The following is a 52,428-nucleotide window of genomic DNA, read 5'->3' as shown; positions in this document are numbered from 1 at the left end:
TATGTGAGTCTTCCCAACCCTTTAAAAAGTAGACTACCGTGACGAAATCAACAACTGGTCCCTATTTAAAAAAAAGAGAAAAAAAAAAGAGAATATCATAGATTTAATTACAAAGAGCCTAACAAAAATGTATGAAAATATTTCATCTTAAGTACGTGTATTAGTAACATGGCGTGGCGATTGTATAATGGTCACGAATCAAATCCAAGCTTTACATAGTTAGCCATTTTTATTTTTGGAATGGAATAAATATTAGTGACTATTTTGAATACATGTGATATTATCTGCATTAAGGGCGGGAGAGTAGAGTGGGCCTTACAATGGGTTAGCCAACAATAATTTGGTTTGAATTTGTTGATGCACAAAATCCGGAGGATCTTGGACCAACGTAAATCCGGCCGTGAATCACACAAACGCTCAAGAGCACAAAGATGTATCATGGTTCATCTCAATGTTTGGGCTACGTCCACACTGATGCTAATTATGTATGTATGTATGGATTACAATAGATCGGCAAGGGAGCTCTCTGTGGATGCAGCCCTTGCCATTTTGCTCTCTGTTTGGCTGAGAGGGTACTACCCTCCATTTGTTGTGAGGGTTGGATCTAAGACCCTTTGTTTCTCTCTGGATGTGAGATCCTTTTCATGAAGGCGAAGGAGTCCCTTTTATAGATAAGGGCTCCCTCCCCTTTTACATTTGTCATGGGCTTAGGAATGAGGCCCAAAGACGAGGCCCAATATATGGTACCAACAGGAGTCCTTCAAGTCTTCAGTCAAGAGAGTCTTTTGGCTGGAGACTTCAAATCCAATCCATGTACAGGCCGAAGTGGCTAGATGTCTTAAACCAGTGCTTAACGCAAGGCAATGCTCAACATAAAGCAATACTCGGCTAGAGGTATCACACATTACGAGACTGCTCGGTTTGAGGCAATACTCGTTGTGAGGCTGCTCGGCTAGAGGCCATGCTCGCGGCGAGGCGGCTGCTTGGTTGGAGGCGATGTTCGTTGCGAGGCTGCTCGACTAGAGGCTATGCTCGCTACGAGGCGGCTCGGCTCGTGGTATTCCTCATTGGAAGTATCTACTTTATGTTGACATGCACTCAGTATGAGTTGATTCTCGACATGATTCGGGTCCGCTTGTTGGGTTTGCATATTGGGTTCTTTTAATCAGCAACAATGTTGATCAGTGGATCTAGTTGCTCAATAATTCCTGACAATAAATGACAGTATAAGTATGACCGTATAATGAATAAATCAAATTGACAAAGTTTGTCAAGGCAAAATATTGTTCTATATGCCTTCTATAAATAAATAATTTACTCAGTTGTGTGGTAAATGATTTGTATCATATATAACACTGTTAAGGGCAATCACATGACACTAGGCAGCATGTTAACAAATATCATAAAATAATAATAATAAAATATTAGATAGGTAATGGTATTGAGAAAACGTAATGATGTGAAAAATAAAGCTCTTTTCTTTTTTTTTTCTTTTGACAGATGGCAGACAATACCAAAGATAATAATAGAATTATTATAAGGAAAGAATCTTATCTTCGCTTTTCCCCTGGCTTTTTCAGACAATGGGCATGGTGGGAACATGCGCTCCCCTTCATGATGAAAGTTTCATCATTTTTTCAGAAGTTGGTGAAGGTCTGTGGTGTCAATCTGAGCCTACTGAATGGTCTTCTTGAGATCCATCTCGTCGACCAAAATGGCTCCACCAATACCCTTCGATCAGAAACCATCGGAGCCAAACTTCCATGGAGCTCTTTTCTCAAATTTGCCAATATTTTGGCACATTTTGATCCATCTGATTAAGGAGCTCCATAAGGATTCGCTGAACTTCTCTGTCAGCTCCAGTTTGAGCATCAAACCTTGCAGTGGCAATAACATCCACCTCATCAATAAAGATGATGGCAGGAGCATTCTCCTTGGCAAGACGGAAAACATCACGAACCAGGTGTTAGACAGAGAGGAGGAAGACGACGACGAACTCAAACTCGAGGACTATGTGAGTGACGGCGAGCCAAGTGACCAGAAAGTAGGACTTCATGATTTTGTAAGGAATCTAGGTTGTTTGGCACAGAAGTCTGATCCACAAGTGAAAATAGTTTATGCACCATAAATCTTGCTGAGAGTGTGAATGAGAGCGGCGTCGGCGACGCCCGCACCAACGATTACAGGTCTTGCTTCTTCGTCTGTGAATCAAGATTTATATGATCTTTCATGGGCTTCAAGCCCTCTTCTTCGAATTGTTCTGGGACGCAGTAGGGCTCATAAACAAGCTGGGGAGCTGGGATCGGTGGTGGGGATTGTTCTGAGACGGGTTGTGGCCGTTCATAGTAGAAAGGGCGGTGACGACTTGGATGGAAGTCTCGACGCATCGCACGATAGCGAGATGAAGACACGGTGTATTGGAAACTTGAGATCTGATCGGAGCTTGGTACCCGTGCAGAAGGCTCGGAGCTTACCCTTTTCGATCAGAGGTGGGTCCCATGGCCTGAGTGATTGCGATGTCCAGAGGGGTTCGAAGTTGTCGATGGGGCTCTGAGACAGATGATGGGCCTTGGATTGCGCTGGCCATCAACGGAGGTCGTGAGAATAATTAGAAGGATAGCGCTGAAGAACGTGAGAGTGAGACCCAGTGACTGAATGCAAGACATACCTTCCTCATGTACAAAATGCACAAAGCTAAAATTTTTACTCACTTCACGCTTCACTACTGAAGAGTCTGCCTCTTTCTTTCTCTATCTATGTTTCCATTGATGCCGTCGTGATCGGAAGTTGAAACGGAAGACATGGGTTTTGCAGTGACTATGCAGATGTTTGGTTCTTGGGTTTCTGCAGATTCACAGTGGATAATGTGGTGAGGTTTCACGGTGGTGAGATGAAAAAATGAAAGAGAATTGACATAACTTTTCGTGTCGTTTCCCACAGACGGCGCCAAATGTTGATGCACAAAATCCGGAGGATCTTGGACCAACGTAAATCCGGCCTGAATCACACAAACGCTAAAGAACACAAAGATGTATCGTGGTTCACCCTAATGTTTGGGCTACGTCCACACTGATGCTGATTATGTATGTATGTATGGATTACAATAAATCGACAAGGGAGCTCTCTGTGGATGCAGCCTTTGCCATTTTGCTCTCTGTTTGGCTGAGAGGGGTACTGCCCTCCATTTGTTGTAAGGGTTGGATCTGAGACCCTTTGTTTCTCTCTGGATGTGAGATCTTTTTCATGAGGGTGAGGGAGTCCCTTTTATAGAATAAGGGCTCCCTCCCCTTTTACATTTGTCATGGGCTTAAGGATGAGGCCCAAAGTCGAGGCCCAATATATGGTACCAACAGAATTCACCTTTAATGAGAATCGAACTTATCTCTAACTTACAAATGAAGTAGATTACTAATCATAGGAAACTATCCAAACTACGAGTGTCATGTCAATTGACACGCCCCGACCCTGATATTCCTCGAATACCAGGATAGACACGTGCTGGCCGACACCCAAGGGTGACGAAAGCCATTAATTGATTACAAGAGTAATGATTAGGAGAAAATATTCATGAATAAACATTAGAATTTAAAAGTAATGAACAAAGTTTAAGGAAGTGTCTAGAGTGTACAAAACACAATCTAAATCAAGATTCACAAGAAGGAAAGATCATTTCAAGATATCACACAAGTGGGTGATAGATTGCTACTGGTAGGGGAATGCCTCGTATGTCGTGTCGTAGTTCTTGTTTCTAAGTCCTGAATGGGGGCGCAAAACAAAGGTAAGTGGACCAAATTCATAAATACAATAATAATAAAACAGTTATCAATGTACTAACCCCCACAGTTTATATATAATGAAAACTACTAGCATAATAAGTGATGGATTTAATCAAAATCTTAGCATGCCAAAAAATATCTCAAAAGTCATATCGCGGAACAACATCGCGGAAATCAAAACAGTAAACATATAAAAGATCGTCTCGTAAGCGTGATGTGCTGCTAGAAAGATCACTGAATAAATATAACTCCCGGCCCAATGCCTGCTCCGTGGTCTTTGCGCCCGTAGCCAGAGATTACCAACTCCCGGCCTAATGCATGCTCCATGTCCCTCAGCTCGTAGTTAGAGATTATTTCTCCCGACCTAAATGCCAACACCAGATCCTCGCCCCAGGCGGCATAGTGTCCTCTAGGTACGCACAAATAGTTACGCCTCTCATAAATAACCACTTCATAGTATAAAGTCATCTATCGTCTATACTATACAGAGGGGTTTCTAAAACATGTTCTAGCATCCTATCTTCATCCATCAAATAGTCTACCAGTTCATGGTTTTTATAGAAAATACGATATATATTAAAATATAGCTCAATATAGGCTAACAAATAATTCCTCACCAAAAACACGAGACGAAAATCAATATATTCAGTAAACAGGCTTAACATAAATCAAATCATAAACTCGTAGGCATGCTAATCATTTGTGCAATTAAATTATAAAATCATGTAATTTTAGAAGGGGTCCACTCACAAATATTCTTTAGCAGAAGAGTTATGCGGATCAGGATTTAGAATTTCTTCACTAGCAACTTCACCTAAGCACAAAAATGTAATAAATAAATAAAAGGATTTTCTAAAAGATTTGGGTTTGTACTAATTAAAAATAAAGGATTTGGGTTGGATGGGTTAGGGTCTAATGCGTTTTAGAATTCTTAGGTTTTTGGGGTTAAAAAGGGTTTTAGGGTGAATGAATGTGGTTTGGGTTTAAGCCCAAACACATACACACACCACCAGCACACACACATGCACGGCATGCATATACACACACGCACACACACACACACACACATACACACACACGAGCTGCACACACATCACAACCCACACACACCAAGGCCGGCCCTAAAGCCTTACAAAAGGGTTGGGCTTTAAGCCCTTTAATAGAAACCGGCCCAAGGCCCTTCGGTATAAGGCCCGTGGCCTTTTGGGTTTTAAAAACCTAAAACTAAAAATAAAAACTATGTGGGCTAGGGTATTAGGCTGGCCCAAAACGGCTAAGGCCCGTGGGGTTTCTAAATGGCCTGAGAGGCCTGGTTTTGCCGAAGAAGAAGGCCGGAGCTGCTACAGCTCCGATCACCTGAAAACGGAGGTTCTAGACCCCGATCTAAGTACGAAAATGAACAGCAAGATGAGGGGAAGAGATTGCTACCCTCAAATAACCGTGACACGGTCGGAGGTGACTGGAAATTCCCTCGAAGCTCACGGGTTCGCCGGAAAAATGGGTGTGCTTCCCCCGCGCCGTTCCCGTCTTCAAAACCTTGGAAAACACTATAAATCTCATCACACAACATCCAACAACATCAATGGCGGATTAAAAAGGAATCCAACCTTACCTAACCGGAGGAAAAGGAAAAATCCCGCCAGAGAGCTTCTCTGGGTTCCTCTGTGTCCCGCAGAGACGAAAGAGAGGGAAAGATGATGGGGTAATGATGGTGAAGGCGGTGCAGGCACGGGGTTGATAATGGGTGAGGCTCGCAGGAGGATGAGAGGGATAGACATGAGAGTGAGTACAGAGAGAGATGAAGAAGAGAGAGGTCTCGGGGTTGGGGGGGGGGGACAGAAAGAGAAAAGAGAGGTGAGTTTGATTACTGCCACGTGGCAGTTTGGGGTAAAAATAATATATAACACATATAATTGGGGGTGGTTGTAACATCAATAAATTAGGATGTAGGATGATTATGAGAATAGAGACTATCTCATGTATGAACCATGGTTTAGTGCCCTTATCCCTCGAGTTATGTTTTGAATTGAAGGTTTATAAGTAGTTCATATTGTATATATTTTTTTGCAATAAACAAGAAATACCATAAGTGATAGGTTGAAAATGTAGATAGTTTTTTAGAGTGCTTAGAAATATGATATCTCCATGACTCGGAGAGTGGCGTGGCTAATGAGTCAGCAAACTGATTCTTTGACGTGAAAATACATTTTTAGGGATGCGTAACGTTCGTAATTTAGAAAATACCTCTTGCATACGTGAAAGCGCGTGTAGAGAGACAGTAATAAGAAATAAACTTGCATTTAGGTTTTCAGACCAAGATTATTAGGTTCATGGGCTATCTTTCATCTCACACTTGACAATATTTGGGCCGGAACTAGTGTCTAAAATTCAAATGATGAGAAAAATCCCTCAAAGATTAAAAAAAAGGAGCTCTAAAATTTACAATCCATTTGGGGGCAAAACTGAGGCGTTTAGGGCTTATTTGGTTTTTTCCCTTGTCATTTTGTGCTGTGTCAGTTGTGAGCTTGAACCTCAAACTCTCTTTCCATGGAGCATTGACCATTTTTATCTTCCAAGCTCTGCTGCCCCCTCTTCAGATACCAGCCTCAATTCTTAAAGGGGGTCCCGGAACAAAAACAAGGTAACAATTTCGATTTTTTTAAAATCAAATTTTGCTGAGATCTGTGCTAGTTTAAAAATTATTTGACAGATTTTATTTTTCATCCGTAATTTTAGATTATTGGTATATAAATTTTTTAAGTTGCAAAGTTGAGGCTGTAGAAAGGGTAATGTTCATCTTAAGTTTATAATTTTAAATTTTAAATTTTTATAATTTTGGATAGAGCTATATGACAATGTTCATCTTAGTTAAATTTTGTTGTTTATTTAATTTTTTAATTGGAAGGGTAATGTAAATTACAGTGGAAAATCTTAGTTGATTAATTGTTTGGTTTGAATGGTTTGTGTGGGAAAATTGAAGAGAAATTGATGTGGTTTTTTGGAAATTTGGAATCGTATTGCTGAAAAAGTCAAGCTTTTGATCGACTGTTTGTACGTTTGTGTCGTGCATTTCGTGCATTCGAAAATTAAGAAGTTGGAGGTAATATTCGTCATCAAGAATCTATTGTTTTGAGGGTGAGCCTTGGTGCAACGGAAAGGTTGTTCCTTTGTGATTAAAAGGTTACGGGTTCGAATCGTGGAAACAGCCTCTTTGCAATTTGCAAAGCAAGGGTAAAGCTGCGCACGATAGGCATTCCTCCCCCGACCGTCGCAAAGCGAGAAGCCTTGTTGGCTTAAGGTCGCCTTTTTAAGAATCTATTGTTTTGTCCAATGATAAAGTTGTTGGGGGTGTGTATTCTAGTGTCTAGCTTGAAGAGTGCATTTTCTCGATAAGTTGATGGCTGCTGCTAATTTGAAAAATGTGTTAGGTTAGTACCGTATCCAATTTCCCCATGCTTAATCATGCTTTTTAGAGGTTAAAAATCTTAATCTTTCGAAGGTAGCGAAATCATCTGCGTTTTCTACCTTAGAAAGACAACTCCTTTTGTGATAGCCCTTCACTCCAGAGGGAGCTTCAAGATGTCGCAGTCTAGGAGCTGCATTTCTGTTAGTTTCAGTGTATACTGAATCAGTACTAGAAGGAATTGTAGTTGCATTGCGCCCGTATATTGGTTTGATCGGTTGTTGCGTTTGTGGTGCATGGAGTTGATGTAAGCAGTTTACCAGTGATTAAGTATTGCTCTGGTAATAAAGATCATTTCTAAAGACAAAGTCTTATTTGTATTGGCAGGTCACTCATCATTATTTTTCCTGTTCAATACAATTTGAACTGCATGCCCAAGTTGGTCAAGACCGATTCGAGACGGGATGGACCCAATCCTGTGGCCGAGACTCTTGCGAAGTGGAAAGAGTACAACGACCATTTGGATTCATGCAATGATGAGGGTGGACCGTTCCGTAGAGTACCAGCCAAGGGATCAAAGAAGGGATGTATGAAGGGTAAGGGAGGACCTGAGAACTCTCGCTGTAACTACAGAGGTGTTAGACAGAGGACATGGGGCAAGTGGGTTGCAGAGATCCGGACACCCAACAGGGGAAGTAGGCTCTGGCTAGGCACTTTTCCAACTGCCATTGAAGCTGCCCTTGCTTATGATGAAGCGGCAAGGGCCATGTATTGTTCTGCTGCCCGACTTAACTTCCCTAATATCTCAATTTCCACTTTATCAAAGGATTCTTCATCGACAAAAACTCTGTCCTGCCTTCCCTTGTTAGCATCATCTGCAGGTTCAGAATCTTCAGCGAGATCAGACCACTCGGGGGATTGTGCCGCTCAGGATGAGGATCAGGTGAATGGTCTTTCATCTAATGTAGAGAATGATGATACGACGAATGTAGATCAAACAAATGAGGATCGAGATGATGAATGAAGAGTCGGTCTTTGATCTTCTTGGCCATAATGTACATGTTCAGCATACATACACGGTGATTGTGGGAGATGAGCAATTTTTTATTTTATCTGTCAAATTACACTTGGGTTGGATGAAGTTTTCATTCGTTCTAATCTGTTGTCTTTTGATTTTATAAAGCGATTTAAGATCTTCGTCCTTCATGTTTTGACACATTCGTATAAGCATGGGGCATGCCATGGGCATTGGTGGTTTCCGACCGTTAATGAGTTTATTGTAGACTCTACATCCATCAATTAGGGTATGGGGTCTAGAATTGTAAAAATCCTCGAAAAAATTATCACTAAGCGCTCGTTTGAAAATACCGCTTTAAAAATTATCACTAGCACTGCCAAATCAAGTGCTTTTGGTAGAAGCAATTTTGAGTGCTTTTACAAGTCTGGAACCTTTTCAACTTTTTTTTTTTTTTTTTTTTTCATGTGATTGACATAAAACGTTTTTGGTTTTCTGAAAGAGCTTTTGGTTATCTAACACGGTTCTGAACAAACGTGTAGTCCAAGACTCATCCTATCAGGCTCTACTCCCGGGACATGGACTGTTGTTCCGCTTCACTTGCGAGGAGGCTCGAGAACTTATCCAGCGATTTCTGACGGCATCTGAATCCCAATAGCGAAAATATGGTCGGATATTATAAGAAGTGCTGGCCAAGAGAAGGACGGTATCCAAACTCTTGGAGGTGTTGAGGCAATACACTGCACTCTGCCGACTCATTCTGATCTTTCGTGCACTGCATGTGAAACATACAACAAGCATGAAGCACGACATCGAGCTTGGAATGCCGATGGAGCACTATCTCCGATTCACCAGGACCACCGCTCGATCCATTTCCTGGAGTTCTGCAACATGAAGCATGAAGTATCTTAAGCCGTCAGCATTTGGATAAGGTAGTCGTTGCCAATGCTATTAGGCCAAAGACATGGTTTGCTATTGACATTGTGGACACAAACATGCCGACAAATGTGTTGCATCTATCAAGCCAGGCAAACATGGGATTCGAATTTAAGGGCAGGATTAGCATACCTCAACTGAAAAACCAAGGCCACAGGTATCCCAACTAACCTAATTATGCACTCAAGTCTTGACCTTAGGAAGAACCTATGTGATAGTTGCAACTTACCAGTCCCACACATGGCCACTATAGGACCACAAAGCTCCCTTAAACATTACAATCAAATAATACATGTCACTATTATCATATCTTATGTATCGTTGTAGTTCAAGATGACAAATTCCCATAAATAATCCTTCTTAAGTTCTCATAAAGTTACGAGTGAATGTGATAATAGATCGATATACCTGAACTCGATATATCTTGATCACATATTAGAATTTTTTGTGGGTATACATGGAAGAAGTTATTTTGTGCAACAATTCATTCGTATGGGACATCACACTCAAACTTGTAAAACTAACGTGGAGCTGGATGAATCCAAATACAATTGCTCGTGCTTTTTAGAAAGTGTGCTTTATGGAGCAAAATGACGACTTTTGAGTTTTAAGGGGCAAAGTGAAATCAAAATTGAGTTTCGAGAGACAAAGTGAGATCAAAATGGAGCGAACTTGACAGAAAAAACATAAACATGGTAAAGTGGAGCAAATATTGAGTTTCAGGAAGTAAAGTGATGACTTTTAAGTTACAGAAAACAAAATAAGACCAAGGTCGAGTTCCAACAGCGTAACTAAAAATAAACCTAACAATAACTATGGTGGTTCCAAGTGGAAACCATGTCCACTCAATCCGGCTAAATTGTCATTGGGATGGGATGACGCCATCCTGGTTAATTTGTCCTTGTTCTGGTTGATCATAGGGAGCATTGACCAGTGAGTTTACCTAAACCCAAGTCACATAAATGTTGAGTAAAAGGAAGCATGCGCATGAAAATGTGAAAAAGTAGCGATGCGTTCATAACTTCATATAGTGTTTTCCAGAATTCCACTGTATTTTAGTAGAGAACATATACTGCGGCAAAAAATGTGTGCGTTTATAACTTCTTGTAGCATTTTTGAGAATTTATAATAGGACGATGGCATGCATCGAATGAATAGAGAGCTAGATGATGGTTCCGACACCCAAAAATAGTTTTAACTCTCTTTCTCTCACACACATCGCACATGGGACCCACTCTCCCCCAACAGCACCATACTCCCTTGAGCACCAAGCAACCGAGAGGAGAAACCCCAAACACCACACATTCATTCTATAAAACCACCTGCTCATCCCAAATCATTCCCAACCCTATTCAGCATCTAAAAGCGTCAAATTCCAAACCAAATAATACCAAGATTCTTAAATTCTCAAACTTTCAACCCAATGGCAAGACTTGGTCTGATTTCCGTCCTCCTTGCTGGGTTCCTTCTGGTTTCTGCAATGGCTGCCAAGAAATCTGATGATTTGGGCAGGGATACAGAACACTTTGCTTCCACTGCGGAAGCTCCATCTTTCCGGCGTTTGGGACCTGTTGGAAAGGGTGGAAAGACTGGCGAAGGTGAAAAGAAAGCTAATAATTCGGTGGCTGGTGGTGGTATTATTATTGCCGGGCTTGTCACTACCATTTCTGCAGCTGTCTTCCTCTACATCAGGGTCACCAGAAGAAGGGGTGGAGTTCAGTGATTATCTATCAGGACTATATCATTTGCAAAAATTATACATCAAGGGATATCATCTTGAATATGGACTAGGATTCTTTTCCCTACTAATCTCCTCCCCTTCCTTCCCCTTCTTTCACACTTTTCTCTTTGTCTTTCTCTCTCTATAAAGAAGTCAACACAAGATGTTAACGTAGCTTAATCGTAACCGTTCAAATAGGAGGAGAGATTTGGTGAGGAGAGAATTCATAGATGTTGCCTTCATGGATCTTCTCTGGTGGCACTACTCCTTGGTAATTAGCCGCTTTTAAAGTGCTTTTTGCACTATTTGGTAAAATTATGGAAGCACTCATAAGGCGAGTGGCTTGTCTACCCCAATTTTATGTTGATTCATTTGGTTCGTTGGTTCGTCTTCTAGGTGGTGGCAACTTGGCAGTGGTGGAGCAGCTGATATGGTGGAGGCGGCTGCTTGCTTTTTTCAATTCTAGGTTTTTTGCTTTTGTGTTAGTATAGGCAGTCTGTTTTGAGCCTATTTCATTGTAGTTGGTTTCTCCAAGCGGAGTTCTGCTTTGCTTGACTATTTTGGACTCTCTCTTTCAATCATCCTCATTTTTGCATTAGCTTTCTCTTTTAATGAAATTTAACAAAAAAAAAAGAAGAGTAAATTACATTTTACCCTCTCAGGTTTGGGATCGATTATAACCTCAAACAACATTTTTAAAATATTTCAATTTCATACATTTACTTATTATTTTATTTTAATTTTATATATCCATTAGAAAATCTATTAATAAACTGTTAAGTAATGATATGGCAAATATGAAATTCACATTTATGCTGACGTGCTGCCAAATTTATGTCACGTGACAAAAATTATGCATTCCCACCTCCCTCTCCTCCACTCTCTTCACCTCCCGTCCTCTCCAGTCCCTCCCTTCTCTCTCCCCAGATCAACCCCTTCCTTCCTTCTCCACCAGTCCCCATTCACCAACCCTACCTTTTCTTTCTTTATTAATTTCGAAAAAATATCAGCAAAAAAATAAATTAAAAAAAAAAGAGCATCCAAAATCTGTGCCTCTTTTGCTATACTAAGACCATCTCCAACCCTTGGGCTAAAAGCCAAATTTTTTAGCCCGGAAAATTTAGCTTTTAGCCCAGAAACATCTTTTCTGCTCCAACTCTTTTACCCTAAAATTTTAGCCCGGAATTATTAAAGAATGAAATTAGCCTAAATTTTTTTCTTAAATCAATTTTTTCAAAAAAAATAAATATGTAGATTATTGTAAATTAATTTTATGAACATTTTAATCTAAAAAAATTTAAATTCCGATAAACATTTCGCATTTAGCCCGGGGGGAAAGCTGGGGGGTATTTGGCCCAGAAATAGCATTTGTCATTTAGCCTAAAATTTTAGCATGGGTTGGAGAGTGTTTGGGGGGGTAATTTGGCTTTTAACCCAGGGTTGGAGATGGTCTAAAAGGATAAAATGTAATTTATCAAAAAACATAAAAATAAAAATATAACAGCTATCCGTAACATTAAATTATTCGCAAGTAAAAAACTCCTAACATTTTACACAGGAAATAAAACGCTTTGCTGACAGAGAACGAAAACCGAAACTCTGCAAACTGTGATGGAGCCAACAAATGAAAACCCTACCGCCGCAATCACGAATCGAAACCTAAACGATCTCCCCGACGAGATCCTCATCCACATCCTTACCTTCCTCCCCACACTAAACTCCGTTGAAACCTCCCTCATCTCCCAGAAATGGCGGCCCCTCTGGTCTCGCGTCCCCTCCCTCGACTTCAACTACCAACTCTTCCCGCCGCACGAGCATCCCTCCCATACCTCCCAGTTCTACGTCGAGTTCGTCGACCGCGCTCTTATTTCCCGCCTCAATTATCCCCTCCACACTTTCCGCCTCTCTTTCCTCTACGACGAACACTACCGCTCCACTGTCGACTCTTGGGTGCGATCCGCCGTCGCCCGCCTCCGCGCTCGGGAGCTCTTTCTCGACTTCTTCATCGAAACCGATGTTCGTGACGAGCAGAAACCCACGTACGATTTCCCTTTCTATGTTTTGAGGGATGGGTGTGTTGAGAAATTATCGCTCACGAGCTGTGATCTTACTCTGCCGGCGAAATTGTCCACCATGCGTTTCGGGTCGATTCGGTTCATCTGTTTCAACCACGTTTACTTGGAGGACCAGGCCGTGAAGGATTTGTTATCTGCTTGCCCCAATTTGGAGGTTTTGGAAATTAACAGCTGTTTGGGGCCTCACCATTTGGAGATATGCAGCACAAGTCTTAGAAGGCTAATACTTGAATTTGGGTATATCCCAAAGCAGAAGCAGACGTTATTGGTTGATTGCCCGAAGCTTTGTTCGATCAGTATTCATAGTTGTGACTTTGAAGAGTGTGTACTTAAGAATGCTTCTTCTTTGGTTGTGTTTCATGTTGATTTTCCGCATCGAATTGATGGGTCGTATCGTCCTTGGAGTAATGTTGTTAGGCTACTCGAACAAGCACCAAATGTTAAGCATCTTAATGTGCAAAATTGGTGGTTCAAGGTAATCTTTTGACTTGTTTCTCATATATATCGTTGTGGAAATTATGCCAATATATGTAGTTATCTGGTTGGTTTTTGAAGTATGTGTGAGGGTTCTCATAGAAGGGCTTAATTTTGGTGTTTTTCGGCCAAGGATATGCAGCCGTGTACTTGTGAATGTAACTGTGTCTTTTAGGAATTGAAAAAGAAAGTAACATGAGAGAATGTAAGGCTTTCATAGTTTATCGTTGAATCTTGGAATCGGAAGAAAGATACAAGGGGTAATTAGCTATTCAGGTCTGCTCATTACTACAGGGGTTGGTCTATACATGGGAATTGATTAGTTTTTAATTTATACAAATTGGTCATGGATTGTTCTCCCAGAAAATTTGTCGACTCTTATATGTCCTATCGTTTTGTTTTTTGTATCTTAGTATGCATTTCTTGTGCCAATATTCTTGGTTTTTGATAAAACTAGATATCCTCCATTTACGTTTCTTCACCAAGCATAGTGATGTTAGTCGTGATAAATGACATCGGGAAGAAAATTGAACTTCCCATCACTCTGGTTGTTCCACCTAATTGCTTGTGGTAATGACTTATTAAAACATTATCACTCATTCTAAGAAGCAGAATTAAGTTATAATTAACCACTGGTGCATAGTTGTCTCTCCTGGAGATTGCGTTTTTTAGATCATCCCTCGGAACTATTTATCTTAAAATTGTGTGTCTGGAAATGAGATCTGGTAGCCTGTCTTACTAACCAGCCATGTGATTCTGTGCTAGACAGGCTTTAATCGCTTTCTTATTCTGTCCGCTTCATTGCTGTGGGGTTAACCTTTGTGGACTTGGGGGTTTTTCAATTTCATTTTTTACCGCTTAACCTACTGGTTCTTAGAGGGATTATGTTATCGAACATCTTCTGATATTCGTAATTGTTTCCTTTGCATGTGCCCTCAGTTTCTGACATCAAAGAATACTTTTCCCGAAAGTTTTATTCTCCACAATCTGAAGCTGTTGGTGCTGCGAACTGGGTGTACCCAATATGATCTTGTTGGCATGGCTGCACTGCTTAAACTTTGTCCCAATCTTGAGACACTGATTCTAGAAAACCCTTTCAAAATGGAGAAAGACGTGAGTACTTTTACACAGAGAATTATAGCAATGCTTGATGTTACTTATCATCCTATTTTACGTTTCGTGCTGCATATCTAAAATTTGATGTTCTAAATTCCAGGAGAGTTTACCAGAAGAGCTATTGAAGAAACCAGTTCATTTCAGCATGCCAAGTCTTAAGCAAGTTAAACTGAAAGCGTATATCGGACGACAATGTAGTATTTTGAAAATCTTGATTGAGCAAGGAGTTGTCCTGGAAAAGATTGTACTTCTTATCGACCAAGTTGGCCAGAACGAACCGCTTCCTCCGATAATTCTAAATAGAAAGGTTTCACAAGCTTGGGAGATAGTGGATAGATTATGAGGTTTAAATGGGGAATGCAAAATCCTGGAGCCCTGAGACCTTCAACTTTCAACTTTCAACTGCTGTTTTCGGATATTGAATTAGACTTTTGGATTGAGCTCTCTAATTAGATTTCTATGAGTGCATTGACTGAGACTGTATTTTCTTGTTCCTGTATATATGAAGAGTTTGCAGCATGTTTTATGAGCAAATTAAGTTGCTAAAATGGTCCATAAGATTGACACAACTCCCCATTCTGGTCTTTGAGATTTGAATTCAATAGAAGTAGTTTGTTCACCATTAATCATTTTAATCATCCTGGATCTCCATTGTTTTTAAGTTTTCCCTAAGGGGTATGCTACTCACACATTTTTTTTTGTTTTGGTTTTTTTTGACTTTTCACATCCTTTGTTAATTTATGTCCCTTGATCTTGTTCAATTCATCTGATCTGACGGTTGAAAATTAAAAGGTGTGAGAAGTAAAAAAATTAAAAAGCTGTGTGAGAAGTAAAAAGAGATGCGTAGATGACACATTTAAAATCAAATAGTCTGGCTACAATACTTCGGCAGCAGTGATGTATTGAGCCTCCGCGTTGTGATCTTAGGCAGCCGGAACCACATCTATGATTTCCGTTTCTCTCTTCTTAGAAATGGGTGTGTTGAGAAATTGAGCCTCACGCGTTGTGATCTTAGGCAGCCGGCGAAATTGTCCGCCATGGGTTTCGGGTCGATTGGGTCCGTGATGTTATGCACCTAATGGAAGGCTATAATTATTGGAGCATGGCTGTTAGGCTACTCGAACAAGTGCCTCATCTTAAGCATTTTAGGGCCCGTTTGTTTGACCGGATTAGGGAGGACTGGACTGGACTATACTATAATCCTTTGTTTGGTTTGCACCAGGATTAGGTTTAATGGGCTTAGCACGGACTCGCTCGGATTATACGCCTCCTTAGCCGTTCTTAACGAGGATCCCCAATTTTGGGCGGACTCGTAAGCCAAAGAAAACTACGAGAGATTTTCTGTGTCTTCCCTCATCGTCCTCATCTCTGCGTGCTCCCTTATCGTCATCCTTGTCGTGCTCCCTCATCGTCGTCCTCCTCACCCTCATCTCTGTGTCTTCCCTCATCTGCATCTGCTCGCCCTCATCTGCCTCGAGTTGTCTGGTAAACTTCGAATCTTCGATTTATTTCGTCGATTTGTGTTGTAGATCGTGATATTACTGAGCTTTATTTGATTTTGTTGTTTTGGGTTTGAGAAATTTTCAATCATAGACCTCTGCACTTGAACAAATTAGGGTTTTGATATTTAGGTGAAATTGAGATTAGAATTTGGGGTTTTCATAAGATGAGATGGAACTTGGGAATTTAGAATGCCAAAGTTGTCAAAATTGCAAGTCCTACCCACATTCTGTTTTTGCAGACTTATTTCGGACTAAAGGGAGCTCTCGGAGATAGGATGTTCGACTTAGTTACCCAGCAAAGCAAAAACGGAAAGCTCACCTTTGAAGACTTAGTTATTGCCAAAGTAATTTTTTTTTCCTTGAAAATCTTGTGAATTTTGCGCTATTTGTTTCGTATTTTTGAGTTTTATCATATGCCCATTTACTTTATTTTGCTTCCCTTTTTGTGGGTTTTCAGGGGATTTATGAGAAGGGAACGAAAGATGACATTGAAGAATTCATATATCAGTTGTTAGACGTATCCGGGGATGGCATTGTGGGAAGGTAGAATTGGAACTCCAACTTTATCGAGAATATATGATATAGATTCATATATTGATTGCAATTGGTTGAAGTATGTGGTTTTGTTATATCCTGTCTACAGAACCAGTTGTTGTGTCCTGTAGTTTTGATTCTGTTGGTAATGGTTTTAGTAAGTTTCACAACATGATTTTCGTCAATTTTGTGGAATAGAAACGCAACTAGCATTTGAATGATTTAAAGTTGATAGAAATAAGAACATTGTCTTAAAGTATGGCATTGTCGTATTACATGACTTGGGTTATACTTGTTACTGTGGCTTGCAATTCATAGGAGTATATGGGTGCTGCGTTAAGTAGTTTAGTTACTGTTGTTTACTTTAAGTTCACAGTGTGATATTTCTTCAGATTCGTTGAATAAAAACGTACTAGTAGCCCCTTCAATAATTTAAAGTAAATAGAGATAAGAACATATGGCATATTGCATGACTTGGTTTACTTCTTGTTGTGGCTGCAGTAAGGATGGAAGAGTTTCGTGATTTCTACTTATAATGTGAAAAGAAGTATGTCTTTGTATTATTTTTATGTCTTGTCTGATGTGTATGATATTAGGATGTGCTCTGGGTGCAATGTTTGACTATTCAATATGGACAACCCTGAACGTGGATCAAGTGCACATCAGGGCAGTGTCGTTGTATTTCTTAATGCTGCAAAGTTTATGTGTGTACTCTGTGTGTGTGTGTGGGCGCGTGTGCTCTGTGTGTGTGTGCGCGCGCGCTTTGTGTGTGTGTGTGTGTCTATGTGTGTACTCTGTGTGTGTGTGTGTGTGAAATTGTAAAGTTTTTGTAGACGACACGTAGATAATAGATACACCTTATTGACCTTTGGTTGAAAAAGATTAAAAATGTGTTTTGGCAATGATAAATAATGATGATGATCTCTGCAATGTAGGATTAAGCACAATCATGCGCATACACAATGTGGGAGTGTTCAGGGCAATCAAATCGGAACTCAAGAAAGTGTTCGTCCAAAGGCTTTTAAGTGACAAAGCAAGCGGATGAATATATTATGTGGTGCCTTTTGACATGGATGTATTTTATTAATCGTACAATCTTAGGTTATGACTTATAACTTAGCTTTGCACTATGAAGTATTTTGGCTAATGTTAACTAGGATTTTGTAAATTATGGAGATCTACTTTGGAATGCTATACTATAGTTAACTGGCATTTTGTAAAATATCCTGGATGAAAGTTTAGTGAATGATGTTTTAAGAGTCAATCAATGGCAAAGATTGACTTGTCACAAGTATATTCTTATGTACTTGCATTTGTTGAAGTTGCATGTATTGGGCACTATTTTTTTTTCTTCTTTTGGGTGATAAAGTTTAAACCAAGCTACATTTGCAGATTAAACTCAACTATTTATAAATAGTATGTCCCATTTCTATTAGCAGGTGCTAGAAACAAAACAATTGTCTCTTTTTTTAAGATTCATCATATACATGGCAAAATATGCTCCAATTAACCCATATCATGAGATTTGTAGCATTACTCTATTACACAGTGGCAAAAATTTGTTGGGCACATGTATTGGAGCTATTAAAATAGAACAATAATGTAGTCCTAGTCTAAGCAAACACAAATCTGGTGAACAGTACTGATTTCATTATCCTGCTTCTTAGTCCGACACTGCACCAAACGCTTCACTGAGTTAGTCCAGCTTAGTCTAGTCTAAGCCAGTCCAGCTTAGTCCCTGTAGCTAGTCTAGTCCGAGACAGTCTGGTGCAACAAACGCACCCTTAGTGTGCAAAATTGGTGGTTTAAGGTAATTCCCCAAAACTTCTGCCTTGATCAATTATTGTTTTTGTATTTCAATTTTCGCCAACTTTGAGCTAAATTTTGATGACATTGATAGGCTACATGTGTTTTTGAATGAGTTTGTGTCTTAATATAATAACACGAGAGAGGATTTTTAGCTTGTCATTAAATCTTGAAGCGACAGAGGGAATAATCAGTGCTTAATTTGTACAAATTGGTCATTAAATAGGTGTATTAAGACTAGATATCGTGCATTACGATTCTGCTTCTGGCATAGTGATATCAGAGGTGAGTTTGTCAGGAAAAGTAAAACTTTGTTTCACTCTGATTATCTTTCCTCATTGCCTATGGTGCAATTAGCTGTTAGAGTTTCATAATAGGTAGGGCATTTCTATTTTTGTTTATGTTCTGATCGATCTGTTCTCATTGTTTCAAATTAGGTTAAGTTTAGGCAGTTTCACTTTTTTTATGTGGAAGTTATGCCAAAATTTCGTGCTACGTGGTTGCCGTACTGAATTCTGATTATGTGGAAGACTTCTCAAACATAGGTTCAATTTGGTGTTTTTCAGACTCGGAGATTAATAATAAAATTTCTCATTACTATGGTTATTGAACCTGATTGCTTGTGGTGCAATAAGTTAAAACTTTCACTTGGGCATGGTGTTCTCATTGCATGGAATTGTTGTGAAAAAATTGAACTACCAAGAAAAGGTCCTGTCTATTGTTTCTTATACAAAAGTGGGTTCTATCTGGATGATCACTCGTTTCAGGATTCGTTGATGGTTAATCATGCCATTGTGCAGAGTTAGTTTTCTCTCCTCATTGTTGTGGCATTGAAGAGTTTCTGGGAGCAGCCATGTGCTTCTGTGCTATATGTGTATTGTTAGTTTTTTTTTAATTTTTGATACATACATTCAGGTACATTTCGTAATGTTGAGTTGGCCGGTCCTTCAGTTCGAATAGTAATATTTATTTGACACATACTAGTTATTTGGTCCGTACAATAATACTTCTTGAGACGTACCAAAACTGATACGTTATGTATTGTAGAATTTGGTTCATCGATTTATATTGGTACATTATCTAATAAAAGCATGAAACATACTAATTACTTTGGCACATTATGTAATGTATATTCAGGACATTCCACTCATTTAATACATAAAGTAATATTTTTTTTCGCACGTACCAATAACTTAGTACGTAACTTGAAAAAAACAAGTACTAAGGACAAGTCCCCAAACATTAAGCCAGATCTTATCCCTGTGAAAAAAGGCATAGTAGAAAAACTTTAAATTGCCACTTAGTACTACGGTCTAGTGAAATTTTTCTTTACTTGTAAGAGAAATTTTGGGTTCGGTTTTCTTCAAAAACAAATTTGAATTACATTATTATGATTGGTCTAGTGTGAGATTTAGTTCAATTTCTCATTGTTTATTAAAAAAAAAACAAAAAAAAAACTAAACTCTAACTAGAAGACCGGATTTGAAATTACATCCCTACCCCAAAGCTTTTAAAACGAAAAATGGGACGAAAGTCGAGACCTCCAGAATCGAGGACATGGAGATGGAGGGAAGCAGTAAAATCACAAACACTCGCAACCTGAACGATCTGCCGGAGGACCTCCTCCTCCATGTCCTCACCTTCTTCCCCACATTAAACTCCGTCTAAACCTCCCTCATCTCCCACAAATGGCTGCCCCTCTGGTCCCGCGTCCCCTCCCTCAACTTCAACTTCCAACTCTTCCCGCCCTACGAGCCGCCGTTGGACACCCGCCAATTGTACGCCGATTTCGTCGACCGCGTTCTCATTTCCCGCTCCGATTCCCCGATCCACACATTTCGCCTCTCTCTCATCTACCACTATCACTACCGCTACCATGTCGACTCCTGGGTTCGATCCGCCGTCACTCGCTTCCGCGCCCGGGAGCTCTACTTCGACTTCTTCATCAACCAAAATTTTCACAACGCCGACGAAGCCGAAACTGAGGATCACCACATGTACGATTTCCCATTCTCTGTTCTGAGAAATGGGTGTGTTGAGATATTGAGCCTCACCAGGTGTTATCTCAATCTGCCGGCGAATTTGTCCACCATGCGGTTCCGGTCGATTGCGTCAATGGTTCTCGATGACGTTTATTTGACGGACCAGATGGTGGAGGATTTGCTTCTGGGTTGCCCCAATTTGGAGGCTTTCGAGATTCTTGGGTGTCGCGGGCCAATTCATTTGAAGATATGCAGCAAAGGGCTCAAAAGGCTGCGAATTGTATTGGGGTATTATTTTCCTGATGATCCTGAAAAGAGACAGACATTTTTGGTTGATTGCCCCAACATTTGTTCGATCAATTTGGATCTTTGTGCCTTTGAGGAGTCTACTTTTAAGAATGTTTCTTCCCTGGTTGAGTTTCGTGCCGATTTCGTGCACCGAATCCATCAGTCTTATCATCAGTGGAGTAAGGTTATTAGGGTTCTCGAACAAGCGCCTAATCTTAAGATTCTCAATGTGCAAAATTGGTGGTTTAAGGTAAATTCTTGTACCTCTGTTTTTGATCAACTATTGTTTTTGTTGTTCTGATTTTCGTTAACTTCAGGCAGGTCCATTCTGTTTTATTTTCAGTGTCGTAATTATGCCCAAATATGTTAGCAATGTGGTAAGTCTACTTGTGAATGTACGAGGCTTTTTGCAGATTGGCTCAGTTTTGGCGTTTTTCGGAGTAGGATGTATAGGTGTATTTGTGAATGAAATTGTGTCTTCTAGGAACTGAAAGAGATACTAACATGAGAGAAAGTAAGGCTTTTTAGCTTGTCATTGAATCTGGGATTCGAAAGGAAGAGGGAAAGGGTAATTAGTTATTCAGGTCTGCTCATTATTACAAGGGTTTGGACATGGATTGTTCTTCCACGAAATTAAGAAGCAGTGGGGGTTCTAAATAGTGTAGAACATTGTTGTTTTTGGTTTTGGCTCGTGCCGCTAATCAGATTGGAGACTAGTTTCTTCAAGAGTCTTTTGAAGTTGGATAATTTTGCTTAGCATGCATTTCCTGTGCAAATTTTTTGTGGTTTTTGATAGAATGGAAAATAGAATTCCGCACGGATTACCGTATCTTCTTTCTTTAAACTGCAATATATAGATTTACGAAACTAGACTTCTATTACATTTCTTTAGCTGGCACCGAATTGCTTTTGTTGCAGTTAGTTATTTTACTTACACATTGGCTATGGAGTAATCATTCAGAATGTGTCAATGAGATATCGGAATTTAATGACATTGTAAGAAATTGCTCTGAAAAATGAACTACATACATAGATTAGGTCCGGCTATTTTTTCTTATCCAAGGAGCAAAAACAGGTTCTGCCTTGATGATCACTCATTCTAAGAAGTGGGTTAATTGATGATTAGCCATGCCATTGTGCCGAATTAGTTGTCTCTCCTTGATGTTGTAGTTTGTCTCGGTGGCCAGCCTTGTGATTCTGTGGTATACATTTATGTCCAACATTTCATTCATAGATTGCCTTAACCTCTGTGAACTCTCGGATTTTCAAATTTTACTGCTTAAATCTCTTTGGGGTTGTTTCCCTACTCATGACCTCTGGTTTCTAAAGGCATTATGTTATTGAACATCTTCTAATGCATGTAATTGTTTTCTATGCATATGCCATCAGTTTCTGACATCAAAGGATACATTCCCCAAAAGTTTCATGCTCCACAACCTGACGGTCTTAGTGCTGCGAACGCGGTTTACCCAATATGATCTCGTTGGCATGGCTGCAATGCTTAAACTTTGTCCCAATCTCAAGACACTAATTCTCGAATTCCTTTTCAAGGTGGAGAAAGATGTGAGTACTTTTACACACATAATTATAGCAATGCTTGATGTTTCCGTGTTACTATTGCTTATCATTTTATTTAGTTTCCATGCGTCGTATCTAAAACATGATCTTCTAATTCCCAGGAGAGTTTACCAGAAGAGTTGTTAGATAAACCGGTCGAGTTCAACATGCCATGTCTCAAGCAAGTAACAATGGAAGCTTATACCGGGAGCAAGGACGATGATAAGTTTATGAAAATCTTGATGAGGCACGAAGGCGCCCTAGAAAAGATTGTAGTTGTTCCCTTCCAAGGTTTCGAGAATGGCGAGAAGAAGTCGCTTCCTCCGGTGGTATATAGAAGAAGGGTCTCGCAAGTTGGAAGTACGGTCTCCTCCGCAGCACCAAATGGTATATAGACTCCGAGCTTTAAATGGCGAGCTCTAAGCAGATTTTCTAGTTGAAAAAGAGGCTTTGCTGCCCATTGAAAAAGAGACTTTTAGAATGATTTTGCGGCATATTTTTTTTTTTCCTGAGCAAGTTAATATGCTGAAATACGAATCTCAACTAAAGCTACAAGCTGGTTTGGGATTGCTTTAAATGTGGTTAAAAGCATTTTTTATAAGAGAATATTTTTTGAACCAATATTTAATAAAAATGCAGGGGAATCTTAAAAAAACATTTGAAGTGTGTTAAGTGCTTTAAGAATCCATCGCTTTTGGTTATTTTAAAAATATTTTCAAAAGAGCTTTAAAAGCAGGATATATCATAAGTAATAGAATGTTTATTTTTAGTTATGTTCTTGAAACACCAGCATATGCGAAGTTGATAATATTCGTCGTTCTCTCTATATTCAAATTTGAATCATTTACTATGTAATGGGATGAATTTACAATTTAGTTTATAAAAATTGGTAAAGTTTGAAAAATAAAGAAGATAAAATATTAACAAAATAGAAAAGGGGTAGAGAAAAATCAGCGTCAGTCAGTTCCTCCAACAGAGTTTATAAAATCTTTTGCCGGATGAAGAAACAGGAATCCAAACCAACGATGGAAGAATTGGGAATCAATGAAATCCCGAATCGAACCCTAAACGATCTCCCCGACGAGATCCTCCTCCACATCCTCTCCCTCCTCCCCACACTCGACGCCGTCCAGACCTCCCTCATCTCCCACAAATGGCGGCACCTCTGGTCCCGCGTCCCCTCGCTCAACTTCGACTACCAACTCTTCCCGCCGAGCGAGCCGCTCGAATACACCTCCCAGTTCTACGCCGAGTTCGTCGACCGCGTTCTCATTTTTCGTGCCAATTCTCCCGTCCACACTTTCCGCCTCTCCTTCATCTACCACTCTTACTACGGCTCCCACGTCGAATCATGGGTCCGATCCGCCGTCACCCGCCTCCGCGCCCGGGAGCTCTACCTCGACTTGTTCGTCCACGACGATTTTCACGATGTGGAAACCGTAAATCACTGGTACGATTTCCCTTTCTCGGTTCTGAGAAATGGGTGTGTTGAGAAATTAGGCCTCACGCGCTGCTATCTTACGCTGCCGGCTAAGCTGTCCACTCGGCGTGTTTGGTCGATTCGGTCCTTGTTTCTCGATCAGGTTTACTTGGCGGATCAGATGGTGAAAGATTTGATATTGGGTTGCCCCAATTTGGAGGAATTGGAGCTCCAAAAGTGTTCGGGCCATCGTCATCTGAAGATATGTAGCAAAAGGCTTAAGAGATTAACGCTTGGGATGTTCTTTGAATCTTCTAAACAAAGAGAGACGCTTTTGGTGGATTGCCCGAACCTTCGTTCGATCAGTTTTAATTGCTGTAGCTTTTTCAGGTTGGAGCTTAAGAATGCTTCGTCCCTGGTTGAGTTCCGGGTTGATTTTGTGCATATGATCCACCTATCCTATTCTTATTGGATTAAGGTTGTTGGGCTACTGGAACAAGTGCCTAATCTTAAGCACCTTCATGTGCAAAATTGGTTGTTTATGGTAATCTTTTTTTATCTCTGTTATGATCAATTGTTGTTCATATTGTTTCGATTGTGCTTAACTTTATGTAGTTTTATTCTTCTTCTGTTGTGTGTGCAAACTATGGCAAAAATGTGAGGTATATATAGCAATGTGGTTGGTATTGTGACTGCCGGAAGGCTTCTCGTAGATTGGCGAAATTTGGATGTTTTTCGGACATGGTGGTATATCCGTGTATTTTGTATTGAGACTCTCTTAGGAATTGAAAGAGATAAGAAAGTAAGGCCTTAGTTAGCTTGTCACTGAATCTTGGAGTTAAAAGGAAGAGGAAAAGGGTAATTAGTTTTTCAGGTCTGAGCATCATTACAGGAATTCGGTCGTGTCTAGATAGAGGAAATGATTAGTTCCTGACTTTTACCAGTTGGTTATAGATTGTTCTCCCAGGAAATTAAGAAACGTAATATTCCTCTTTGTGGACTGTTATCTTATGTGTCCTATCATTAATCACATTGGGAGATAAGTTTCTGCAATAAACCTTTTGATGTTGAATAATATAGCTTACATTTTCCGTGCCAGCATTTTTGGTTATTGATAGAACAGAAAGTAGATTTTTTGTTCAGTACGGATTACATATTTGTCGTTAAACGGAAAAAAATAATTCTTCAGCTGGTTTTTGCACCAAATTGATTGTGGTTCACTAAGTTATTTTACTTTTAAGTCAGGTATTTATTCCCTTCCATCATTCCTTATCCCATAGGTTTGATCCTGTAGAATCTAACCTATGAAATTCTCACTCAGAGTGCATCGATGAGATATTTGAACATAAATATGAACTACCAAGAAAAGGTCTTGTCTATTGTTTTGATTGTCACTAGTTCTAAGAAGCAGTAAGAAGCAGGATTAAATGATGATTAACCGATCCTGGGAGATATTTTCATATGAGAATCAGTCTCACCGGAAATGAAATCTGGTTGCATGTCTCAGTGACTACTGACCAGCCATGTGGTTCTGTGCTTGACATTTTTTAGTCACTTTCTAACTCTCCTCATTTCTGGGCAACATTACATTCTTAGTTGATAGAGCCAACCTCTTTGCCTTAAACTTCATGAAATTGGGGATTTTTCAATTATCACGTTTTACTGGCTTTTTCCGCCTCTGTATGACTACTGGTATGCGAAGGGATTATGTTGTTGAGCATTTTCTTATATTCCTAATTGTTTTCTTTGCATATGCCTTCAGTTTCTGACATCAAAGGATTCCTTCCCGGAAAGTTTTATGCTCCACAATCTGAAGATCTTAGAGCTACGAACTGGGTTTACCCAGTATGATCTTGTTGGCATAGCTGCACTGCTTAAACTTTGTCTGAATCTCGAGACAATGATTCTAGGATACCCTCGCAAGTTTGACCCGGATGTGAGTATTTTTACAAACATATAATTATAGCAATGCTTAGTGTTTCAGTGTTACTATTGCTTATCATTCTTTTTTATGTTCCTTGCTGCACATTAAAACTTGATCTTGTAATTCCCAGGAGAGTTTACCAGAAGAGTTGTTGGATAAACCAGTTGAGTTCAGCATCCCAAGTCTCAAGAAAGTTACGATCAAACCGTATACAGGAACAGAAGATGAAGGTAAGTTCGTGAAAATCTTGACCGAGCAAGGTGTTGTCCTAGAGAAGATTGTACTTGTTCATGGCCAAGTTGAGAACAGAGTAGTCGTTCTGAAGTTGGTTCCCCCAGTTGTTCTGTATAAAAAGGGTTCACAAACTTGGAACTACTCTCTCCTCCGCAACTCCAATTAGAAAATGGACTTTGAGCTTAAAACGGGAATCCATCGGCTCCGTCTCGTTCCAAGGTTTACTGTTTTTTGAACTTGGATTATGAATCTTAGATTAGATGGTTATTACAGATATCAAAATCTTATTTCGAGTTTGTTTACGTATATCTTCCGTCTTATTTCTTTGTGAAAATGACGTGTTTTTATTAGACATAGTTGTAAGGTTGATCTTGTCCATATTATTCCCTTTATAATGCTTTGATTCGAATAGAATTGGTCTTGTTTACAACGTCATACCAAATCTTACTTGTTCAACAATCAACATGATAAGATAATAAAATGTCTTATCTGACTAAATGGGATCGATTGCATTAATCTTAGAATGTTATTGCGCTCGGTTCTGCGTGACACGCTTGACCTCGATGTTCCCCAAACACCAGGGTAGGCACGTGTTGGCCAACACCCGAAGGTGACGAAACCATATTAGAATGCATGAGAACAAGAAATAAATAAGACTTATAAATTTAAATGTAATTAATATGCAAATGTGGAACGTGTTCAGAGCATACAACTAATTGAGAACACTAAAAAGAAATAATATAAAATTGAATGAACAAAGGAATGGGTCATACACCGAGAGGACTAGAAGATGCCGATGCGGAAGTGCCTTGATGCTGGGATTGTATGCCTTGATTCTAAATCTTGAGGGGGCGCAAAACAAACATGAGTGGACCAAGTTTATATATATAATATTGAAATAGCTATCAACATACTAACCCCCAAAGTTTAAAGAAATCTCATAACATAATATGTAATAGGTTTTCGAAAACCCTAGCATACCATAAAACCTTCATAAAACATATACGTATATAGTGTGCTAACTAGTGGTATTCCAGTCACCTGTGGTATTCAATAATTATATCTCCCGACCAGCAGCCAACAACTATATCTTTTGGCCCAAAGCCAACAACTATGTCTTTTGGCCCAAAGCCAACAACTATGTCTCTCGTCCGTAGGTAGAACAGTAACCACTAGATGAGCACAAAACATTGAATATACTCTTTCCAAACATAGGTACATATATCTCAAAAACATCTTCATAGCATATAGTCATCCATCACATATACTATAAAGAAGTGTGTAAAAACATGTTCATAAATAGTATATAGTCATTCATCATATATACTACAAAGAACATAAATTCGGTAAAATATGGTATTGCAAAATATTTGTAGTAAAGCATGATATAACATAAGTGTAAATCTAATTTACTCATAAAATGTTTCATAAAACGTAACCATTAAATCATGTTTTTATGTATGCATTTCTATTATTAAAACATGCATTTTAGAAATGGTCAACTCACAGATACTTCGCTGCCAAGAGCCACGCAAACTAGCGAAGATGGAAACGCCACAATAAATGCACCTAAGCACATAAATGGTCTAATTAATAAAATTATACTATAACGATTGAATTTGGAAAAAAGGGAGTTCAAAAACGATTTCAGGACGTTGAATTACCCTAAGAATGGTCCTGGGTAAATTTCAACAAAATCAACGCGAGAATATTCTAGAGAATATTCCATCGGGTTGGACTTGGCAAACTGGGTTGGGTTTGGCTTCCTGGCCCAATGTTTCAAGGCTGGGTTTAATGGGCCCGGGTCCAGTGGGTTTTGGGGTTGATGGGTTGGGCTGAAGCCCGTGTCAGTAATGCCCAAAGGCCTGGGGTTTTAAGGGTTTGTATTGGGGCTTGGGCTGCCCAAATGGGCTAGGTTACTTGGGCCGACTTTTGGCCCATTTGTTAGGTGGGTTGCTGAAACCAAAGAGAGAGAGAAGGTCGATTTTCGGCCAGGAAATTCCTAAGCTCCGACAGAGCTCAAAACTCAAGTAAAGGTCAACATACAATATATCAAAAAGAAGCCCGAGGGAAGAGGAAAAGATATATACCATTGGTTTCCTCAGTTTGTTGCCGAAGTCGGCTGGAAAATGGCCTGGAAGCCACAGGTGTCTGCCATAAACTGGGAAAGGTCTTCCTGTGGTGTTCTTCGTCCAAAACCCACAAAAACTAATTAGAAATGTCTAAAACACTCCCTAACAAGATCAAGGGAGTTCTATAAGCTTACCATGGTCGAGGGTTCGCGTGAGGAGGAGGTGTACATTGGCCACCCATGGTGCCACAAGACACGGAGAGCTTGTGTGTTTCTCCTTTGCTCCAGATTTCGTGGAGCTCACAGGGAGAGAAGAATGGTGGTGTGGGTGGTGGTCGTCAAAGTAGGTATAATGGTGGTGGTCTTGGTGGTTGCTCATGTGGAGGAGAGAAGAGCGAAGAGAGAAGATGAGGGAGAAAGACAGAAATGGAACCGAGAGGGAAAGATAGAGAGAGACTTGTGCCCCACGGAACAAAACCAAAACAAATGGGCCCCACGGGCACACACATTAAGACCCAAAAATAATTTTAAAAAAAATCCCAAACTTAATAAAATTACAAAGATAACCCTTTGTTCTGTAAATTCCAAAATGGGTTGTTACACTGCGTCTCCTAGATAAATGAGCCTCTTTTTGCTCTCTCTCGAAGTTTTGGTGTAGCATTAACGATGGTTTGTATTTGGTAAAATATATTTTCATTTCACACTTTAATAAAGTTACAGTTTAGGTGTATATATACAACAAACTAACATAGTATCTTAACCACTAAGCTAACAGCTAAGAAGATACATTTACAATATTGCCCTTTATATCCCTCCTTAAACTGAACTTAGGTTGTCGAAGTTGAAGTTTGTCACGAAGGAAGAGGAAACGAAGCTTGGACAGAGACTTGGTGCAGATATCGGCTACTTGGTCTTGAGTGCAGACAAAAAGGACAGAGATCTGCTTGGCAAGGACCTTTTCCCTAATGTAATGATAGTCGATTTCTACATGCTTTGTCTGAGCATGAAAGACAGGATTTTTGCTAGAGATATAGCGGAAATATTGTCACACCAAAGATGAGGAGTGGTAGGTAAGCAGTAGCCAATATCCGATAGTAATTGACAAAGCCAGGTGATTTCAGATGCAGTATTAGCAAGAGAGCGGTACTCTGCTTCGGTGGAAGAGCGAGCAACAGTCGGTTGCTTCTTAGCACTCCAGCTAATCAAAGAGTTACCAAAATAGACACAGTAACCGCCAGTGGACCGGCGGTCAAGAGCACAGCCAGCCCAATCAGCGTCCGAGAAGGCAGTGAGAGTAGGAGGAGTGGAACACTTGGAGAACCAGAGACCAATATCAAGAGATCCCTTGAGGTATCTTAGAATACGCTTTACAGCCTGAAGATGTGAAAGTTTGGGAGTGTGCATATATTGGCATACAAGATTAACTGCAAAACTGAGATCAGGACGAGTCCAGGTGAGATATTGCAGAGCACCAACCAGGGAACGATACTCAGAAGCATTGTCACATAAGGGAGAATCATGATCAAGTTTGGAGGTGCTGAGAGGAGTACTGCAAGGTTTGGCGCCAGTCATGTTGGCCTTGGATAACAAATCCAATATATATTTAGTCTGAGATAGAAAGATACCAGCAGAAGATCTTTTGACTTCAAGACCAAGAAAGTAGTGCAGCGGACCCAAATCCTTGATGGGAAACAGGGAACTCAGTTGCTGAATAACTTGGTTACAGGCAGCAGAGTTTGGACCAGTAACCAAAATGTCGTCGACATAAACCAGAATGAAAATCATAGCTGAACCCTTTTTGATAAACAAGGAATGGTCGCTGGGAGAGCCAACAAAACCGAGAGAAGTGAGAGCACCATGAAGCTTGTCATACCAAGCCCACGGAGCTTGTTTTAAACCATACAACGAACGATGCAAGTGACAGACATGAGATGGGTGAGCTGAATCTTTAAATCCAGGAGGTTGTTGCATAAAAACTGATTCATTGAGTGTCCCATGTAAGAAAGCATTGCTGACATCTAGTTGATTCAAGAACCAATCGAACTGGACCGCAAGAGTGAGGATGAGGTGAATGGTGACTGGCTTGGCTACCGGACTGAAGGTTTCGATATAATCTAAACCTTCCTGCTGATTGAAGCCCTTGGCAACGAGCTGAGCTTTGTACCGGTCTATAGTACCATCGGGCTTACGTTTGATGCGGAAGACCCATTTACAGCCAACAATATTCTGTGAGGGAGACGGGGGAACAAGAGACCAAGTTCCAGTTGTGATGAGAGCAGTAACCTCTTCTTGCATAGCTTGGGACCAATGAGGATATTTGGAAGCTTGGAGATAGGTGTTAGGGATGTAATCCACTAAGAGATGAGAGGGAAGAGGGTGCTTAGTAGCAGTGAGAGCTTTGGGTTTGAAAACACCAGATTTGGACTGGGTTTGCATCGGATGGGTGTTAGAAGGTTGAAGAGAAGTGGAAGGAACGGAATCTGGAACAGGCATTACAGGACTGGAGGGAATAGGTAGGGAAGGGTTATGGGAGAATGGGGATGGGGAAATGGAAGGGGAACGAAGGAAAGAGGGGGGAATACTAGAGGAAGAAGAAAGAGGAAAAGTAAAAGTAAGGGTTGATGGAAGAGATGAGGTAGACCTAAGAGGCAGGGATGAGGGTGAAGGTGGTATGTTGGAGATATGATGGAATGGAAAACTGGATTCATTGAAGATGACATGTCGGGAAATATATACTCGGTGAGTTGCAGGGTCAAGACATCTATAGCCCTTGTGATTTAAACTGTATCCAAGAAAGACACAGGCTCTGCTTTTAGGATCCAGCTTCGAGGAAGTATAAGGCTTAAGCCAGGGGAAGCAAGCACAACCAAAAACCTTGAGAAGGTCATAATTCGGAGCTCGATGATATAGAGATTCCCAAGGAGACTGTCTGGATGCAGTAGGCAATCGGTTGATAAGATAGATGGCAGTGTTGAAAGCCTCTACCCAATAGATGTGGGGTACTTTGGAAGCTGTCAAAAGAGTGCGAGCAGTTTCAACCAAGTGACGATGCTTGCGCTCGGCACACCCATTTTGTTCGGGTGTGTGGGGGCAGGTAAGTTGATGATGAATGCCATGAGTAGCCAAGAATTGAGAGAAACTAGTGCTCAAGTACTCTCCTCCGGAATCAGATCTCAAAGTAATAATTTTGGTACACAGAGAATTTTCAACCAGAGATTTGTATTCCATAAAAGTGGACAGTACATCAGATTTGCATTTCAAAGGATAAAACCAGGAGTACCTAGTAAAGTCATCCACAAAAATGATGTAATACCGAAAACCTTGAGAAGAAGCTTGAGGAGAGGGTCCCTAAACATCCGTGTGGACAAGTTCTAGAGGTTTGCTAGTTGTACAAGAAGTGGATACAAAAGGAAGCTTGGAGCTTTTAGCTAATGCACAATCTGAGCAGAATGACTTAGTTACATGAGCTAAAACAGGAATACAAGATTGAGAAGCAAGTTTATAAAGAATCTTGACAGATGGGTGACCCAATCTTTGATGCCAAACATCCGTAGAAGCTTTAGCAGTGGCGGTGAGAGCCTTATGATTGCCAGTTACAGATGAGGAAAAATGGAAAGGATAGAACCCTTGCTGAAAAGGTCCTTTAAAACGCATCCTCCCCGAAGAAAGATCCTTCACAGTGAAGTGAGAGGGATAAAGATGCAATGAACAGTGATTATCAAGTAAAAATTGATTTGCAGAGAGAAGGTTATGTTTCAAAGCAGGCACATAAAGAACTTTATTGAGATTGAAAGCACTAGTAGAAGTATGCAAAGTAGTAGAACCAGAATGAGTGATAGGCAAACCTTTGCCATCACCAATATACACTTGTTCTGGACCTGTGTATGCTTCAGGATTTTGTATAGTGGAATAGGAGTTGGTCATGTGGGATGTTGCTCCAGAATCGACAATCCAAGTAGGATTGGATGAAGAAGCAGTAGCAACCATCGCTGCAGGAGAGGATTTTCCACATAAGCCAAATTGAGGCGATGAGGACAATCACACGCTTCATGATCAAGTTGATGACAAATCTGACAGGGATGTTTCTTGGTGTAGGAAGAAAAATTGTTGCGACCTCCACGATTAGAACGTGAATTATTGCCACGATTAGGAAAAGATCTCGGATTGTTAGAGGATCGGTAATTGCCACGATTGAAAGGACCGCGATTATGAGAGCGATCCACCCCACGACTTGGATGACTGAAGGTAGAAGGAGAATGAGCCACAAAAGCCTGAGAGTTAAGACTGGATACAGGAAGAGGAAGAATGCCAGCAGAGGTGTGAAAAGCCTGAAAAGATGACATCTCAGAGATACTTTTCTTGTGAGTGGCTAATTGAATCTCCTTGCTAAGAAGCAAGCCATGTAATTCATCAATTGTTGTAGATCCGAGACGAAATTGAATAGCATCAACAAACGAATCATACTCAGGGGGAAGACCGTGGAGAGTGACAGAGATCAGATCAGAATCTTCAACCGGAGAGCCGGCACTGGCAAGAGAATCAGCAATTGCCTCAATTTGCTGGAGATACTGAGCAGCAGATGAAGTTCCTTTGGAAAGATTACGAAGTCGAGAGCGTAGCTCATGAATATGAGACTGAGAGGCCGTGGCAAGGCGAGATTCCAATTTCGCCCAAAGATCGCGAGCCGAATTCACACCAACAGTGTAGGGAATGAGGGAATCCGAGAGCGTGGAGTTGAGCCAGATGAGAATATTCTGGTCATTTTCATACCAAGAAACATAAGCAGGATTAAGAATTCGATTTCCTGAGGAATCAAGAAGAAATTGAACCGGCGCCGCCATAGATCCATCAATGTGACCAGTCAGATTGTATCGGCGAAAAATTGGAGCAAAGAGAGCACTCCAAGTCAAGTAATTGGTGGTGGTGAGCTTGATTGGCACCATGGATCCAATATTTTGGATTGTGATGGAGGTAGAATTTGAAGAATTAGGGTTCGAAGATCCAGTCGGAAGGGGGTGAACTGGAGAGGCCGATTCCGATGAAGGAGATGCCATTGGCAAATAGATGAGGAAGAAAGAGAGCACGAACAAAGATCTTCAACCACGATCTTCAACCACGAGCGAAGAATCGAGCAAGAACGCAGAAAGAAGAAGCAGGAGAAATGAGGATCGAAGAACGAGAGTCGTTAGACAGAGAAGGCGATTGATACCATATTTGGTAAAATATATTTTCATTTCACACTTTAATAAAGTTACAGTTTAGGTGTATATATAACAAACTAACATAGTATCTTAACCACTAAGCTAACAGCTAAGAAGATACATTTACAATATTGCCCTTTATAGTTTGCCTATGCTCCTAAATTATTTCTCATGAAAAAAGAAAAAGAAATTAAATCGATTACACAGACTGTTTATTCTCTCTTTATTATATCCTCATTAAATAGTTAATTGACTTTAATATTTAATGAGGATTAGACTCCGTCCAAACCTCTCTTCCCCATTAAGAAACCACATTTCGTTTGGTCGACAATCCAGAGAAAGCATGGAAGATGTAAGCAATGAAGTTATGAACCGAAACTTGAACGATCTCCCTGATGAGATCCTCCTCCACATCCTCACCTTCCTCCCCACACTCGACGCCGTCCAGGCCTCCCTCATCTCTCACAAATGGCAGCCCCTCTGGTCTCACGTTCCCGCCCTCAACTTCAACTACAAACTCTTCCCGCCGCGCGAGCCGCCATTGGATACCCGCCAGTTATACGTCGAGTTCGTTGACCGTGTTCTGGTTTCCCGCACTGATTCCCGGGTCTCCACTTTCCGCCTCTCTTTCATCCACCACAATCACTACAGCTCCTATGTCGACTCTTGGGTGCGATCCGCTGTGACCTGCCTCCGCACCCGCGAGCTCTATCTCGACTTCTTCATCCACAAAAAATTTCACAACGAAGATACCCGAACTAACTGGTATGCTTTCCCTTTCTCTGTTCTGAGAGATGGGTGTGTTGAGAAATTACGACTTACGCGATGTGAAGTTATATTGCCACCTGAACTGTCCACCATGCGGTTTTGGTCAATTGGGTCATTATTTCTCGATCAGGTTTACTTTTCGGACAAGATGATGGGGGATTTGATACTGGGGTGCCCCAGTTTGGAGGATTTGGAGCTTCAAAACTGTTGGGGGCATCGTCATTTGAAGATATGTAGCAAAAGGCTCAAGAAGCTTGTACTTGGGCATTTTTATGATGATTCTTATATCCGAGCAAGGATTTTGGTCGATTGCCCAAACCTTTGTTCGATTAGTTTTGATTGCTGCAGCTTTTATATGTTTGAGCTGAAGAATGCGTCATTTCTGGTTGAGTTTCGTGTTATTGTGCACCTGATCGATCTATCCGATTGTTATTGGATTAGGGTTGTTAGGCTACTCGAACAAGTGCCTAATCTGAAGCATCTTTATGTGCAAAACTGGTGGTGTAAGGTAATCTTTCTAACTTCTGTTCTCATCAGTTATCGTTTTTATTGTTTTGATTACGGTTAACTGTCTCATTCTTTGTATTGCTGAAGTTGTTTTCTTTGCATACGTTCTCAGTTTGCGACATCAGATTTCTTGCCTGAAAGCTTTAGACTCCACAATCTGAAGCTCTTAGAGCTACGAACAGGGTTCACGCAGTATGATCTCATTGGCATGCTTGTACTGATTGAACTTTCGCCCAATCTCGAGGCAATGATTCTGGAACACCAACACAAGATTGAAGCAGATAATGTGAGTACTTCGACACACTTCATTCTTCATGTTTCTGCCTTCGTTATGCTTATCGTTCTTTTTTAGGTTCCGTGCTGCACACCTGAAATTCAATCATGTAATTTCCAGGAGATTTTATCAGAAGAGTTGTTAGATAATCCAGTTGACTTAAGCATCCCGAGTCTCAAGCAAGTTACTATCAAACCGTATACCGGAACCGAAGATGAAGCTAATTTTGTGAACATCTTGATCAGGCAGGGAGTTGTTCTGGAAAAGATTGTACTCGTTCCTGGCCAGGTTGAAGAGAACCCAAGAGTTGTTCTGAAGCCGCTTCCTCCGGTTGTTCTACAAAGGAAGGATTTCCAAAGTTGGAAATGTACTCTCTCCTCTGTAACACCACCCGTGGATAATTGACAAGTTATTGTGAGAGGGACGTTGTGTGCATTTGTAATCAATTGTTATTCCGACATTTTAATATCTTATTCTCAATAATTGACTCTTATTTGTGCTGGCCTTGAACATCTAGATGGTCATGACTAGTCAATTGTATACAACGTGTGGACCTCAACTGTAAGAACAAATGCTGTTAAGCACTTGAACTCTTGAGAATATGATTTCATACAAGTATAATTTTTTGTAAGCGTCAATATGCATTTATTTACAAGATATACAAGAAATTTACCAAAATCCGCCTAGCGTTTTTTAGAACCTTGATTGTACTAAAATGAAGGGGAAAGTTTGAACTTGGGACGTAATAGGTTAAAAAGAAAAGCCCTCACAATTAAGATAATCCACCACTTGAGATTTGATTACATTATTTAACAATAAAAAGAAATTTGGATCATTTAACAAATTTTCTAAATTAAAAAAAAAAACCCTCAAAATGCTTAATAAATTAAGAGGCTAACTACATTAAGGTTTGAGGTGATTTTTAAAATGATCTTGAGGTATTTCTCACATTGCATCCACTGTCGTCTAAATATCCATTTTTTAAATTTACTATTATTAAGGGGAGGGGGGGAGAATTATTATTATTATTATTTTTAGTACATCGACATTTTTACACTAAAGGAGAATTTGGCTAAGCTACACAATGGGCAACCTAATTTGGTATCTAATTCGTCATCCACAAGATTCAAACCTAAGACCTCTCACTTCTAAGCGAAGAGGAATACCACCAGACCGTAGTACTGAGTGGCAACGGAGGGAGGAGAGTTGAAACTATTGAATTACTTTTGGGGAGGGTGGAGTTTTGAATCCATGACATGTGGGTGGAAACCTAATATCATATTCACTAGGATATTAGACCACAACGTCTGCATATATCCATTAAATTGATGAGTTTTTTTAGTCAATGTGGTATAAATGTAGCATACATTTCATCGAAATTACAGGTTTCATGCTCACCGTGTCATGAATTTAAAGAATATTCAAATACTTCATTAGACAAGAAATGTAAATTGATACAATTTAAAAACCTTAAAGGACCATGTGAGAAAATTAAAACATTGTGACTCATTTTAAAATTCAGCACGAGAGGGTGAGATGAGATAGCCCTAAATTAAGTTTCTCAAAATTTTGAGTTTACTACTCATAATTTTGTTCCTCTCACTGTTATGTTATATATGATTAATTTTGTTCGTCTCACTGTTATGTTATATATAAAGTATAATTTATTTTTTCACTTTTTAATTTATGTTATATGTCAAATGTTTAGGTAACTAATGGCATGGCGTTGCTTTGGACTAACAAAAAGTATAAAAATATGTTTGGGTAGATCAAATAGAAGAAATTTTATAGTGTGCTCTCGGCACAGCTCGATAAATCAAGTCTAATAATACAATAGGTTGAAAATTTAGAATTTTTTTTAGCTAATTGTATTATTATTGTACTAGATGTGTTTCCGGCACACTGGAAAAACAGAGTATTTATTGAATATAGCCAAATATTAGCCCCTAAGTTTAAAAATGTCAGGTTTTATAAAACCTTTCAAATATATCCAAAATATCACTTAAATAGACACAAATACCTTTAAGCTTTAAACCTAATAAACTAAAAACCAAAAGCCTATTAGATGAATAGTTCTCAGGGCTAAACCTAAAAATAACACTTTCTCTTATACCAGTTGGCACACCCCAACCTGGAATGTCCACATGAACATCCGAATCGCGATGTGTTGGCCGACACCTGGAAGGGGACAAAGCCATAAAGTGTAATGATGTGAAAAATGTGAATAAATTAAAACCTAAAAGTAACTAATTTAGAGTGCGCATGTGAGCGGGACTGAACTCATATCACACAAGTGATGTCAGAGCATAGATAAATTACAGTAAAAGAAGGTAAGGACATTTATACCGAAAGGAGAAGTCTCCTACATGACAGCTTTTACCAACAATCCTCGTCATCACGAAACCTCTGCCACTAAAATCCTGGAGGGGCGAAAAACAAGGGTGAGTGGGCCTGAAAATAAAGTTTTGTAAAACCTTTTCGAAAAATGTGACCCCTCGCTGTAAAACAAGTATATGATTTTCCAAAAATATTATAATACTAGTTTGTAATATGGTACCCTGCAGCAAAAATGAGTGAAAAGTGTAGGGTACACCAACAAGGTATCTCAACATTAAATCACAAAACGTTATTACAAGAAATCAATGCTCATTAATTTATGTAGGCACACAAGTCCATTGTAGAGATATTCAAACAATGGAACAGGTTGGGTGTAGGTTTTACATTCTAGTACTACATCACGTGAGATGCGCTAGTCGCATCACATACGAGTCCAACACATCACACAAAATGACAGGCTAGCACCTAATTTTGGATCCAAAGCGAATGGAAACGGTGCATGTGAACTCCATTTGAAGCTAGTCCTTGGCCCAGAATGGTACAAATAACTAAGAGACTCCGTGCAAACATGTAGTGATGAGCAGATAAAACGCAAGGATGTCATGCTACAAGTTTATGCTTACAAATAATATTAAAAACGTAAAGTTTACAAAAAGTCTATTTGTAAAGCTAAACATGGCATGTTACATCATAATATATAAAAGCAGTTATTGGGAAAATCACATATACATATATTTAAGTAAAAACAAAAGACCCACTCACGTAACCAAAACGTGCTTGTCCTTGGTGAGCCTTGTCGTTTGTTGATCCAAAGAAGCTTGTACCTATACCAAGTCACGTTGACTTTAGCAAAGTACTTAAACGTAAATCATACCCGAAATATACAGATTAACTATAATTTGTCCAAATTTTGCATTTTACAAAATTGCCCATAAAATTAGAGGCAATTGCAAAAATACCCCCAACTTCTTAGAGTTACCAACAGCCCTAAAACTTTAACAATTTTTGTAGTTTGGTCCTTGTTGTAAAAACAGTACAGCAACATCATTCTTTTCTAAAATTTCCCACCAAACCAGCATATACTATATGAATTAGAAGTTGGGACAAGAGAAAAATAAGTATACCAGAAGGGCTCAAGGTGGCTGGCAAAATCGAATTTGGCCGAAATCTCATTGGCCCATAAAAGGGTTTTCGTCGGGTTTCATAGTATTAATCATGAAATTGAGCATGCGAGGCTCGAACTAGGTCTAGATAACTTGAAGATGGGACAAAATGGGCATGGCCTTGTCAGAACGGCAAGATTTGGCTAGAATCTCTGCCGAAGTTCTCTACAAGAATAGGGGAAGAAAATGCATATTAAGCCTTTGGCTTTGAGCTCAAGGTATGGGTTATAAGTTTACATGCAAGCTCGAAACCAAGCTAGAAAATAGAAACTGAAATGAGAGGGAGTAGTTTGGAGGCTTACCAAGTCGAGAGCTCGAGAACTCATTGGGGTACGCGATGAACAATGGTGGAACCCATTATGCAGAACTAGGCTTGGCTTGGTGTCCTTAGCAGATTGCATAAGGGTGCTGGTAGCTATCAGTGTGTGTACGAAGGGTTTCAGCAAGTGGTGGTGATGGTTTTTTTTTTCTTTTCCTTTACTTGGCCGAGAGAAATGAGGAAGGCAGAGAGACAGAGCTACGAGAGGTAGTTAGTAGAGATGTGAGGAATATGAGTGGAAAGAGAGGGAAAATAAGGGTGTGGGATGTGAGGTGGAGAGAGAGAGAGAGCAAGCTTTAGATCTATCAATCATCGCTTGAACCCCTCCATATTTTAGACCTGAGTTAATTTCTACGAAAACAAAAACTATTGTTTCACTATTTGATTACAACCTCAATTCCCAAGAGAAACAAATAAATAGTGGGAGCCATGTGGATCATTTTTTCAAGAGGAAATCCTTTCACTCCCTGATTTGCCCAATATGCCAAACTAGCAATGAAACTGTGGAATATCTTTTCCTTCAGTGTCTGTGGGTGGAAACAATCTGGTTTGGTGTGGTGCTAAACTATAAGGTTGATAGGGATGACATCTCGACATGGGCGCAGTGGCTTCACTTCCTTATCAAGTTTGATTTTAGGGCTAATCAGGATAGAGCTTGGTTGCTTTCTCACGTTGCCTTCACGTGCTGGCATATTTGGAAGGCAAGATGCAACTTTCTTTTTTAACCAAATCGAAATTAATCCTTCACAAGTCCTGCTTGCCATTTCGAATGCGACTGGTGCATTTTTTGTGGCGGCCTGCACACCTATAGATCCTTAAACCCCGAACTCAGGTGGTCCGATGGTCCCTTCCATTTTTTCTGTTCATCAAAATCAATGTTGATGCAAGCTAGAATGCATCTAATGGATCAGGCTATGTAGGGTTGGTGGTGCAAGACGCTGAGGGTAAGTTTTTGGCAGCAACAAGGTATGTAATTACGACGCAGAGTGCTGCTATGGCCGAAGCCTTGTCATTCCTTCGCGGATGTCAGATGGGCATCTATTTGGGCGACAGGTTGGTTATTGTGGAATCCGACTCTCTCGAATCTATCTCGTGCTTAAGAGATTCGTTGGAGATTGGCAGTTGGGAGGCTTATCCTACTTTGGCGAAAGTCAAGCGCTTAGGGGATTCCTTCCAAGACTATCGCTGGTCTTGGATTCCAAGATCAGCCAATTTGGCGGCAGACTTGTTAGTGTCGACGAGATTTCCGGAGATGTGCAATGTTTCGTGGGTCGACCGACCTCCATCTTCATTGGTTAATGTCCTTAACAATTATGGTTTACTTTGTCCACCTTAATTTATGTATTGGCAGTGCAGGGGACGACGCCTTAGCATTTGTTGAAGCGTCATTCTTTCTTGTAACTCCTTGCATTGTTCGGATTTTTCTATGCCTAGCTAGTTGTTTGCCTCGATGTAGGCTTTCTGTGTAATTTTGGTATCTTATCCTGTTAATGAATTTTCAGTTTCTAAAATATACAACAAATAAATAGTATAATATGAATAACTATTATTTGACCAAAGAAAAAATTCAAATAATTAAATACAACTTTGAGGTATTTGTTTCCTTCCCAAGGTGACCCCATCATCATCGTTTGGGTTCTACATGGGTCAACGCCACCTATATACACAACATTATAAAATACTCTTTCATTTTTCTAAATTTTTTTTTATGGGGAAAAGTAATTGCAGCAGTACAGATGATGACTGCAAAAGTAACTACAGTGTCTGCAAGAAAGAGCAAAGACCACTACTTTGGTATTAAATATTGATGATATCAAAAATATCGGTAGTCTAAAAACAAGGAAATTTCGATGGAAATATTGAGATATTATCGATATCGATAAAAATTGAATAAAAACCACGGAAATTGTAAGAAAAACTTGAAAATTTTTATGGAAACTTTGCAGGATGTTTATTTAGTCAATTATCTATTAGTTTATTACAAAAAAAAATGGAAGGAAATGCATTGCATGATAAATATAACTGATTTAAGTTGATTATATAGCGAGTTGGCAAACATTGTGAGTGTAGAAAATATGTAGTAATTAATGAAAGAAGTTTAAACACACCATAATCATTTATATATAATGAATTAGTACAATATTTTACATTTTATACATTGTATGGTAAGATACATGAGTGACTTAGCAAGATTTAAAATATCGATGATATCGGAAATATCGGTAGTTCAAAAAAATATCGGTAGTCCAAAAACACGAAAATTTCGATGGAAATATCGGGATATTATGGATATTTTTTACCATGGTGTGGAGAGTAAGAGAGATGATGTCGGCTGAAAATGGGGAAAAGAGGGGATATGATCCTCTCCGGATCCTTCTTCTTCCTTCATCTCTTAAGTTTTGCTTTTGTTTCCTCTTGTTCTTCAATCTTCTTCTTCAATTCTTCTTCTTCTTCTTCAATCCTGCTTCTTCTTCTTCAATTTTCTGCTTGTTTCTAGAGATCCTATTTTTCATAACAACGACGGAGTTCCTCGTTCCAGACGACTATGACGTTGCCGGTTACCAACGTCGAGGAAGCCACCATGCCAACTCCGGGGAAGCTAGGATGCCGACTCGAAAGAAGAAGGATCTGGAAAAGAAAGGGTGTGAGAGCTACGCGAGAGAGTTGAGAGATGAGAGCAAGTGAGTGGAAAGAGAGAGAGTGACGTGTGAGAAAAGACTCAGGCGAGGGGTTGGCTGAGATGGATTTGGATCCTCGCCGGATCCCTCCCTGGGATCCTAGAGATCAACGAACACGGACCGTTGATAAAAAATCGTGCGGTCCTAATTAAATGTTTTTTATATTTTAAAAGTAAAATATCATCGTTTTGCGTGAAAAAATAAAAAAGAAAAAAATTGTGACCACATGATTTTTTATCAACAGTCCTTGTTCGTTAATCTCTAGGATCCCAGGGAGGGGATCCGGCGAGGATTCAAATCCATGGAGGAGGGAAAAAGCAAAGGAAGTGGAAAAAAAAAGAGGATGGGATTTCAAATCCAAAATTAAAAATTAAATATGAGTCCCGCTGCTGACTTATAGAAATATGGTAGGAAATGTAAAGGTTTGAATTTATTTCTTATAAAAAGGAAATGTAATTAAATCGTTTCTGATTGTGTTCACGTGTTCGTAAAAATAAGTACTATTCAGAAATAGTAAAATAAAAGTGGAAAAATAAAGAGAAAACTTAGGTTCACGTGGCATCTCAGGGGCATTTTAATCATTTCATTACTACTGAAAATAAAATATAATAAATCTTGAGACGGAATGTCACACCAATCTTTCGGCTACTAGTAACCGAATAAGTTTCCTATTTGAAATCCAATAGTTGACGGGGAAGATGGTACAATACATCAAGCAATGGTAAAGATAATCATGAATAGATGAAGAAGGGCAATATATTATTTTCATATAGCAGCAAGCAAATGATGACCTTCCATTGACAAAAATAAACCTAATTATTCTAATATGCTTTTTACACTTTCTAAGAATACAACAGTCTCTCGATTCACTACCAGTCAATGATAACCTTCAAAACATAATTCGGATACGGACAACACCCTTAATAATGCAAAGGTGTGGAAAATTAAATACAAAGCACATATAATCTAAAGGAAATTTGAGATCAATAACGTTACAAAGATGGACAGTTCATTCTTTGATAAATATATAATCGAAGGGAGAAACTACAAAAGCAAAGAGAAAACGTAGATGAGAAAGAAAAAAAATACAAGAAATTAACCATCTATGATCACCTTCGTTAAGGGGTGCACAAGTCTCCACCAACATTCGATGCCTTCACTAGGTCTCCACCATTATTTAGATTTAGCTGTGAGAACTCTTCATCTAATAGGATTTTTATTTTTTAGTTTATTAAGTTTAAAGCTTTAAGAGTATATTTGTTTATTTAAGATGTTGCTTGGGAGAAGAATGGTTCATATGGGGGTATTGTGGTTGTAGTTCAAAATGCCACAGGAGGTTTCATGGCTGCAATGGTGAGTCGAGAGTGTGGGATTGGTTCGGCAATGCATGCAAAAGCTGTAGTGTCACATCCCGGCCTAGGCCCCCACCACATCCCGAGCTCGACTCCATCGTAGCACGATATTGTTCGCTTTGGGCCCCAACCACGCCCTCACGGTTTTGTTTTTGGGAACTCACACGAGAACTTCCCAGTGGGTCACCCATCATGGGAGTGCTCTCGTACGCTACTCGCTTAACTTCCGAGTTCCGATGGAACCCGAAGCCAGTGAGCTCCCAATAGGCCTCGTGCAAGGTAAAGATGGAAATATACATGTAAGGATCATTCTCTCGGCCCAGGGCCCCATCACATCTCGGGCTCGGCTCCATTGTAGTACGATATTGTCCGTTTTGGGCCCTAACCACACCCTCACGGTTTTGTTTTTTGGGAACTCACACGAGAACTTTCCAGTGGGTCACCCATCATAGGAGTGTTCTCGCGCGCTACTTGCTTAACTTCCGAGTTCCGATGGAACCCGAAGCCAGTGAGCTCCCAAAAGGCCTCGTGCTAGGTAGGGATGAGAATATACATATAAGGATCACTCCCTTGGGTGATGTGGGATCTTACATGCAGCTACACATGCATCAGTTGTGTTTGCTCAGCGATGGAGTGAGGAACATGTACAGATGGAAGGTTATGCTCTATTGGTGATAGCTGCTATTTAGAATGCTGGATCAGCATTGCATGGTCATCTTGGTCATCTCTTTGCGGATACACGACATATCCTTCAGGGGTTTAAACAATGGAAGATTTCTTTCCGACCTAGAGGGACGAATAAAGTGGCACATCAACTTGCACGGTTGAGTCTTACACTTGATCATCTACTTTCTTGGTTCGAAAAACCTCCTGATTTTATTAATGATTTATTGTTAAAGGATAGTCTTAATAGTTAATTGGTGCGGAACACTCTTTTTTTCTTCGATCGGATTGAAAGCCCGGATAAGGTTTTTATTGAGGTCCATTGTTAGCACCTTAGCCTTGATTATGTACGTATTTCTCTATGAATATCATACTTATTTATAAAAAAAAAAAAGTGATATTTAACTTTTTTTTTATAAAAATTAATCTTTTTAAAATTAAAAACTAATAGTTGGCTATATTTGATAACTACTCAAAAACACTTGCAAAACAGATTCTGAGTAGAAGTAGGAAAAGCTGAAAATTGGAGGTAGAAAAAATGCAAATTACCAATTAAAAATGTCTCCCCGATTGCAGGAGCATTTTACACGAGAGAGGAGATGGAAGAAGAGGAGGCAAGCGATCAAAACCGAAGCCTAAACGATCTGCCGGAGGACCTCCTCCTCCACATCCTCACCTTCCTCCCCACATTAGACTCCGTCCAAACCTCCCTCATCTCCCAAAAATGGCGCCCTCTCTGGTCCCGCATCCCCTTCCTCGATTTCAACTTCGAACTCTTCCCGACGCGCGAGCTGCCGTTGGACACCCGCCAGTTCTACGCCGAGTTCGTCGATCGCGTTCTGATTTCCCGCCCCAATTCTCCCGTCCACACTTTCCGCCTCTCCTTCATCTTCCACGGTCACTACCACTCCCACGTCGACTCCTGGGTGCGATCCGCCGTCACCCACCTCCGCGCCCGGGAGCTCCACCTCGACTTCTTCATCCACAGAGACTTTCACAACGACGAAACCCGCAATCACCGATACGATTTCCCTTTCTCTGTTCTGAGAAATGGGTGTGTTGAGAAATTGAGCCTCACGCGGTGTTATCTTACTTTGCCGGCGAAATTGTCCACCATGCGATTCTGGACAATTCGGTGCTTGCTTCTCGATGAGGTTTGTTTGCAGGACCAGTTGATGAGTGATTTGATATTGGGTTGCCCCAATTTGGAGGATTTGGAGCTTCAAAACTGTTGGGGTCATCGTCGTTTGAAGATATGTAGCAAAAGGCTCAAGAGGCTGGCATTTGGGTTCTTCTATGATTCCGAAATCAGAGAGACTCTTTCGATTGATTGCCCAAATCTTTGTTCGATTAGCTTCGATTGCTGTAGCTTTTACAAGGTTGTCCTCAAGAGTGCTGCGTCTCTCGTTGATTTTCGTGTCCAGATTGTGAACATAATGGAACAGTACTATGACTCGTGGAGTAAGGCACTTAAGCTAATTGAACAAGCGCCAAATCTAAAGCATCTCGATACACTAAACTGGTGGTTTAAGGTAATATTTATTTATTTGTCATCTCTGTTCTGATCAATTATAGCTTTTCGAGCTCGATCGTGGTTTTAGGTTGTTTAATTGTCGTTATTTTTTTGTTTGTGGTAATTATGTCTGAGATTTGAGTAATATGTAGCCATATGGTTGGTATTCTGATCATGTAGAAAGCTTCTCATAGTCATAGATAGGCTAAATTCTTGTGTTTTCGGATCTGGTGGTATAGCTGTGTTTTTTGGAATGAGATTGATAGAGACAACGTTGATAGATAATGATAAGTGAGGCTTTAGCTTGTCACCGAATCTTGGAGTCGTGAAAGATGGAAAAGGTAAGTAGTTGTTGAAACTCTGCTCATTGTTGCAGAACATTTGGTCTAGACCGAGGGAATTGGATACCAATTGGTCACTAGGTTTCAATATATAAGTTTATTAAGACTATATATCCTGCACTTATGTTTCTGCTGCTGGCATTGTGACACCAAAGGTGAGTCGTTAAGAAATGTAAAACTCCACTCGCCTTATTGTTCCTCATTGCCTGCACTGCAATTTGTTTTTACTCTCTCATAACAGGTACGGAGCACTCATTAAGAACGGTGTGAGTGAAATATTTTAATCGAATGACTTTGTGAAGATAATTAAAACTTCTCTTCACTCTGGTTATAGCACCTAATTGCTTGTGGTGCAATAAAGTTATTTTACTTTCACATTGGGTAGGAGTTTTCATTCAGAATGTATATTTAGTCAGTCTAACTTGGTTCATCTCACTTATGTGCAACATTTGATTCTTTGATAATTTTCAGATGGTCAATCTCTTTGCTTTCACCTCCGTGAACAGGGGGATTTTTCAAGTTTCACTTTCTGCTGCTTAGCCTCTTTGGATTTTTTCCCCTACATATGATAACCACTGGTTTTTAATGGGATTACGTAGTTAAACACCTTCTTATATTCCTAATTGTTTTCTTTTCATATGCCCTCAGTTTCTGACATCAATGGACTCCTTCCCCGAAAGTTTTATGCTCTACAACCTGAAGCTCTTAGAGCTACAAACAGGGTTTACCAAGCATGATCTCATTGGCATGGCTGCACTGCTTAAACATTGTCCCAATCTCGAGACAATGATTCTAGAATACCCTTTCAAGTTTGGGGAAGACGTGAGTATTTTTACAAATGTAATTATAGCAATGCTTGATGTTTCATTGTTGCTATTGTTTATCCTTCTATTTTATGTTCCGTGCTGCATATCTAAAACTTGATCTTCCAATTCCCAGGAGAGTTTACCAGAAGAGTTGTTAAATAAACCAGTTGAGTTCAGCATCCCAAGTCTCAAGCAAGTTACAATCAAACCGTATATGGGAACAGAAGATGAAGGTAATTTTGTGAAAATCTTGACTGAGCAAGGAGTTGTCCTAGAAAAGATTGTACTTGTTCCTGGCGAAGTTGGCGAGTACGGAATAGTTCTGAAGCCGGTTCCCCCAATCGTTCTGTATAAAACGGATTCACAAACTTGGAAGTACTCTCTCCTCCGCGACACCAAATGACTCTGAGATTTAAATTGGGAATCCTTCGCCTTAGCCAAATTCCGTCTTATTTCTTAGGTTAGATGATAATTACATGGATCAAATATTATCCGAGTTTTGCTTACGGTTATTTTCCGTCTCATTTCTTCATAGAAATGGCATGTTTCTGTTGGAGATAGTTGCTAGGGTTGCCAATCGTGTTTCCATCATGTTCAGCATGCTTTTATATTTTAAAATACCACTTCCAAATTCCTACAATATGTGCTTTTCAGTTCACCTACCGATTGATTCATTTATCTATTCTAAAGCTAGAGTTCGAAATGGAATAAAATTTTGTTGGACGATGCTGGCTGAAGAGCAATGCTAGGAAAACTGAAGCCCGAACTTTGAGTTCTTTATCTTGTCACCTAAATGTGGTGAAGATTCTTGTTGAGGCCGATATAGAAGAACTGGAGAGTGCAGTTAAGATGACAAGCTTTTCGCTTGAACAAGGTACAGGCTGTAGAGGTTTTAGTAGAACAGCTTAGGATGCGAAAAATAAAAACACTGGAGTTAGATTGAAAAACTTTATATTTTCTTACACCTATCAGCTCCCGTGTTAGGTTTCCTCCATTCATCCAAGCTGCTTAAACCACTGTGGAAGGATATATAAAATCAGGATAATAGTGACGAGAGATGTCTCTTGATTATAGGTTGCTATGTAAAATCAGGATAATAGTGACGAGAGATGTCTCTTGATTATAGGTTGCTTAAACCATGCCGGCGAGTTCTACTGTTCCCGACTAGGTGAGGCTCGAAATACCATCACTCATTCTTCCTTTTCAATGTTCTGGTGGTTTTAATGAAAATAAGTTGTCTTGGGGACGTTTTGACACAGGAAAACCACCTCGGAGAACTAAACCCAGATTTCAGCGAATACCCGTGGCTTTCAGGCCACTTTTCGGCCAACTCCGGCCTTTTCACGGCCTCCAATAGGTATAATTCGACTCCCTATTCTTCTGGGCTTCATTTTAGTCTTTTGAATTACTGAAATGGTGATGTTTCAAGCTCCGTCAGAGCTAGGGAGGTTTCCGACTGAATTTCCTGCCTTTTTCTTCCTTAGGTCCGGTGACTTATGTGTGGAGTTAGGCAGGCCCAACCCTCTTAACCGAAACCCCTAACCCTTTGTCATTTAGGCCTTTGGGCCATTTAAAACTTGGGCCTTAGGCATGCAACCCCCAAAACCTGAACCCATTTAATTATTTATTTAGTTTATTTATTTTTCTGGAGCCCAAAGACCCTTGGGTAGGGCTACTAAGCTCAGTGAGCCCAACCCTTTTAAAATGCCTAACCCAAACCCTTTTAACCTAGGGCCTTCAGCCCACTTTACCCTTTAACCTTTCAAACCCTAAACCCTAACCGGCCCAAACATTTTATGGGGAATATTCAGTTAGGGAATATCCCATTAGGGAATATTTTTTGTGTTGACTTTTACAAAATTTACCCGGGACCTTTCTTAGGGTTATTCAACGTCCTGAATCCATTTTTGACATCCGTTTTCCCAAATTCAATCGTTTGAATAGAGTTTTATTAATTGTACACTTTATGTGTTTAGGTGCGAATATTAGCGGCGATTCCGTCATTCCTATTTCGTACGACTTTACGACGACGGAGTATTTGTGAGTGGACCCCTTCTAAAATGCATGTTTTAATAGTAGAAATGCATACATGAAAAACATGATTTAATGATTATGTTTTATGAGATATTATGCTTACTTAGAATATTTTGGAATACCATATTTTCTATTGAACCCATGTTCTTGTAGGGTATCTAATGGATGACGATATACTATTTAGAACATGTTTTCACACACTTCCTTATAGTATAGATGATGGATAACTTTATAGTATGAAAATAATTTTGAGATATATGTACCTATGTTTGGAAAGATTATGTTCAATGTTTTTGTGAGTATCTAGTGGTCACTATTCCACCAGGGGCGAGGATCTGGTGCTGGCATGTGAGCTGGGACACTAATTATAGAATATTGGCCAATTGTCTGTTATATTGTAACTCCATATTTATGTGTATGTTTATGGTCTTTAAGATGTAACCGTAGAGTATTATCTACTCATTTGTATATATATACATATACACTGTATATTGATAGTGTAAGAATCAAGAAAAATCTGTTTCTACATGGTATCAAATTTCTAACAAGCCTCGTTCGATCCTCATTCTATGTTCTCTCTCTCATGGCTTCCCCCTCCATGTTTCCTCCTCTCTCTATTCCGAACATTTCTCATCTTGTTTATGTGAAACTCACTGACACCAATTATCTAATATGGGAAAGCCTAGTCAAACCTTTCCTTCTTGGTCAAAATCTTTGGTGTTTTGTTGATGGTTCTTTCCCATGTCCACCTGCTACTCTTGCTCCCACTACCTCTTCTGACAAGTCCTCTAACCCTCCATCTGCATCACAAGATTCCCAACCTAATCCGGATTACTTTTCTTGGTTTCAAACCGATCAAAGTCTGATCAGCATTCTCCATGCCACGTTGTCTAAAACTACTCTTCCTCAAGTAGTTGGTATCTCTACCTCCAAGGATATTTGGGATTGTCTTCAACAGAACTTTTCGCAGCAATCTCTTGCTAATGGGGCTCAACTGAAGTTTCATCTTTTCTCCATCACAAAAGGTACCAAGTCGATCTCCGACTACCTTGCTCATGCTAAGAATCTAGCGGATCAACTGACTGCCATCAATGACCCTGTATCCAATTCTGATTTGGTCACTTTTGTTCTTCGTGGTTTGGGTCCCGAATATGGCATGCTTGTTACGGCCATTCTCCATTTCCCGCCATTGCCTAGTTTTTCTAATCTTCATGCTTGTCTTTTATCCTTTGAGGCTCAGCAAGAGTTGGCCGTGCAGATGACTCCCAATGCTCAACCAAGTGCTTTTCTCTCTGTTTGTAATCCGTGCGGACCCCGTACCTCTCGAACCCATGTTCAACCCACTCGCTTTCCTGTTGTTGCCTCTGCACAGGGATATTGTCCTGTCCGCCTGCCACTCAACCCGGCTCCTTCTCAAGGCCTCTTAGGCCCTCCTCCTCCTCTTCGGCAATGCTGGAATTGCCGACAGTATGGTCATCTTGTTGCTCGGTGTCCTCATCCTCGTGCTTTTTCTGGTATGCATATTGCCTCTTCAACCGACCCCAATTGGTACTTTGATTCTGGAGCTACCAATCATATGACTCATGATGCACGCTCGGCTTCTACCTCAATTCCACAGTCTTCTTCTGACCAAGTTGTTATTGGTAACGGCACTTCCCTCCCCATCACTCATTTTGGTAATGTCTCTTTCACTTCTGGTACTTATGTCTTCCGTCTTTTCGATGTTCTTCGTGTTCCTTCCTTACATAAAAATCTGTTATCCGTTGCTCAATATACTAAGGATTCTCATGTTAGCATTACATTCTTTCCATGGGGCTATACAATTCATGATTTAACCACTGGAGTTCTTCTTTTTCAGGGCCAATGTAAAGATGGTCTTTATCCTGTTTTTCAAATGATCAAATAAATGACGGCAATATAGCAGAAGCACAAGCATTGGCCACATCACAATGGAAACAAGATCTGCTGCCAAGAAAAGTTTCTCATTTTCTAAAATCAAAACGATCAAATCGACGATGACAAGAGCAGCAGAAGCAGAAGCATTGACCGAATCAGTGACCGCCCTGACGCTGTACTCCACCACATCCTCTTCCTCCTACCCATCAAAATCGTCGCCCAATCCAGCGTATTATCAAAACGGTGGCGTTATATCTGGTCCTCATTCCCTGACCTAGACTTCACCACCTTAAGTCCAAATATAAAAATTTCGTCCACTACCACCGGAAAATCACATTCATTATCAAGGTCGAACTCTCAAAATTCTAAAGAAGCCGACTTCATAAGGCAAAGCTTCAGAGTGTGTCCAATCTTTTTATGGGACTCTCTCATGTCCATTGCTTGACACTTGAAAGCCAATGCATTGAGGTACTTTAATTTAAGTAACGTTTTTTGGCCAGATATTTCAAAGTTAGGTTGATAAGACCCTTAACTTTGACACTTGAAGTCTAGATTGATAGTCTGAAAACATAAGTGGAACGACTACTGAGCCATTAATCATATTATAGTTCTTCTCTGAACGTGCAGTTTTAATAATTTGATAACATAAAATTTGACAAGAGAACATTATCTTTGTAAATGTGTGACATTGTTAACTTTATAAGGTCATCAGTCTAGCTAGGTGGCCTTTTCAGTGAGAGGCATGACTTATATGGTTAGTCTTTTTTGCAGATTCTATCAAACAGTAATTATTTTGCAGTTGATCTAAATCCATTTAACAATCTCAAATCTTTGGAGTTGCATACGTGTTTCAACAAGAATAATATACCTGGATTGGCGTGCATATTCAAGAGCTCTCCCATGTTGCACACTCTGAATCTCAATATTATAAATGATTACAAGATTGTAAGGAGAGTAAGTATTACAAGAATAATTTGGTTTATTTATATCATTTTGTTCTTAAGTAATTTAATATAATTTCTCATTTATGGGCATATCCAGCAATGGATTAAGGATATGTGGGAAATGTCCAACTCAGAGGAAGAAAAGTACTGGGAATCCGACCTTGAAGCCCTTCCTACAAAACCTTAAGGTGGTAAAGATTCATGGGTTTTTAGAGTACGAGAATGAAGTTAGTCTAACAAAGTTCTTGCTGAAGCATGGAAAGGCCTTGGAAGAAATGATTTTGTGCACTGGACACTGCAAAGCTAAATATTCTCTCCAGCGACAAAAGATTAGGTCACAGATGATGGGATTTTCTTGGGCTTCTTCTAATGCTAAAATTGCATTTCACTGAACTTAAATTTGTACTACCTTCTTTTACTTCTTCAGTTCTCTTTTTTCTGAATATATATGCACTTTGTTACTAACGTTTTTTCTTTCACTTTATTAGGATAAATGTTGATGGACCGTTGACCATTTTCTCTTGCTTCATTTTGGGGAGTAGTAAACTGCACTTGAAATACCATCACGTAGTATTATAATCTCACTCAAATTTACAACATGAGTTTGTTTTCTTTTTATTAGTATAGCATAAAGTGGAACATATCAATCCTATCATCGGCTCATATTATAAGAACAGAAAACATATACCACGTGCTCACAAATGTTTGTAAGAGCACACAAAACTCCATTTGATAAGTTTCTACAATGAAATATACATTAGATATGTTGAGAATGAATCTCATGCTGATGGGAGAATGAGTTTGTGTGGGCTTATAAGCAAGTTGTGCTACTCCTCATATTAACAATTGGTTTTTATGGTGGAACCTCAAATTTCTTCTTGGTATTAGAGCAGGTCAGGCCACGTGTGAAGCCCAACGGCCACACGTGCTCCACTCCACCCATTTGTATTGTTTACATGCTTGAATCGAAAATTCACCACATGTGAGGAGGGTCACGCCCTGATTCCAACATACATCCAGGATCGACACGTGACGTCACCAAGTATCCGTACCTAACATACCTGCCTCCGGTACATGTACAAAGCATAACTCAAGCATCAGTTCACATTGTAATTTTCGTATACTTTATGGCTGCATCTAACCTCCTCGTTAGACTGCCTAAGTACCCTAAAAGGATCAAGCAATTCGTAGTTCACTGAATCGTGCCTTCTGTTATGACAATGCATAATATGAATTCCAGTGATACAAATATATATATCCTTAATAAGAAACAATTCCATCCCTTTCAGGGTTTATATGTATATATTCGTTCCAACTTCAGACATGTGCAACAGGTCTGATAATGTTAAACAAATGGAGACCTTAAATAGATATTTCATACTTAGGGCAATTACCATATATGCCTTTTCAACATTTAAACCCAAAAGATCAAATTGTTTCATATGTTAAAATAGGCATCTGTAAAGTTGGGAGAGCATTGGTTTGTCCAGGGCTTATAATCTAATACTGCATAAAAGCAGTAAGAAATAAAATATATGCTAACAACCTGCTCGAGTCCACTACTATAGAAAGCTTTATCAAAGATCAGAAGCAATATTTAGTATAAACAGTCGTATAGCTTCACTCTTATCGCATATGCAATCGAACTGATCTCCAATTTAAAGTCTAAAAGTCATGCATCCTTGCGGAAATACAAATGTATATAAACCACCAGAAGAGGACCTGATGAGTTCTACAAACGTAATATAGAGTAGCTATGGAAAGAGTCCTAAAGAATATGAGAATCTTTACTGATAATT

At 39.8% G+C, this 52,428-nt stretch overlaps 7 protein-coding genes across 9 annotated transcripts; 6 read left to right on the top strand and 1 right to left on the bottom strand.

Annotated features, from left to right (window-relative positions):
- Positions 1-3,783: 3,783 nt before the first annotated feature.
- LOC103425968 (uncharacterized) lies at positions 3,784-5,648 on the bottom strand. Of its 2 annotated transcripts, XM_008364065.4 has the most exons (4): positions 5,389-5,642; positions 5,205-5,312; positions 4,527-4,590; positions 3,784-4,185 (listed from the first exon to the last, which is right to left on the bottom strand). In XM_008364065.4, exons 1-4 carry the CDS (start codon positions 5,552-5,554, stop codon positions 4,008-4,010), a joined length of 516 nt encoding a protein of 171 aa, XP_008362287.3. In that variant the 5' UTR covers positions 5,555-5,642; the 3' UTR covers positions 3,784-4,007. The 2 variants fall into 2 exon arrangements, 1 of the variants encoding a protein (XP_008362287.3); XR_003770978.2 differs by lacking the exon at positions 4,527-4,590 and having other exon boundaries at positions 5,389-5,648.
- A 575-nt stretch (positions 5,649-6,223) lies between these two features.
- Positions 6,224-8,376, top strand: LOC103425932 (putative dehydration-responsive element-binding protein 2H). Its single transcript, XM_008364027.4, has 2 exons — positions 6,224-6,417; positions 7,567-8,376. The coding sequence occupies exon 2, from the start codon at positions 7,610-7,612 to the stop codon at positions 8,201-8,203; it is 594 nt and encodes a 197-aa protein (XP_008362249.3). The 5' UTR covers positions 6,224-6,417; positions 7,567-7,609; the 3' UTR covers positions 8,204-8,376.
- A 3,998-nt stretch (positions 8,377-12,374) lies between these two features.
- Positions 12,375-15,141, top strand: LOC103425931 (F-box/LRR-repeat protein At3g26922-like). The gene is made up of 3 exons (XM_008364026.4): positions 12,375-13,400; positions 14,339-14,512; positions 14,616-15,141. Exons 1-3 carry the CDS (start codon positions 12,462-12,464, stop codon positions 14,856-14,858), a joined length of 1,356 nt encoding a protein of 451 aa, XP_008362248.3. The 5' UTR covers positions 12,375-12,461; the 3' UTR covers positions 14,859-15,141.
- A 4,756-nt stretch (positions 15,142-19,897) lies between these two features.
- LOC103404775 (putative F-box/FBD/LRR-repeat protein At5g44950) lies at positions 19,898-22,805 on the top strand. Its single transcript, XM_008343735.4, has 3 exons — positions 19,898-20,877; positions 22,017-22,190; positions 22,307-22,805. The coding sequence occupies exons 1-3, from the start codon at positions 20,353-20,355 to the stop codon at positions 22,577-22,579; spliced, it is 972 nt and encodes a 323-aa protein (XP_008341957.3). The 5' UTR covers positions 19,898-20,352; the 3' UTR covers positions 22,580-22,805.
- Positions 22,774-26,176, top strand: LOC103404774 (F-box/LRR-repeat protein At3g26922-like). The gene is made up of 3 exons (XM_008343734.4): positions 22,774-24,148; positions 25,367-25,540; positions 25,659-26,176. The coding sequence occupies exons 1-3, from the start codon at positions 23,183-23,185 to the stop codon at positions 25,926-25,928; spliced, it is 1,410 nt and encodes a 469-aa protein (XP_008341956.3). The 5' UTR covers positions 22,774-23,182; the 3' UTR covers positions 25,929-26,176.
- A 7,101-nt stretch (positions 26,177-33,277) lies between these two features.
- Positions 33,278-35,204, top strand: LOC103404773 (F-box protein At4g22280-like). 2 transcript variants are annotated; one of them, XM_008343733.4, is made up of 3 exons: positions 33,278-34,310; positions 34,422-34,595; positions 34,704-35,204. In XM_008343733.4, the coding sequence occupies exons 1-3, from the start codon at positions 33,300-33,302 to the stop codon at positions 34,986-34,988; spliced, it is 1,470 nt and encodes a 489-aa protein (XP_008341955.4). In that variant the 5' UTR covers positions 33,278-33,299; the 3' UTR covers positions 34,989-35,204. The 2 variants fall into 2 exon arrangements, with proteins under 2 accessions (XP_008341955.4, XP_008341954.4); XM_008343732.4 differs by having other exon boundaries at positions 33,289-34,310; positions 34,662-35,204.
- Positions 35,205-43,570: 8,366 nt separating this feature from the next.
- LOC103404772 (F-box/LRR-repeat protein At4g14103-like) lies at positions 43,571-46,395 on the top strand. The gene is made up of 3 exons (XM_008343731.4): positions 43,571-44,627; positions 45,598-45,771; positions 45,889-46,395. Exons 1-3 carry the CDS (start codon positions 43,695-43,697, stop codon positions 46,156-46,158), a joined length of 1,377 nt encoding a protein of 458 aa, XP_008341953.3. The 5' UTR covers positions 43,571-43,694; the 3' UTR covers positions 46,159-46,395.
- Positions 46,396-52,428: the final 6,033 nt, after the last annotated feature.

Source organism: Malus domestica, chromosome 17 (assembly GCF_042453785.1).
Source record: "Malus domestica chromosome 17, GDT2T_hap1".
Classification (NCBI taxonomy): Eukaryota; Viridiplantae; Streptophyta; class Magnoliopsida; order Rosales; family Rosaceae; genus Malus; species Malus domestica.
Note: the sequence above shows the minus strand (reverse complement) of the source record. Positions and strands in the feature narration are given on the sequence as shown.

What these genes read in the sequence shown, in the direction of transcription:
- LOC103425932 (XM_008364027.4), top strand. Translation starts at nt 7,610, where the DNA reads ATGCCCAAGTTGGTCAAGACCGATTCGAGACGGGATGGACCCAATCCT.
- LOC103404774 (XM_008343734.4), top strand. Translation starts at nt 23,183, where the DNA reads ATGAAGAAACAGGAATCCAAACCAACGATGGAAGAATTGGGAATCAAT. An exon ending in TGCAAAATTGGTTGTTTATG is followed by an intron (nt 24,149 to 25,366) that starts GTAATCTTTTTT and finishes ATATGCCTTCAG; the next exon opens with TTTCTGACATCAAAGGATTC. An exon ending in CTCGCAAGTTTGACCCGGAT is followed by an intron (nt 25,541 to 25,658) that starts GTGAGTATTTTT and finishes TGTAATTCCCAG; the next exon opens with GAGAGTTTACCAGAAGAGTT.
- LOC103425968 (XM_008364065.4), bottom strand. Translation starts at nt 5,554, where the DNA reads ATGTCTATCCCTCTCATCCTCCTGCGAGCCTCACCCATTATCAACCCC. An exon ending in TTTCCTTTTCCTCCGGTTAG is followed by an intron (nt 5,313 to 5,388) that starts GTAAGGTTGGAT and finishes GTGTTTTCCAAG; the next exon opens with GTTTTGAAGACGGGAACGGC. An exon ending in CGTGTCACGGTTATTTGAGG is followed by an intron (nt 4,591 to 5,204) that starts GTAGCAATCTCT and finishes TTTTGTGCTTAG; the next exon opens with GTGAAGTTGCTAGTGAAGAA.
- LOC103404773 (XM_008343732.4), top strand. Translation starts at nt 33,300, where the DNA reads ATGAGGATTAGACTCCGTCCAAACCTCTCTTCCCCATTAAGAAACCAC. An exon ending in TGCAAAACTGGTGGTGTAAG is followed by an intron (nt 34,311 to 34,421) that starts GTAATCTTTCTA and finishes ATACGTTCTCAG; the next exon opens with TTTGCGACATCAGATTTCTT. An exon ending in ACAAGATTGAAGCAGATAAT is followed by an intron (nt 34,596 to 34,661) that starts GTGAGTACTTCG and finishes GTTCTTTTTTAG; the next exon opens with GTTCCGTGCTGCACACCTGA.
- LOC103425931 (XM_008364026.4), top strand. Translation starts at nt 12,462, where the DNA reads ATGGAGCCAACAAATGAAAACCCTACCGCCGCAATCACGAATCGAAAC. An exon ending in TGCAAAATTGGTGGTTCAAG is followed by an intron (nt 13,401 to 14,338) that starts GTAATCTTTTGA and finishes ATGTGCCCTCAG; the next exon opens with TTTCTGACATCAAAGAATAC. An exon ending in CTTTCAAAATGGAGAAAGAC is followed by an intron (nt 14,513 to 14,615) that starts GTGAGTACTTTT and finishes TCTAAATTCCAG; the next exon opens with GAGAGTTTACCAGAAGAGCT.
- LOC103404775 (XM_008343735.4), top strand. Translation starts at nt 20,353, where the DNA reads ATGTACGATTTCCCATTCTCTGTTCTGAGAAATGGGTGTGTTGAGATA. An exon ending in TGCAAAATTGGTGGTTTAAG is followed by an intron (nt 20,878 to 22,016) that starts GTAAATTCTTGT and finishes ATATGCCATCAG; the next exon opens with TTTCTGACATCAAAGGATAC. An exon ending in TTTTCAAGGTGGAGAAAGAT is followed by an intron (nt 22,191 to 22,306) that starts GTGAGTACTTTT and finishes TCTAATTCCCAG; the next exon opens with GAGAGTTTACCAGAAGAGTT.
- LOC103404772 (XM_008343731.4), top strand. Translation starts at nt 43,695, where the DNA reads ATGGAAGAAGAGGAGGCAAGCGATCAAAACCGAAGCCTAAACGATCTG. An exon ending in CACTAAACTGGTGGTTTAAG is followed by an intron (nt 44,628 to 45,597) that starts GTAATATTTATT and finishes ATATGCCCTCAG; the next exon opens with TTTCTGACATCAATGGACTC. An exon ending in CTTTCAAGTTTGGGGAAGAC is followed by an intron (nt 45,772 to 45,888) that starts GTGAGTATTTTT and finishes TCCAATTCCCAG; the next exon opens with GAGAGTTTACCAGAAGAGTT.